Source organism: Meriones unguiculatus, chromosome 10, assembly GCF_030254825.1.
Source record: "Meriones unguiculatus strain TT.TT164.6M chromosome 10, Bangor_MerUng_6.1, whole genome shotgun sequence".
NCBI lineage: Eukaryota > Metazoa > Chordata > Mammalia > Rodentia > Muridae > Meriones > Meriones unguiculatus.
In genome coordinates this window covers 90564421-90627744 of record NC_083358.1, presented here as the reverse complement: position 1 = coordinate 90627744, position 63324 = coordinate 90564421, and the positions used below count along the sequence as shown (strand labels likewise).

The 63324-nt window shown below is 37.7% G+C and overlaps 1 pseudogene; it reads left to right on the top strand.

Annotated features, from left to right (window-relative positions):
* The first annotated feature begins 16339 nt into the window (after window positions 1–16339).
* On the top strand, window positions 16340–16463 carry LOC132646199 (small nucleolar RNA SNORA17; annotated as a pseudogene).
* The last annotated feature ends 46861 nt before the right edge of the window (window positions 16464–63324 follow it).

Below are 63324 nucleotides of genomic sequence, written 5' to 3'. Positions count from 1 at the left end.
TTTATTCTCAGTCTTTAGAATAAATTTTTATTACATTGTTTTTTCATTATCTTGATGCTATCTTTCACAGTGAAGAAAAATTTCAATTTATTGAAGTCTATCTTACCAATCATTTCCTTGTTGAATTGTGCCTTTGCTCTTAAAACGAAAAAAACTGTCGCCAATCACACAGTGATATTGATTTTCTCCTAGGCTTTGTTCTAAGGGTTTTATCATTCTGCATTTCACTTTCAGATCTATACTCCTCTGAGAGTTTAGGTTGGTGAATCAGGTAAGTCTGTGGCTAGATAATTTTCCCATGTGATATCCAGATGTTCCAACTCCGTTTATTGAAAACCCTCACTATTTCAAGGCACTGCCTTGCTCCTTTGTCAAAAATAGCTAACTGTATTTATATATTTAACTGCTTTTGTTCATTCTTTTCCAAGAACTCGTCACCACAGATCCCGATTTCTTTGATCCAGTCTGTGCTCCAGCAGCACCACAGCTTTGACAGTTTCAAAGGAGATTCTAGATAGTAATTGGAGCATAAAACCTTTCCTGAATCCAACCAAAACCTGACTCTCCATAAATACTATGAAGTCCATTTCAGAAAGCAACTGTTTTCTCTCCAAACTGCCCTAGAATACTTGAGTCTGAGATGTGTTTTCATAGACTCTGCCAACTCACTAGTTCCTAATGTCTGTGGGCTGAAAAACACCAGTTCATTCATTCCCACTGTCAGGCATTATTATTCATTCCACCTCCATGAGGAATCATTTGGAAACCCATCACTATTCCCACTTCACAAAAAGAAATGTGCAATCTTCCTCATCATCTTTCTCCCCAACACTGTCGGAGGTGATAGCTCACTACTGGGGCTTTTTGATTTCCTTATCTCGTGCTTCTGAGCAGTCTTACTGAAAGTTTCTTTGTGGCCACACTCCAGGTAAAAATATAGCTCTGCAAAATTTTTCTCTTGTAGGAACAGTTTTATATAGAATTATTTATGCTAATTTTTTACAATATATTCAATTTATATCCTGATTGTAGACCCCTCCCCCATCTCCTCCTGGCCACACCCTCCTCTCTCATTTCCCCTATCCCTTCCCCCTAGTCCACTGAAAAGGGGAGTTCTCCACCATTATCATCTTCCCATAGATTATCAAGTCTCATCAGGACTTCCTGGATCCTTTTCCTCTGTAGCCTGGCATGGCCACGTCACCAGGGAGAAGTGGTCAAAGAGCAGGCAAAAAGTTCAGGACAGAGGCAGCCCCCGCTCCCCCTACTCAGAACACACATAGAGACTGAGCTGCCTGTGGGCTACATATGAGCAAGGTACTCCACCATTCAACAAGGACATTTGCTTAACTATGTTCATAGCATAAACTATGTTTATTTGTAATAGCCAGAATCTGGAAACAACCTAGATCTCTCACAACTGAAGAATGGATACAGAAATTATGGCACATTCACACAACAGAGTACTACTCATCTATTAAAAACAAGGAAATCATGAAATTTGCAGGCAAATGGATGGAACTAGAAAAGATCATCCTGAGTGAAGTAACCCAGAAGCAGAAAGACACACATGGTATATTTATGTTAATTTTAATTATACACCATTTTATACATGTATGTGTGTGTATCTTGGAGAAAGGAACATGGAGAAAAAGGGAAGAGAGAGAGGGAGGGAGGAGAGGAAGAGAAAGTAAAAGAGTGTTGGAGAGGAAGGGAGTTAAGGAGAGAAAGACACTGAGAAAAAGGGAGAGAGAGAGTGCATAAGTATAGAAGTATAGAGCCCTCAGAAAAGAAAAGAACTCCTGTTGCTGCCTGCCATTGGTGCTGAATTAAAGAGGTTAAACTGGGATCCTCTGCAAGGACAATGTATGTTCTTAACCATGAGCCATCTCTCTAGCCCGTGGAAGAAACTGGAATTTTTTCTTCTCATGGGGACATCAACCTCTTTGTCTGCTCATAGAAACTTTCCTTAGACAACCCATAACTTCCTAACGCAAGGCATTAGGAAGCTTGGTTCTTATTGTTATTTATTTCTTTTGTTTACGCTTAACCAAAAAGCAAAGTAAAATTTTTTTTCCAGGAAAGCAACCATAGAATTGAATCAATTATGCGATAATGATATGAGAAAACTGTATTTTTGATACAGGCTCTAAGCTAAATTCCATTTCTTTTGTCTATAAGTATTGGAATTTTTATATATTGAATGACTTAAAGCAACTAAATCTTTTTCCACATGTAAGATTATTTGTTGTTACCAAATCATTAGACTGTGACCTAATTAATTGTAAAGAAGTTTGACCTGTTGCCTCATCTATCACACAATACAAGGAAGTATTTCTTAGGTAATTAGTCACTTTTCCAATTAACATAAATGTGCTTCAATCATCATATTGCATACAGGATAAGGAGAAATGACTTCAGTAATTGTACTTTGCATTTCTATAGCAACTCTCATTTAAGAAGTTCAAAGCATTAATTTAATTAAACCTCTGAATGTTCTCCATGAAGTAGGTGTTATTATTTTTATTTTACAAAGATATAAATGAAGTCCCAAAAAGATTAACTCACTTGCCTTTGGCCACAGAGTGAGTTGGTTGTGGAGGTCAGAATGAACCCTACAATCCCAGAGAGATTTTCTATAGTCTGGACCAACAGTCTCTTCTTTTCTGCTTACATTCTTAACGTCATATGAACTTGACTGTGACTTGAATCTGGATCAGTAGGGATTTTAATTCTGTATAAACTGGGAGATTTTGGAGTGTAGATTATTAAAAGACACTTTATGGGTCTCACTCTTCTATTTCTCTCTCTCTTTTTGGTATGGTAGTCATTTGTGGTAAATTCTTGTGGAATTTTCTACCATTTTTATTCAAATATGATTTAATCATCATATTCTTTCTTTTTTTTTTTTTTTTTTAAATAGAATTGGATAGCCTAATCCCAGAAAATGAGGCTGTTTGCTTTTAATTAAGGGATGAGTTGTACATCAAAGTTTCATGGGAAATTTTCTGAATCTCTACTTAATCTTTTTGTAATGAAATGGATCTGATGGCTGCTCTGTTTGCATTAGTCACAGTACATGTTGTACATGAATTTGAGGAACGTACTGAGCAAACAAAGTTAAAACATACCAACAAGTGTTCATTATCCAGGGGATGAATATTTAGAGATTTTTCAAGGGCAAAATGTCCATTACTATATTAATTTGCTATGTAGAATCACACAAATTTAAAGAAATTTATTGCCTTTGTTTTTTTTTTTCAGCCTTGTAAACAAGGGGAAATAGTACTCAGAAATATCAATCAAGTCACAAGTAGTCATGTAATATTCTATGGAAAATGAAGCCCACAAGGACAAAGAGACCAAGAAGGACAAAGGACATATTTAGGATATCCTACTTCTTACACCTGTCTTGTCAACAAATTTGGATTTCTGAGGTGATGCTGTCAACTGCATGGCTTCACGAATAAACATTAAGTTTTTCATAGATAATGGATCTACAAGATCAATGTGCTATAACGTTTGTGGTTAAGGGCTGCTTCTCTTGTTAGCTTCTCACAGTGTTCTTTTCTCTGTATAGAGAGGTACTTTGATTCCCTTCCTCATTCAATAAGGACATCAATTCCACTGGAGTAGGGATCTGTCCTTGTTATCTTTTCTCTGAAATCTGTATCTCCGAGACTATCAGAGTTGAAGTTCAGGCGGGCTTCAACATATGAATTTGGGAAAATGATTTTCAGTTTATAACAAGTAATTTCCATCTTAATCGAAAAAATAGGATAAAAAGTCCATTGCCAGGACCCTACAAATACTGGGTCTGCTGAGGAAGCACATAAATTACTATTCCAAATCAGGCAAATTTTTAACTTTATAAAAGAAAGAAAAACTGTTTCTTTTAAAAAGGGCTAGTTCTCATGATTTTTTTTATTTTTTTTGACACTGTCAATTTGAGTTACTAGTTTCAAATTACTGTACCACTTATAACTTGTCAACATGGTTGGCACTCTGACCAAAGAAACTTCCCATTAGAAACCTAGTCATCTTTGAATATATCCAAACATAGACATATTTCAACTTTCGAATGGAAGTAAAATAATGTTTCTAAGACTCCACTGATATTCTCAACCTAAAATAATCTAGAATTTAGTCCTAGCTCTGACAGTCAATAAAACCTTGGAACCATTAGAAACACATTAAACCATTTTTCCTTCCATCTTCAACTTTAATCGCATCCCTATTCAAGGATGCCTACAATTAAAAGATTTTGGAAATTCAGTGTTTGTGTTGAAGAATAGTAGTAAATTATTGTAATTATCTTTAACTCCTTAGCAAATAGTCACATAGTTCAAATATTGTGAATGACTTGGAACACTTACAAGAGGGAGAGTGTGGCTAGAAAGAGACTTAGTAATAAAAGGAAGTGTTTTAAAAGGAATCTCTCATGTATATATGGAAGCATCACCAGTCAATAAAAAGCTAATAGCCTGTAGCTGAGGCAGGAAACAGAAGGTGGGACATCTGGCAGGCAGAAAGGATTCTGGGATAAAGCCAAGCAAGGAGATTCTCCTGACAAGACATGAAAGAGGACAGATGTGTGATACCTGAGCAGAGGTAACCAGCAATATGGCAGAATGTTGATTTAAATAATGGATTATGTTAAGTTATGAGCTAGTCAGCCCCGCTATATTGCCTGGGCATTTGTAAAAGTATTTTGAGTCTCATGAGTCATAATTCTGGGAACTTGGGGTTGGGAGGAAAAACTCAACAGTAAGTTGGAACCTTATTTAGGATAGATTAATATGGAAATGAAGAATATATTAGAAAATTTATTTACAGGTTCTTTTTGTAGTTTAATCAAACTAAAGTTAATAGGTATCAGGCATTTAAATAATGATTTCAAAGGGTTGTTTTCATCATTCACTGGGTGTTTTATTCTAGAAACCCATTTGTAATGAATTTTCTATTTCTTTTTGTCCATCCTCATTCTACCTACTTCACACATACCCTCAGTATAGAACATTTCATATTGTATTATATGCTTAATTTATAAACTGTCTTTCTTAGATATTGCAAGCTTTTTCAAAATTATGAAAAAGAACTGTAATTCCAGTGCTGGAGAACCTGAATCGGGAGGAATACAGTTTGAGAAGAGCTTGGCTCTATGGAATCATTCCTTGAAAAATGATTAATTCTGGGCTTTAGTCACAGAAAACTCTATAGACAGAAAAAAAAATAAACCTGTAGTTCAAAAGTTTTGTGGCTGGGTTGGTGTTCTAATTCTTTCATTTGAGGCCTTGTCTGGTTACGGAAGATGGCCAGTTCAGGCTCTATGTCCTCTATTACTAGGAGTCTCTGCTAGGGTTACTCTTGTAGATTCCATAGTCTTTTCATTGCACTGGATTTCCACCTGCTCTTGAATTGTCCTCCAATTCTAGTCATTTCTCCCAGTATTTTCTCCCTCCTCCTTACCTTCTTCACTTGATCTCTCCTTTTGCCTGTTCCACCCATCTCCAGTCCACCAGCAAAATCTATTCTTTTTCCCCTTCCCAGGGAGATTCTTGCATCCTTCCTTATGCCCTCCTTGTAACTTAGCCTCTCTGAGTCTGTGGATTGCAGTATCATATCAGGGAGACTAGAGAGTCTTCACACAACAACCGATGGGAGCAGATGCAGAAACCACAACCAAGCATTAAGGACTCCATGAGTCCTAAGGATAAGGAAGAGGAAGGATTGGAGGGACCAGAAGGGTCAGGGACACCACAAGAACAAAGTCCACAGAATCAACTGGCCAGGACTCATTGAAGCTCACAGATATCAAGGAGCCTGTACGAGTCTGAACAAGGTTTTCTGCATGTATGTTATGGCTGAATAGCTTGGTGTTCGTGTGGGATTTGTAAAAGTGGGAGTGGGACTGTGTCTAACTCTTTTGCCTGTTTTTGAGACTGTTTTCCTTCTACTGGGTTGCCTCATCCAGCTTTGATATGATGGTATGTGCTTGGTCTTATTGTAGTTTGTTATGCCTAGTTTGGTTGATGCCCCAGGAGGCCTGCTCTTTTCTGAGGAAGGTAGAGAAGGAGTGAATCTGGAGGGAAGAGGAGGTGGGAGAGAGACCTTGGAAAGTGAGGGTGGAAAAAAATGCAGTCCTGGTACAATAAATGAGATAATAAAAAACATGATTAATTCATTTAAATGTGGTTTATTTCCAGCTAATATATTACAGAGCACAAAAAAATGACTAAGTATTATTATTTGAGTATGGATTTCATTAAAGTATTTGATTTGGATGCCTGAAATATCTTTGTTCATGAAAAAAAAAAAGAAAAGAAAGTTAGAATGTATGCAAATTGTCATAAATTTAATATTTTCATCCTTTAGGTTTTCTTATAATTCAAGATAGTCAATGTGATGGTAATTTATCTTCTTGATATAACAAAACATCTAATTGAAGTTGCTGAATTTTGACTCATGGTTTTGGGGGATTCTGGTTTTTTTGGTCAGTGTTCTGGTTAGCTTTACTTGTTACCTTGATATAACCTAGAATTCTCTGGGAAGAGAATCTCAGTTTTGAAATTGCCTATATCAGATCACTTGTGAACATGTCCATTGAGTACTGTATTGATTACTGTTTGATGTAGGAGGGCTGATTATAGATGGCACCATTCCCTAGACAAATGATCTTAAAATATACATATTAAATATTTTTAGATATGTAATGCTGTATAAGATTGCAAGAAGGCCTGATTTCAAATTCTTGTACTAAGTTCTTGTCTTGCCTTCCCTCAGTAATGGACTGTGTGATATAAATTAATCATTCTCTCCCCTAAGCAGCTTTTGGTCAGGATTTTTAATCACAGCAGAAATAAAACTAGAGCAGCAGAGAACACCAGTCAGTAGGGTCAGTCTATATTGATAGGAGTTTGAGCTGGCAATCACATGATGGTGGGCAATCAAGAAGCAGAAAGCTCAGCTAGAAGTGAAAGGAAGTAGAATTCAACACAAGGCCATAACGGTCTATGTATGCCTGCCTGCTAGTTTCCATATCCAAAAGCTTATGTTCTCTGTCAAGAAAGAGGCAGACAATGTGGACAAAGTGTTCAAACATAGGACTCCATAATGGACATTCCAAGCTCAAACATTAACATTCACTCTCTCAACTAATCTCTCTTGGTAAGTTATGGTGCTTTTTATTTCTAAATTACTTTATGAGGACAAAACCTATCATATTTTAATAGTTAATATTCTGAAAGTGTGAGAAAGTGTTTGTCAATGATCTATGAGAGTTTAAATTTCTGAATTTGTCAAGCAGCAATTATTTTCCATCTTTCTTGCCCCCCCCAAAAAGTCAGAGACCAAAAGTAAACAGCTAGCAGCAGACCATTCAAAAAACATGAGATCAAATGCTCTGTGACATCCATACTCATATACATAAACACAAACAATCCCACACACACTCAAAATTGCACAAACTCACATATCCTTTCACACACACAGACACATACTCAATTTTCTAATAACATGAAATATCCATGAGGATATCTTATTTTCTTTGTACACTACATTAATCTATGTTCTCGACAAAGTGGCTCAAAGTAGGTCAGCACACACACATTCTTCTAAAGTATTACTCAAACAAAAAAACATTTTGGTGGGAGGTAATCTTCACTCATGTCCTACAACCAGAATGTAGGTTTCAGATGGATCCCGTTGAAAGCTAATTTTTTGGTTCACCGTATTGCTTGTAGTCTGGTATATTTAGCATCACATACAAATTTACCAGAAAAGGAAACACGTGTGTTTACTGAATCAGAAACGACGGCCAGTATTCAAAGTCTTCCTGACTGGATACGGCTAAAATCTGGGATTTGCACTGAGATACAGGAGACGGAAAAGCCTAGTGTTCATGCTTTGAATCCCATCTTTGTTTCAGATCGTTTGATGGTGGTCTTGATGCAATCAGTGACTCTTTTATTGATGCTATTAACAGTGTTTTATGGATAACATTAAACCTCAAACTCTTTTCTATTCAAACTTACTTTCTTAGGTGATATCTGTCTTGCACTTTATGTAGATGAAGAAATCTGAAGTCAAATCAAGGATTCTCATTTCTCTCTTTTTACTAAATCTGCCCTGTAAATCATTCTCGTGCTCATTTTTTTTTCTGGACTCATTTTTTTTCTGTGTCCTTTCATGCTCTATGGCTTTTCCAGGACATTCTGCTACTTCCATTTTACCTCCTTCTCTCTTACCTTTCCTTATTAATTGCCATCATTGCTCACACCTGCTCTAGCCTAGTGTATGTTCTGGAATTAATTTTAATGCCAAGTTGTTTATAGACAGAATTTGAAACTGCATGGGAGATTTATAGTTCAGAGAGCATCATGTAGAGGTCCTAATTTATTTTCACAGTTCTGTAAAATTTAGATCTCATGTCTGTAAAACCACCCACAAGCAACACCAATTGTATTTCACAGGCTGGTCTGCACAAATAATTTAAATCAGACCCTAGACCCTTTTTCTCTGAGAAAAAAATTGAAAATTTTGTTTAAAGGAAAAGAAATTAAGTTAGACTATCAAGAACTTAAACAAAATCATAATGCCCTTCCACATCAAGAACCACTGACCATGGGCAGGCAAACTGTATCAAGTTCCTCTATCTCTCTGAATAAGATGGATTCATTGTTGCTATATGATTTAAGTAAAGACTATGCTCCATTTGGAAAATCACTGATCCCAAGAAGCTGTCATAGTGACCACTTTGTATGGTTTCTACTCTGGTCCAGATAATACTGGGACAGCTAAAGAGCTACTCTATAGACACCACTCTACCCCTGGTGAATATTACACATTATGACATCAAATACATTGTCAATTTCAGTCATACTGACCATCATTCTATGCAGAAAAACGTCAGAGAAAGGCATACGATTTAAAGATCCAAGGAGCGCTAGTTTCATGGACTGCTATAGCAGTTAAAAGCTAGAAGGCGTAACAACACCTATTTAAATGATGAGGTGTTAACTGAAAATTGGCCTCCTCCTACCTAATACAAATATCCATATGATCAGGACAGATCTCCACAGAGTACCAGCAACCAGCATGGCATAGTGAAAAACATGGAAACCATGGATGATAAGGCATGAATGAAAATGTTTTTAACTGAAAAGCCAATTATTTAAAAAATATTTACTGTGTATCAGGCATTTACTGGGGGCTCAGATTCTCCAGTCACATTAACCTAAATGCACAGAGCTGAAACACTGATGTTCACCCAGCTTCAGTCAGCATAGAAGAATCTAACTCTGTGCCTTGTGCCTTCAAAATAAATGTTTATTTTATTATTCAATTGATTCTGTCAAAAGAGAATTTAAAGAAGTCTTGAAAACTGCCTATATTTATTCTACCGCTCAAAAGGATCCCCAAGTCAATCATCACCAGAGTCATTCAAGAGCTAACAATCTGTTTTTCTATATTCAAAGGTTCTTCTGGAAGCGGTATAAACACAGAATATGTAATGAGTAAATATTCTGAGATGGACTCTATGACTCTATCATAATTTCTTTAAACACAGAGAAACAGAATTGAGCAGAATATTAAGATTAAATCACTTGAGTTTTTGACCTTGGCTATTCTGACGGTTTTAAGGGTTATTTTGATTTGCATCTTTCTGATGGCTAAGGATATTGAGCATCTCTTTAAGTGTTTCTCTCCCATTCTATATTCATCTACAGAGAATTCTCTGTTTAGCTCTGTAACCCATTTTTAATTGACTTGCTTGATTTATTGCTTTTTAACTTCTTTAGTTCTTTATACATTCTGGATATCATCCCTCTGTCAGATATAGGGTTGGCGAAGATCCTTTCCCAATCTGTAGCCTGTCATTTTGTTCCGACAACAGTGTCTTTTGCTTTACAGAAGCTTTTCAGTTTCATGAGGTACCATTTTATTGATTGTTGCTCTTAGAGCCTGTGCTGTTGGTGTTCTGTTCAGGAAGTTATCTCCTGTGCCAATGAGTTCTAGGTTCTTCCCCAATTTTTCTCCTAACCAATTCAGTGTATCTGGTTTTACGTTGAGGTCTTTGATCCACTTGGACTTTAGTTTTGTTACAGAGTGATAAATATGGATCTATTTGCATTTTTCTGCACATAGACGTCCAGTTGGACCAGCATCATTTGTTGTAGATGCTGTACTTTTTTCATTGAATGGTTTTGTCAAAAATCAAGTATTCATAGGTGTGTGGGTTTATTTCTGGGTCTTTTATTCAGTTCCATTGATTCTCCTTTCTGCTTCTATGCCAATACCATGCAGTTTTTATTACTATTGCTCTGTAATACAGCTTTAGATCAGGGATGGAGATACCTCCAGATGATCTCCTGTTGTACAGGATCATTTTGGAAATCCTGGGTTTTTTGTTTCTCTATATGAAGTTGAGAATTTTTCTTTCAAGTTATGTAAATAATTGAGTTGGTATTTTGATGGGAATTGCATTGAATCTGTAGATTGCTTTTGGCAGGATGGCCATTTTCACTATGTTAATCCTACTGATCCATGAGCATGAGAGATCTTTCCATATTCTGATATCTTCTACAATTTCTTTCTTCAGAGAATTAGTTTTGTTTCTTTTTTTTAAACAGGTCTTCCACTTTCTTGGTATTTTATGTTAATAACATAAAGGTACTTTATGTTATTAGTGGCTATTATGAAGGGTGTTGTTTCCCTGATTTCTTTCTCGGCCCTTTTGTCTTTGGTATATAGGAGGGCTTCTGATTTTTTTGAGTTGATTTTGTATCCACCCACTTTGCTGAAGGTGTTTATCAGTTAAAGGAGTTCTCTGGTTGAATTTTTATCATAGCTAATGTATGTTATCATATCATCCATGAATAGTGAAACTTTGACCTCTCTTAATGGCTAAGATCAAAAAATCAAGTGATAACACATGCTGGAGAGGTTATGGAGAAAGGGGAACCCTCCTCTATTGCTGGTGGGAATGTAAACTTGTACAACCACTTTGGAAATCAACCTCGCACTTTCTCAGACAATTAGGAATAGCACTTCGTCAAGATCCAGCTATACCACTCCTAGGTATATATCCAAAAGATGCTCAAGTACACAACAAGGGCATGTGAGCACCATGTTTGTAGCAGCCTTATTCGTAATAACCTGGAAACAACCCAGATGTCCATGAACAGAGAAATGGATACAGAGATTGTGGTACTTTTACACAATGGAATACTACTCAGCAATTAAAAATAAAGAAATCATGAATTTTGCAGGCAAATGGTGGGATCTAGAAAAGATCATCCTGAATGAGGTATCCCGGAAGCAGAAAAGACACACACAGTATATACTCACTTATAAGGGGGTACTAGACCTATAAGATAGGATAAACATACTAAAATCTGTACACCTAAAGAAGATAAACAAGAAAGAGAACCCTGGGTAAGATTATCAGTTTCATGAAAGACCCCTGTGCTCAGATTTTTTGGTTCTGTTGCTCTCCTTGTGGAGTTCCTGTCCTCTCCAGATCTTACTGTTTCCCACTTCTTTCATAAGATTCCCTGCACTCTGCCCAAAGGTTGCCCATAAGTCTGAGTATCTGCATTGATAGTCTGCAGAGCAGAACATTTCAGAAGCCCTATGAGTCAGGCTCCTGACTTGTTCCCTCTTTTCTCCTTCTTACTATGCATGGAGATAACCTAAGACCCCTGCACAGATGTAGCCCATGGCAGTTTGTATCCAAGTGGGTTCCATTGTAATAGAAACAGAGACGGTCTCTGACATGAACTGATTGGCCTGCTCTTTAATTACTTCCCCAAAAGGGGGAAGCGGCATTACCAGGCCACAGAAGAAGACATTGCAGCCACTCCTGATGAGACCTAATTGACTAGGATCAGAAGAAAGGAAAAGAAGACCTCCCCTATCAGTGGACTTGGGGAGGGGAATGCATGCAGAGGGTGGAGGAAGGAAGGGATTGGGACAGGAGTAGGGAGGGAATCATAGGGGGGATACAAAGTGAATAAAGTGTAATTAATAAAGAATAAAAAAAAAGAAAAAAAAGATGATCAACCCTCAGTTAGAAAGACAAATGGGATGGACATTGGATGTAGGAGAAAACGAGTAGCAGGACAGGAGCCTAACACTGAGGGCCTCTGAAAGTCTCTACCTAGCAGTGTACCTAAGCAGATACTGAGACTCATAATCAAACCTTCAGCAGAGCACAGGGAATCATATGAAAGAAGGGGTGGTAATGGTGAATATGACCTGGAGAGGACAGGAGCTCCACAAGGACCAAATATATATGGGCACAGGGGTCTTTTGTGAGACTATATCTCCAACCAAGGACCATGTATGGATATAACCTAGAACCTGCACTCGGATGTAGAACATGGTAGCTCAATATCCAAGTGTGTACCCTAGTAAGGGGAATAGGGACTATTTCTGACATGAACTCAATGGCTAGCTCTTTGACACCCCCCCCCACCCTTAAGGAAGGAGCAGCCCTGGTAGGCCATAGAGGATGACTTTGCAGCCAGGCCTGAAGAAACCTGATAAGCTAGGGCCAGGTGAAATTGGAGGAGGTCCTCCCCTATCAGTGGACTTGAAAAGGGGTAAGCAGAAGTTGAGGGAGGGAGGGTTGGATTGGGAGGGAATGAGGGAGTGGGATACAGCTAGGATACAAGTTAATAAACTTAAGTAATATTAAAAAATAAAAATTAAAAATAAGCACAACAATAATAATAAACACTAAAGTAGAGCTTAAGAATAATATACCAGTCGCTTTTTAAATATTTTTTAATTTATTCACTTGCTATCGCAATTGTAGCTCTTTCCCTCATCTCCTCCCAGTCCCACCCTCCCTCCTTCTTCTACCCTTATGTCTCTCCCCTTGTCCACTGAAAGAGGGAATCCTCCTCCCCTATTACCTGGCCCTAGCCTATCAAGTCTCAATCAGGACTGCCTGGATCTTTTTCCTCTGTGGGCTGGCAAGGCCATCCTACCAGGGGGAAGTGATCAAAGAAGAAGCAAAGAGTTCATGTCAGAGACAGCCCCAGCTCCTCTTACCAGGGACCCCGCATGGAGACTGAGCTTCGTATGGGCTGCAACTTGCAGGGACTTTAGGTGCTCTCCATGCATGGTCCTTGGTTGATGTATCCGTCTCTGCAGATACCAGTCTCTTTTACTGAAGTTTGTTATCTAATTCTCACAAAACAGCCTTCAAGATAGATTCTCCTACATTATATGCAAGGAAACAGAGGCACAAAGACGTAGGGGAAATTTCCCCAAAGTAAAGCAGCTAAATAGTGGCACTGCTAAGGCATCAAGTGCTATTGTTTGAGTTTGGAATGATCCCCAAGAGGTTACTTCACCATACACCCCTACCCAGGGTATTCTACCTTTTCTCAGGCCTGAACGAAACAGCCCAACTGAACATGAACTGTGGAATAATGATACATAAAACCCACCTTTGTTTTTCTTAACTTGGTTGTTTCAAATATTTTGTTGTAGTAATGGGTAGCTGACTAACATTTCAAAAAAAAAAATGATGCTAGCTCCAGGAAATCTATCACTTATATATCATACCATTCATCATTAAAGACTACAAACAGATAAATATATTTTATCTTTTAAAGACATGTCTGTGGAAGACATGCATCAAAGAATTAATGTATCAGTTCAGTTCAGTGAGCTATTAAAATGAAATAGTATCCACCTGACTCACGGAGTTCCATCTGAAAGCAAGTTGCACACATATTTGGGCAAAGTCACAATGCCTACTGTAAAGTAGCAGCACTTGGAAACACTGGGGCCCTCTGGTTTTGTTCCAACTGTTCTAATGACCACGTAGATGACCTTGTTGTGGCCAAATGTGTCCTGACTGCAGGTGACATTTCAGCAGCTTTCTCAAGGAGGAATTGTTGCTTTCACTCTGTTCCTATAAATTGTGCAAAATGGCCCATTACCTCTGGTGCCTATTTCAAAGGCAAATTGAGAAAAGAAAAACCACTCCTGTGCATGGTAAACTGTCATTGAGCAGACAAACTGACTCATCAGCTACACAGAATTAGAGTGAACAGTGTATCAAACCCTCCTGGACTGCCAGCAATTGCTACTTTATCTACCTTCCTTGTTTTCCTTCTTCACCAAATGCAAATGGATACTTTGCTGCTGAACCTTAACCATAAAGCATTTTTTTTATTTTGCTGAGAAATGCCTGCACACTTCATTTTTTTAGCGCCACACTTCATTTTTTTTGTTGTTGTTGTTCATAGAACCTTCACTTTGTGTCAAAAGAAGTCACACACACACAAAGAGAGAGAGAGAGAAAGAGAGAGAATTGTTTTAAGGAAACACTGAGGTTCACTAAATCAGACTTTGTGCCTTTTAAGATGATTTAACATCAGTCATTTCATTCTGGCTACAAGATACATTTGAAATCAAGTGTATCTTGTATAAAAAGAAAAATCTGCTGAGAATACAGAAGAGATATCAGATTTATTCATGCACAAGAATCCCATTTTAGCAGTGTTTATGATATGGCTCATTGACCAATCCTTCAAAACACAGCTATGAACAGAAACAACAACGAAGCTCGCCACACATCACATAATTAGTCCATAAAACAGATGTTCATTGCTTCACACGCTGAACAATTTTAAATACCCTATTCTTTTATTTAATTCCAGCATACTCAATAGATGTAGTTTTATCACAGTGAAATAAAATGTTGTGTAAAATGTTAGCAAATTTTCTTGGAACACTGTATCACAGAGGCCCCAACAAGCTCTGAAAGATTGTGTGTGCATGCAATGAAGCAAACAAGTTTGCCGGAGTTCTCCAAGAGTATGTTCAAATGTACCTATCCCTCAAGTCATAATCAGAGGAAGGAAATTAATGCATATTCACAATGATGACTTGAGGGTTTTGAATATTTAATATAGACCAGTCATTATATTTTACTTCATACAATTGTCATGTGGAATGCAAGAATTATTTATCAGAATTAACAACCAAAGGAACTCCCTAACAATACATGATGCATATAATAGTAGAATCGTGTCTCCTGCCTCAGATGGTCATTGTCCTGTTACACCAGAGATTCCCCGATGACTCGTGACAAAGCTTTACTTCCCTGCTAGGAAATGACCACATTGGATTCGTTACTTTTTATAATGAGAACTCAGTTTGACCTGAAACTGAGTTTTTTTTTTTTTTTTTTTGTTCTTCCTTGCCATTTGAAATGAAAATATTCTCTTTGAGAAAAATTGATGGTGATTAAAGATAGAATTAGCTTTGTGTATTTTTAGATGTTTTTTCAGTATATTTTGCTGAACTGCCTCAATTTTAAATATATAAAATATTACTCAGATTTCCTTAACCCAGAAAGATAATATGTTGGCTTACTAATGGAATAAAAGGTTCATTGTCATAGACTTAGACTGGGCTACATCAGGGATCTGACGGATTTTCACAGGATGTATTCTTTCCCCAGCGTTTAGCTCTGTTTTGTGTTTTAAAATGCTCTAATATCAGATTTGAAAAGGTGACCTTGAAGATTCAGGCTCATACTCTATTTCTAATCTTAATTAGAATATTTTTTTTCTTCCTGGTACTTCCAAAAACTTTAACTGGACCATTTTAGTTCACATAATTAACCCAGAGTTAATCTTTATACCCAGAAAATGCGATGATCTTATCCCCACCTCCTTAAGCCCAAATGCATATAAAGGGCATAGAGTAAAAACGAGAAAAATCAGGGTTCTGTTATTATATAGTGTATAATTTTGACTTGAAGAAAAACTACTGACAGTCATTAATACTATATCGGCAGTAAGATATAATCTTCTCAATTTTCTAGTGCTATAAATCTATCACATTAAATCCCGAAAGTTTGAAACCACCATATTTAGATTGACGGCCCACTACTCAGCAGACTAGAGGGGATCTCAATAGCAACCTCTGAGTCTTTGGACGTCTTAGTGGTTGATATGCAACAAACCAAACGTGTTGCTTTTCTTCCCTAGCTATTCAGGGGCCTCAAAGTCAAACTTGTTTTTAACGATAGCATTACATGTCAGTAAAACTTATTACTGTATTTTAAAATATATAGATGAATCAAGTACTAAAAAAAAAATCTATTGCCTACAAGGTGTATTCTTGCTTCCTTTTATCAAAATGAAGAGACTTAGGGAGCATGGCACACCCAAGTGACCATCAGCAGTGCTTTAGACACCAGCCTGTGCCCTAATCAGAGGCCTGGTACCACTTGAATCTACACATTTTCTCTATCTGGCGAGTAATCAAAGTGTGTCAGGGTCAACATGCACTTTAAAAATATAGAAAGAGCTGCCCGTAGAAGAGTGGCTGCTGTGCCACATGTGGGTCTGTAGGTCATGCAAAGCAGAGAGGCTGTGTCTCTGCTCAGTGTTCTGACCCGTGCACATCTGAATGATTAACATTCCCTGAAAAAAAGTGAGCCTGAGAAGACCACCAGTCCAGCCCCACACAGGCCCAAGTGTCTCCCTGGGCAGAGAACAAGCCTAACAGAAAAGAACCCTGCCTGGAGACTAGAAGAACCGATGGCCCAGGCAGCAGAGAACCCAAGACAGCAGACCTCACATGGGTCCACTCACGGGCAGGTGAAGATCGAGCCTGAGATAACCCCTAGACTAGTGCCATGGGGCCTGGACAGGGAGCTGGCCTGGGATAACCACCAGACTGATGCTGCTGTGCAGGCGTTGGGTGGCAGACTATGCCGGAGATGACACCTGCTCAGCGCCATAATGCATGAACTGGGCATTGCACTCCTGCATCTACTTCTAAGATGACACCAGACATGCAGAGACCCCGGGAACCACTAAGAGGAACAAGTAAGTGGTGGAGACATGGAAGAGAATCAGAAGGATGTGGGCACAATGAAGAGAGGCAGAACTGTAGAATGAGGGTAGTGAAGAACAGCCTGAGGTGAGAAGCTAGTGGTGCCAGCTGGGACCATGGTGGGGTCCTGGCCTGTGCTGCCACTGCAGGCCATGTCTGGGCATGTGCTCCTGCATCCAAGAGCTCTGTTTTCACCAAAGCCCAGGTGGATATCCCTGCTCTGGGCTGCTGCCCGGGACATGCTGATGTCTGAGAGCTTTGCAGAACTGGCCCCACCACTCACCCAGACATTGTGAGTGGGCCCAGAGGGCTTGGTAGCAGGAGAGATGATCATGCCCCTAGCCATCTTCAGTACATTGTGAGAACTGTGGGAGAGCTGGTCCTGACCTTGTCTCTCATGGGGTCACTCTTCACAATATGCAGCAGGTGGAAGACCTGGCCCTTGGGCTATGAGGGGAGGAGAGATGGCCCTGCCTCTCACCTGCCCTGGGAGGTAGCACTCAGGGAGAGTGGGCCCTGGACCTTGCTTGGGCAGCACAGTAGAGAAGACCCTGGTGGCAGGGGTTGCCAGTTGGCCGGCCCCCAAGCTCACAAGAGCAAGAGAACTGGTGGACTGACTAGTTCAGATACCCCTCAGGTCCAGATCCAGAGATTTGAATTGGCCACCTCAACATCTACTCCATAAATGGACTGGAATTCATGATGGGGCAGTCCCATGGAGCCCATAGGACTACAATATCTCCATGACACAGGTCAGAAACTGGATATACGAGCGGAGTCCCAGTTAGGTTCCAATATTGAGAGAGCCAGAGGCCTCATACTAGACCAAAAAGTCATCCTAATGAACATTTGCAAGCAAAGAATCATGGACGAGACAGAATACTGTGGGACATACTGTGACACAGGGCAGTTTCGACAATGAAATTTTTATTTTTTTTCTGGGGGGGTTGTTTACAAGGGTGGAGAGCAGATACAAAGGGAGAGAGAGATGAGTGAGAGCAGGATGCGTGGTGGAAAATTCACAAAGAACCAATAAAAAGTTTTAAAAAGAAATAGAGAGAAAGTAGCCTTTAAAATTGTTATATTTGTAAACAAATCTTATCTAAAACAACTGATGTAATAATCTTAGGAAAGGAGCCTGAGACAGTAATTACATAATCCCACCACTTATAACTTCTTTGTCTTGCAGAAACTTCTTTATGTTCTTGCATATCTGCAGACAGCTCATTTTAAATGTTGCAGAAAACCACCAGTCAGAGAAAAACAGAAGCAAAATTGTGTCATCTGAACATGACACATCATGTGTTGTGACATCCGAACGTGTCATGTGTTACTCATGACATCATAGCAGCTGTGGCTGTGCACACAGGACCAACAGAGTCAACATTCTAGCATAGAGTCGAAAAGGTGTTCGTGAGTCTCCACCCTAACCAAGTGGCTGTGAACAATTGGTGGTTCCCGGGAGAGGCAGAGTCAGGTTTCTTCAAAGCTGTGGCTTCTGGAAGGTCAGTCATGGTCTACTGGATGGCCTCATACCCAGAAGTGTATTGAGAGCTCAAATTAGAACTGACAGGTTATTAAATAGATACAATATGTATATTATGTTATTTAGATAACATATTTAATATAACTAAATTTATGCTATATATTATACATGTTATATTATGCATAACATATTATATACTTAATATATAATATATATAATATTCATACATATATGATAACACAAAGCTGGATGGTATGGACATGGGCTAGAGCTAGGAGAAGTTAAGAGGAGAAATTGGTATTAAATGTGCATAAATATGTTGTATGAAGTTCACAAAGAGCAACTTTAAAAAGAAGACAGTTTTAGATCACCAACAAACATTTGAAATGTGAAAATTTATATAGGTCCAGAATCGGCTTAAAGGTTTTTATTCCCCAGCTAGAAAGCCAGATCCTAAAAAATGAAAAAGGAATTTTATTTTTAAATAACCTTACCACCTAAGCAGTGCCTTGTCCAGATGAAAATAATCAAATTTTTATGTTTGTATTATTTCTTTAATTATGTGTGTGCATGGGTGAGCGCATGTGAGTACAGTACACATTGATGTTCAAGAGCTGTTTCCCAGACTCCACTACACTGCATTCTGAAACAAAGTTTCTCATTCGCCAACTAGGTTAAGCTGGTTAGCCAGTGAGCCTTGGGGATCTACTTGCCATGTCCTCCTCTTTGGTACTGGGATTCCAGGCTCATGGCAACACATCGTTAGTGTGGATTATTAGGGATCAAATGTAGTCCTTCACGCTTGTGTAACAAACACTTCATTGACTTACTATCTCCCTGTCTCTATAACCCTTTTGAAAACACATCAAGTAACACCAAATATCTAGGGTACATGCATTATGCAGAACAATGGAAGTACTAAAAGTGTGTGGGGAAATACACGTGAAGGCTTTGGGATTTCATCTATAGAATGAAGACCGCTTGAGGATTTTGTACAAAATGTAATGTAAAATATTTACTAAATCTAAGAGCAGTTACAAGTGTAACTGGGTTATTGCAATCCCTCTGTAATTCCGTTTCTGTCATTGACACCCTCGTCCTGATAGGAGCCACTTTATTGTAGCCTTTCTATGAATTTCTACTTAATGCTGTGCAGATGTATTTTTATTTATGCTTACATTCAAAGTCCACAACCTTGAGTTCACCCTCAGTGTCTTCAAAGTGTTTTCTTGGCAAAAATCGCATTGTAGGAAAGTTGCCCCTACTTTTAAGTCTCTCATTCTGAAAAAGTCTGGTTCCAAAGTCAGCCACCTGCTTTCATCCCCAAAGCTCACTCCAAGTTAAAAATTGCTCAACTCCAGTCTACCTCCTAACATGAAAAGTTTCAGCTTGAAAGGACTTCCAGCCTGTGCCTGTCATCGAGAACCACAAAGCTCAAGTGAGCAGAGATCGCTGTGAGCTCAAATGAAAAGGATGGGTCTAAGCATGTTCACAGTGTGATCTTTGCGAAAATGAAAGGATATTGCAGAGGTGCCCCAGCTCAGGGAATTGGATAAATGACCAGGCAGTTCTATGCAGACCACAAAACAGATTAATCAGGCTTTTGGAACAATTTTATTCTAGTTTGTATTCTTTAGGGAGAGCTTCCTTAGTTGCAACTAAATGGGGATCCCTGAGGCCGGCCAAATATCCCATCTGAATTAACATAAATTTGCATACATTGGCATAGAAATGATATGCTGCTGGAAGATATTCTTCCACAATCTCAGGTAGCAGTACTTGGTTGCTTGGTTTGTTTTGCTCCATTTTCTGTGACTATGTCTGCAAGTACAACTGAGACTACCAGAAGCCATGGCCTGGGAGAGCAACATCTTCTGTCTGTCACTGATATGTATGTATATGTTCTGCTCCAAGATACCTTCTCCTTTGATATAGTCTTTTTCTTTTTTCCAGGAAATTCCAGGGTCTTTTATCTCACACGTGTAAGTACAAACAGTATTATTATCTGTATTGTTAACATTAGTATTTATTCTCTCTGAGGCCCAGAAATGGACTGAATACAAAATTATGGCTTAAAAATCGCTTAAGAAACCGAAGAACATTTTTTTAAACCTAGAATCACTAAAACAATCCTCTACAATAAAAGATCTTCTGGAAGTGTCTCCATCCCTGATCCCATTTAGTCTTTAACATGAAAAAAAAAATTGTTTCCTGATCTAAAAAAGCAGAAACTTTCATTTTATAGTCAATTTGTTACAGCAACAATGTTCTCCATGAAAGTAAATTGAGAGACCACCAGAATAAAAAAAAAAAAAAGTAAGGCATGTTGGAAGAAACCTGCATAGATATTTGTTCTCTTTTTAAATAATATTTATTCAAACCAAAAAACCACACTTATGGCAAATTGCTCTGATGGTCAAAAGCATTGTAAAATGCTATTGTCACACTCAAACTAGCTTTTCATACATGTGTGGGCACAATATAAATTGAAAGCCCAACTGTCATATTATCCTAAATCATTTTTTGGCACAATCTATTTGAAATAGGTCACAATTTGCTTTATGAGTCATTCTTATAAGCTTTATCAAGTGAAAAGTGATTGTTAGCCTCCAACTCCCCCGGTTCCTGTTTGAACGCCTTCATAATTAATAGGTAAAGGTAGTAGTTACATGAATTCTACAGTGGACCCTATTTTAATTATATCAAAAGGAGTGATGTTAAATCATGCAATGAATAAAAAGGGAATAAAAGAACGTTAGCCAGATGATCTAGACAAAATAATTATGGAATAAGTTCTGTCTGCCTTGCCTTTAAGTATGTCTATTCTACTTAATATAAAATAAGAGCAATATTAAGACTATAGCTTTAAGCAGGACATAGCAAGGGGGAAAAAAAGCAAAATCTTCCGTGAGCTCTGTGGAAAATGCCCTCATTCAGTCAGTTTAAACCTCAAAATGCCTGAAGCAGAAATGTTTACTACTCTGAACTTTTTTGCGAAAACTGTTCTTTTTGCTGTCCCTTTAATTCTAGTTCCTGCTGTTCACCAAGTGGAGACCTCTGTTCCTTTGGACTCATTAAATTATATCATTTTCCCATCTATTTTTCTCCTCAAACAATGATGTGCTTAGAATAAGTATGGAGCCACAGAGATCAGAATTTCATTTCGAGCATTCTGACTTTGAGAAAGTTTCTGGAATTTGCCAAGCAAGCTTGCTGCTGAGAAAGAGTGTCTGACATTGACACTGGGCAATTTATAAAGCAGAGGCCTCTGCATTTTATCATCCAAAGTCCAGGAAACTATGTTTGTAAAGATCTTTTCTTTTTTCTTATCTCTTTTTTTTAAGTCAATTTGTTTTTAAGTGGTTCTTTTTCTTCACATAATGTATTCTGATTATGAATTCTCTCAAATCCTCCAAGATCCTCCCTATTTACCCACTCACCCAAATCCACACCCTTTCTTTCTTTCCTTCCTTCTTTCCTTCTTTCTTTCTTTCTTTCTTTCTTTCTTTCTTCCTTTCTTTGTTTCTCTTATTAGACTACAAGCAGGCATCTAAAAAGTAGTAATAGTAGTAGCAGCAGCAGCAATAATATAAAATAAAAACAAACAAAGCAAGGAAAGTTCTTGATGCATTATACCATGGTAGAAGGCCTCCGAAAGGCAGATGTAGAGGGAGTTAGGAGGGGGAAAGAGATGAGAGTAAAACTTCATCTTTTCTTTGGGATCTCATTTTCACAGTAAGTAAATCACTCACAGTAAGTGTATCAACCCATTCGCTGTCTTTCATCATTGTAATGTGGATTAAGCTACCAACAAACAGAGCTGGTAGATTTTCTTCATAGTAGAGGATTGCCTGTCATCCACAAGGCCCTGGTTTTGGTCTCTGCCCATCCCTACTCTTTTTCTCACACAAAAAATTTTTTCCAATGGAAAAATTATAAGCATACGATTCTATGTTAGTCCACCAAATTCATATAAGAAGCAATCTAAGATATATTCTTCACATTGAATAGTTTCATATATTAACTGATTCAAGTACAGACTCAAAACCCAAAAGTTCTGAGTCTCATCTAAACCAGGTATGGATAAGGCACAAATTTACCTTTTGGCAAATTTCTCTTCAACGATGGGGCTGTGAAATTTACCAGCTATGTGTTCCAAAAGTACTATGTGATAAAAAGAATAAGATATTTTATTTCATAGAGCATAAACAGAAAAGAGAAAATGGAGATGGGGAAAGTGTTCCAAAGTAAGTTCAAAACTCAATGAGATCAACATTAAGGCTATGTCCCTCAAAATAACATTCTACTTTCTAGGAACTCTAGGATGAGAGTAAAGAGAGGAAGCCACATTCAACATTTTATCTGGAGGCTAACTCTGCAAAAACTTACTCCTACAATCATGGCATTAGTTGGAACAAGAGGGCAGGGTTCTCATGATGTAGTCACCCCTAAAAACTTTCTCCTCTCAAAAATATGGCATTTTAGATTAACTCTGTAATAAGCCTTGGACACACTGAAACCACAACTAAAGCTTCTGTACCTGTCAGATTAGAATGATAATCGTTGCAACTTTATTCTGTCCCTGTGAAAAGTCTACTGATGAAATGCATATCCCCGGTATATAGGGTACTCATACAAATGCCATTAGTCAGAGTACCTCCTGCGGAAGATCAATGAGGCTTTCCTTCTCCTCTCTTATATCCACTGGTTTTCCAAACCTAAGATATAATATCAATCATTCCTCCAAGAGAGTTTAACCACTGGAGCTTCTCAAGTGTTTAGCTCGTTGGTACCTGTCCACACAATACTGCCTTTCCTGTAATTTCCTTTACAGAAAAACTATTAGAAAACTATGGGACCCTTCCTTAAAAGGAGATAAGATTTCCAGATACTGGTCTTGAAATCGTACTAACAAGATCCTGAAGATTTAAAATGTTGTGAGGCGAGCAGTCCATGAAAGCCTAGTGGATCTCTGTTACTTCATCATTCTTGACAGTAACCTAAGTGGTGGTTAATTATTTTCTACTTTCCTGAACACATCAAGTGTAAATCCACAGAATATATTAGCCAAAGTCAATAATCAGAGAGGAATGGAACACTTAAAAGCATTAAATGGAGACAGGAAGGCCACTCTAGCTATACCCATTTAATCATATCTGTTCTTTTAAAGGTCAGCATTACAGTTCAATTAGTAGTTTTATTTGTTAGATGCATTTTTTACTTACAAAATTATTCACCCCAGCTTTTAAAAAGTGATCAATCTTCAATTTGTGTTTGTGCGTTTGGTTTATGATAGAAGAGTTCCTATCAGATCTTTCGGTCCTATTTCAAGCTTTTCACTGAAATTATCACTTTCTCCAACAACACATACTATGGATAGAATCTTTATATAATTAGATAAATGAGACAGGCGAGGATTATAGTTATAGAGGAGTGTAACCTGTAACTTGTGTGTTCCAATAAATAAATAAATAAATCTCAAGGATTTAATTTAAAATGAGATTAAAATAATATTGTTCAACAGCTTTCTTTCTACAGAAAAATAATTGTTAACAGTCTAGCCTGTCCTAAGATTTCACACATTATTATGACAGGAAGAGCCTGTCATAGCCTGCCTTGCAATAGCAGGAAAGATAAAACTTGAGTATTATATAAGGTACGTCTTTAAAAATGGTAATGGGGAAATATGTCTTAAGGAAGGCAAGCCAAATACAGTAAATAAACAAAGTAGGCTAAGGGGTGACTGATATCATTTATGCTCATGTTTACCTTCCACACAGCAAACACACAAAGTAAGAAGAGGAATGTGAGGCTAGGTGGGAAAGTCGTTTCCTCAAATTCCAGACACACCAGAACGAAGCTCTAAAATTCTGGTTTACATGAACAAATACATAAAACCAAGACTAAAACTAATGCTAGAGGCAGAGTTTTCTTCTTCAGTGTACATAAATGGTGGGATTATTCAAGAAATGCCTTACCATAGCCAATGGTTTCTTGACAATATACGTATTCAGGGTGTATGTGCGTGTGAAGAAAATGTGTGTGGGGGTTAACAACCAAGGATATAGAGTGCACATGCAACAGAGAAAAAGATGAGAGTGTTCAAAGATGAATATAATTCTTTAAAAACCCTCAATACACTGCATTTTGTGAATTCTCCTACATAAAGGAACCCATACTCAGATGCATTTTCAAGCTGTCCATGTGTGGGTGTACTCCTTGGAATTAATATTTACTCAGAAATATTTCCAGAGCAAATTACTTCATTTCAAACTGATCATTTCTAAGTAACTGGGTTTCCACTGGTCCAGTCGTCGGATAGGTTGCAGTGATTTCCGCCGGTTAATTGGCAAGATTAGCAAGTCCATGCTGAAAGAATCGGTGCTAATGAAACAAACTACCTGCCTAATGACACAATTTATACCTAATTAGGAGACTATACAGCTCCATCTAAGGACTGCAGTATGGAAACAGAGACTAGAACACCTTCAGAGGCCTCTTCTCTGGAACCCAGGTCTGCTCCAGGCTACACGGAGGTGTCATGAGTGCTTTGACCTTCCTGGGCTGTCAGGTAGAAAACAAATTACACAATCATTCAGGATATTGGCTAATTAATCATCACCTAATATTAACATAAATGTGTCATGATCTTTTCCCCTTTTAACTATACACATCACTTTTTAAATTGTATTTTCACTATTGACTTAGCATTCCTTACAACACCCCTGACCACCAACAGGCTTTCTGAAAGAAGGGACTTTATTTAACTTGACTTTGTGTGTACTCCAAAAATGTAGGCATTCATTAAAAGTTAATTGAAAGAGCAACTGGAAGAATAATTGAAACATGCTTGCACCTGAAAAGTGAAAAAAAGGAGAAATAAAAATCACATAGAAACTAGGATAGATGGGTCAGGGTTAAGTGGCTATACCAATTAAAGAGACATTTCTAAATTGAATTCCCTGGGAGACTCTAGGGGAGACTGATGGTCTTTAAACCAGCCAGTTCCAAGATTGAGTGCCACCTGGTGGTCGGACAAAGAATAATGTTGAAAAATGCTCTTACTTGTTCACACATGAATAGCTCATTTTCCACTTACGTAAGTGTTCTTAGGCCAAAGGAGGCCTTCTTCTGGCCAGATATTTAGAACAAACCTTTAGGATCTCTAACACGTTGAACATTGCCTGTGTTTCCATTCATCTAAGTTGAAGGAATTGTGTTCTTATATTCATGTGGTCTTATGAAAGCTAGGTAGAATTCGAGAGCTCTAGGCAATCTGCTAGGAAACTGGAAATATTCCCTCACGACTTTACTAGTCATCATATCTCCACTCTATGCCAGGCACTGTTTTGTAGTCACACAACTATGAGAGAAACAAACAGAACAAAGAACAAGCTAAAACATTTCTCCATTAACAGATAGAAAATATTTGTGGTAAGAGATGCAGCCAGGGACTTATTTATCACCTTTTAGCATCTCACTTTCAGATAGAATTTTTTTTTTAATTTTACTCACCTATAAGGATAAATCCTGTTGTTTTTATCTGAACTACATGAATTATTTTGCTAATGTTTAAGAAGCACTGTGGTATAAACTATTAAACAAAACCATATAATATGCCAGGAAACCATATGTGTGTGTGTGTGTGTGTGTGTGTGTGTGTGTGTGTGTGTGTGTTGAGGAAGACAAGAGTGTTCCAGGTAGAACAATTGAACATGGACAGATTTATGTAGTATGGAAACATGATCATTAGCTGAACTGTCATAAAGTCAGTTTTTCTTGAAGACATAAAGGTAAAAGGTAAAATCAAAACATGAGATAAAGTAAAGCAGATCATATAGACACTGGAGCTCTAGGTGAGCTGGACACTTAGAGTCCAGAAATAACTAGAACTCATAAACTCTTAAAGGCATAACATGGCTGTATTTATAAGATGATAAGGATCAATCAAGCTGTTAGAAAATTCACTGAAGGTATTGAAGATTAGATTCATCATGGTCATTTGGGTATCCTGTGTTCTATTTCTCTCGAGTACCGTGATGGAAAGAGAACGGCAGAAGAAAACTCAACCCGGAAACATGTGCATCCAGAAGAAATTGGTAGTTTTGTGAAATGAGGAGAGTGAAGCAGGGAAGATGAAAATCTGAAGAAGAGTCACACTGGGACCGGAGAGAGGAAAGGGGTACATGAAAGGGTGATTCACCTGGCTGAAGGAACACAGAGAAAGAAAAGCCTCCAGAACTCACACGGGGTTTAAAGGAACACAACAGTACTTCATACGATTCCTCCTGGATCTTTCCCCTTTTAGTGTCTAATATATGATATTCATATGGAGTAGGAGAAGTGATCTCATCTACTAATTCCCTTATTGTATTTGAAAGTTTGGAAAAGGAAAGTGAATCGTTATGAAGAATATATTCTAGCATATTTTTATTTTTTCTGCAGAAAAGTATGTTTTAATTCGACTTGATTTATTTTAGCATCTTAAGGCCTTTTCCACTCCTTGAATGAGCACTCCCAAGATCTAAAGGTAAGTGAAACACACATACACACACAGATGCACATACCTTTTAATCAACTAAACTAGTTTAAATACTAAAACTTAGCAAAGCTAAGGAGTAACTTTGCTGCTCAGCATTAGGAATGTTAATGTTCTTTTTCCATAAATGATGGTTATAACCATTCCTATTTCATGGGTTTGGAGTTAGAATTAAGTGAAATAATATGCATGAATTCCAGTACTGAAAATATAAATAAATTAACCACTATCTATTGAGAAGAAAACAGTCATGAGTTCAGAACAGTCATTCATCCATATTTTACTCTAAAATATTCACCTTCTTCTCTTTTTCATCACAACAAACTAATTTATCTTGCCTAATAACATATTACAAATTCACAGAAATTTATATATTTCAAGGTATTTTCAAGTATATTGATTCATTTGAGAATTACCATATCAGTAAAAGATGATCATAGCAGGTGTTATCACTGAATTTGTAGATAAGCAAACCGAGTTTCAATAAAATTTCTCCAATTATTATTCATGGCTTCAGCAAAGAGAAGGCAGTGGTACAAATCAGGTCTTCCAATCCTTAGACCAAGAGCAAAAATAGAATCCTACACAGAATCTAAGAGAAGCAATTGCCTTGTGTGTGAAGAAAATAATTTGCTCATGCAAATGAGCTTCGTCTTTTCTGTATTTTAATACTGTGCTCTGCTTTTCAAAAGCAGAGTCTGCAGTGGAATTTCTGAACTGTATTATGCTAATTTTTAAAAAAGCACCTGGGATTCTGTTTCTGAGTTTATAATCTCATGGAAATCTAAACCTTGTCTGGGAGCTGATGACTAGCGCTTATCTGAGAATGAAATGGCATCAACACTGAATTGTAGATCATAAGAATTACATTCATTTGGCATATATTTAATGAGCACCTATTCTGCAAGAAGCGTATTTATTGATAATTATATTTAATATCAAATATCTAAAGGTAAATTAGTTACAGGCATTACCTCAAAAAGTTACTATTCAAAAGAGTAAAGGCACATATAGACAAATTATTACAATGGGATTCCTACCATCACTTCACTCTTTATATATGTGAACTCTTTTAAAAGCCTGTCTCTCTTTTGGGCCAGAGACCTTCATTAGTGATCATGTTGTCTTAGAAGAGTTGTGAGTTAGGATGAGTAGGAGGCAGACAGATTCCAAGAATATTGTTCCAAGCAAAGGAAATGAAGTGTGAAAGGTTGTGAGGTGTGAAGTCCTGTGTTCTATAGAAAGAAGTGTTCACAGCCAGGAAGGAAATAAGATAAGCCTACTTAGTAGGCAGGAAAAAAAGAAAAATTCAGTGCTTTTGTACATTCAGTCAATATGAAATAGGCAGATTTTGACAAACATAAACAGAAATGTCATGTGTGCCACTTTCAAATGACAATGGCATTGGATACACAGGTTTTCAGAGTCCAAATTAAGTATTTTAAAATCTTTCTTGTGTAAATGGTAGTCAGTGTGGTTTCCTAAGGAGAACAATTTTACTACAGACTCCTTCAAAATAATTTTTCCTTTTCATTGCTAATAATGTTGCTAGTACTTGAAATATCTTATATTGTACAGGAAACAGCAATTGTGGAGTGCTAGAATGAAAAAATTCATATTCTTTCCATGTGCTGGAATTAGAAGGGAAAATGACATGTTTCATTTCTCCTGTGATGGTTTAAGGGAGAGTCTGACATTTTAAAGAGCCAGGCATCATCTGTGAATGAAAACGCAATACCGAAAAAGGCTCTGTATACATTTTTCATCCTAAATTTGAAGGAAAGAAAGGAAGGACAGGAAGGTCTTCGAACAGAATTTCTAATTCTTAAGGGCTTCTACAATTCTGCCAAGTGTCACCTCCCTTTGAAATAATGCCGTCAAAAGTGTGTCTTACAACAAATTAACATCATTCTTGCAGTTTCACTCAGAGGCATTCAGCTTGAATAGCTTTTTTGTAATTGTTCACAGAGACAATTTTCCTGATTATTTTATGATGGTTTTAAAATTATGCCAGAAGGATAGAAATAAAATGGAATTTACAATGCTTGTTCTCATACCTTAAAACAAAGACATTAAACTGCCGCTGTAAGAATAACCCAACATGAAGGAAAACTACCAGATTTTATAACTGGTCTAAACTTGTCAGGCTGGAAACTACGCCTGTTTTTCTAAGCTAATGCAGGAATTGCAATTCAATAAAACCTTCCATATCCATACGAACACAACCCCAAAGTACATTTAATCTTGTTCTCTACAACATTAAATCAAAACAATAATCTTAAATGAATCGACAGAAATGCTGGGACATGCACTTTATGTTTGAACTTTTCTAAGCTATAGTCTCACAGGACAAAGAAACCAACCTGAAGTGCTGCCTTGATAGCATTTGAAGATAAACGAAGTAACATAGTATCTTGTTATTTTATCAAGGTTTCTTACAGCGAAGAAGGTTTCTTACAGCCAGACAGAATTCAGTGGTTAACATTAGCAAATAGGTCCTTTTGTAAGTTACGCATTGCTCATTACCTTAGCATAGGTGTCACTTCCTTGAAATAGAAAAAAAAGAGAAAGTGACGGTGGATTATAAGAACAAGCCTAAGAGCCAACTATATTCTACCATCTCCATGTATCCATATTGAAACTTGATCTCCAGTGTAACGCTGTTGAGAGACTATGGGGCCTTTGTGAGCTGATTAGAGTGGGATTAACGCTGCTCTTTTGGTGTGGGATTAATTCTCACAGAAGGGAGTTCCCTCTTTCAGGATACAAGGTTAGTCCCAGGACAGTACTGTGCTATCACGCAATGCCAATCGTTTTGCATTGTCTGGGTGTATCCATAAGATTACAGCTACCTAAACTTGATCTCCAGCCTCCACAATCCTGAGCTAAATGCTGTATTCTTACACTTGTGTTACAGAAACAGAAAGGACACGAAGACACACACTCTGAGTATCAACCTTGATAACAATCTGTCTGAAATTACTATATTTCATTATAAATTAGATTAGATTGGGTTTCAGAGTACTTCTGACATAGGGAAAGTTACTCTTCATAGAAAAACTGACAGTAGCAGCTGAAGCTCCTATGGCACATATTTGATATAAAAAAGTTAGAAATACTGGTAATTGCTCTCAATTATTAGTATTAACATAAAAATTAAACACGTGGAAATCATCCTTTCAAAGCCCCAATTGCAGTAATAGCAGTTCTAGTAACTGTAATAATTTCTAATTCTAAAATTCAGCATGGATTCAGCACTATTCAAAACACTTGTTCCATATGTATAATAGGAAATAGGAAATTATCATATTTATTTCTATTATCTACAAAACAGTATACAAAACATTCAAGTCACTTCCCCTATATTATGTTTAATTGCTGAGTTACTCACTAGAATAAAGAATTCTTAGTATAAATACAAAATATATGACACACTTTAATCAAACACTTAACAGAATAGAAGGCTTTAAAACTATCAAAATAAAACATTTAAAACAACAGCAACAACACACACACATGTATATAGGTGTGTATTTAAGTATTAAAGATAAGCTAAGCGAAACTCCAGAGGAAGACTAAAGACTAAAATGGAAGGATGAACAGTGAACCTGCACAGCTATTTCTAATCTAAGATGATTTACTGATCTCAGTAAAATATTTTTTTTAATTTCCATGCTAGTTACAGAACAAGTAGAAAGATCTTGTTCCCAACATAGGACAGGTTATAGAAGATACCATTTACAAGCTAGGGTCAGTTGGAAGGTGAGGAAGACCTCCCTATCAGTGGACTTAAAGAGGGACATGGGAGGGAGGGTGGGATTGGGAGAGAATGAGGAAGGGGGCTACAGCTGAGATACAAAGTGACTAAAATGTAATTAGTGTAAAAAATGAAAATAAAAAGGTCCTATATGTAAGGTGTATGTCCCTAGGATCCTTAATAGGTGAGAAAATCCAATATTGCTATCAAAAGAGAAAGCAAGAAAAAGTTAAATTTATATGAAAGGTAGATGCAAAATGCAGCTCCCCTGAGAATTTATTTCAGTCATATCTACAGTAAGAACTCTCTGGAAGCACCAAAAGAAAAATATTGAAGGGCAGCTTTCTGAATAATTAATATTCCTCAAACTAAGTTGTGTGTGTAACTCTCTCTCCCTCCCTCTGTCTCTCTGTCTCTGTGTGTGTGCTAAGACCAAAAACAGCCCACTGACCAAACATATCTGCATAAATAGAAAACTTCCTTGGATGTAGATCCCAAGAATACAGAAATTAATAGGTAGTTTTACAATGTACAAATTCAACTGCTTCCTTCTTTGAGTAATCTGAAGGGCACATCTATCTATCTATCTATCTATTTATCTATCTATTTATCTATCTATCTAATTTTTTATCTACCTCTAATTTCTTGATTCATAAGACTGTGAGGTTAATATATTATATGGTTTGTGAATCTTCAAACAGTACTTTTGAACATGATTATAAACATACTCGAACAAAATATTTAATGAGAGGACAGGAACTCCACAAGGAGAGCAACAGAACCAGAAAATTTGAACACAGGGGTCTTCCCAGAAACTCATACTCCAACCTAGTACCAGGCAGGGAGATAACCTAGAACCCCTGCACAGATGTAGCCCATGGCAGTTTAGTGTCCAAGTGGGTTACATAGTAATGGGAAGAGGGACTGCCTCTGACATAATCTGATTGGCCTGCTCTTTGATCACCTCCCCCTGAGGGGGGAGCAGCCTTACCAGGCCACAGAGGATGACAATGCAGCCACCCCTGATGAGATCTGATAGACTAAGACCAGAAGGAAGGAGAGGAGGACCTCCCTTATCAGTGGACTTGGGCAGGGGCATGCGTGAAGAAGGGGGAGAGAGGGTAGGACCCGGAGGGAAGAAGGGTGGAGCTTATGGGGGAATACAAAATGAATAAAGTGTAATTAATAAAAAAAATTGAAAAAAGTAAAAAATATTTTATGAGTCTACAATCTTTCAAAATTAATTAAATATACAAATCATGAGATCCAGGATGTTCAACAAATCATAAGCAAGAAAAATGATAAACTTATTTAGAATCACTCTATAAAGTTGAAATATAGAAATAAGACTATCTTTAAAATGTGATGAAAAACTTCCCAGAGACTCATACTCCAACCAAGGACTATTCATAGAAATAACGCAGAACCCCTGTAGCCCAGGGCAGTTCAGAGTCCAATTGGGTTACATAGTAATGTGAAGAGGGGCTGCCTCTGACATGAGCTGATTGGCCTGCTCTTTAGTCACCTCCCCCTGGGGGGGAGCAACCTTACCAGGCCATAGTAGAGGACAATGCAGCCACTTTTGATGTGAACTGATGGACTAAGATCAGAAAGGAGAGGAGAACCTCCTCTATCAGTGGACTTGGGGAGTGGCATGCATGCAGAGGGAGGAGGGAGGGTGGCATTGGGAGGGGAGGAGGGAGGGACTTATGGGGGGGATGCAGAGTGAATGAAGTGTAATTGATGAAAAATTTAAAAAAAAAGGGAAAAAAATAATTTAAGAACCTTAAATGACTTTCAAAAGTGGAGGAAAACATGGAGTTAGTCAATTTACATGGAGCACGTCTCGCCCCTGGGGGCAATGGTCTCCTGAACCTACTCAGACCTCGGACACCATCACTGCTAGTTCTAGAACTGATGCAGGATGTTCCAACGAGGGGGTTAAAGCTTCCCATAATATTTCCTATAAGCCCACACCTGTTTGTTTATATCCCCCATTTTTATTCATTATTAGCCAGATAGAGCCAAGTAATTGTGGTAATGATACTTGCTTTTTTGCCCAGTGCTGGAATGCTAGTAAATTTAGGTATGCCCTGGTTACTTGCATGCCTCGCTGGGTGCCTGTGCCCATTGATGTCTCTCACACTATGACTCTCCTCAGACAGAAAAGGGATCTTGGAATTACAGCCGCCATTGTTACTACCATCTCATTGGCGGCTGTTGGAGCTACCACCAGGGCATTAGCCATGAGTCATACTGTCCAGACTGCTCAGACTCTGAATAATCTTTTAGCCAATGTAGCTCATGCCTTAGATGTACAAAAAGAAATTAATGCTCAACTAAAAGGAAGCTTGATGGTGTTCAATCAGAGGATTGACCTCGTGCAGGAGCAAATTGATACCCTATGGCAAATCTCTCAACCTGGCTGTCAATGAAAGTATGCTGGATTTTGTGTCACTAGCATACAACATGAGAATTTTTCCTGTGCTGCAAATCTGTCTAAACAATTGTCTAGCTATATTTTAGGTAATTGGACTGGAGAATTCGATACTACGATGGAGCAGCTGAGAGTGGCCATTATCACGGTAAATTCTACCAGAGTGGACGCAGGACTAGCCACAGGATTATCATCATGGATTGCTGCAGCCATGAATCATCTGAAGGAATGGGTGGGCATGGGAGCGTTAGCGTTAGCAGGCCTTCTAGGTGTTGGTCTCCTTGGTTTGCCTGTGGTATGTATGCAAGATTAGAGTCTCACAACAGCGTAATGCAGCCATGACCATTCAGGCCTTTACAGCCATTGAAGCAGGACAGTCTCCCCAAGCATGGTTGGCTACCATAAAAAGCTAAAATGTTATGCTCAGGATGCGAGGCTAAGCACTGCACTCAGGGTCAGCTGCTTTCGACCCAGAGAAGAGCATGTCTGATTGCATGCGGGTTGATGCCCCAGGTCCTGCCTCTGAGAAAAAGGTATCGGACGGGTCTGATGCTCTTTGGGTGGATGACACCTAAATGAACATTGGTACAAAGTCCCAATTTATTTCTAATATCAGAGATCAGACCTCTACTCTTGCCTGATGCGTCTAAAACAAAAAGGGGGAACTGTAGAGAGCTGCGTAATGCCGCGCCTTAAAGATGGAGCTGGTTTCCACCTTTCACCTTCCTGATGGTGAGTGCTCTCTGTCACAAACAACTCCATATTTGGCTAAGGCTGAGGATCTGCCTTGCTTCCATGTATGTGGACCTATCTGCATTGCCCACGTATCATACTGGGGTTGGCTACCCAGAGGCTATTTAAGCTGTGGGCTGGCTTTCCCCAGGGTCAGATGATTGTTCAAGGTTCCTGAATAAACTGCATTGAAAAAAAAATGTGATGAAACAGGAACAAAAAAATTCTACTTGAGAAATTGTGAATTTAATTACCCCAAATCCAAATGTTTTGACACAAGCATAAATCACAATGAATATCAGCCAGGGCACTAGGTACTATGTCTCCACAAGAGTCCATCTATCATACCACAGAAGGCCCTGACTATTCCAACATAGCTGAAACACAATTAAAAAACAAACAAATGAAAACTGAAAACCAACTATATGGAGAAGATAGAGTTGTCAAGAGGTCCTTGAGGAGAAAATGAATAAATCCCTAATGAAACCCAGAAAGATACAAACAGAGTTGGAGGAAGTGAATAAATGCCTCAAAGGAAAAAAAAAAAAGAAGAATAAAACACAAACATTTGGAGGAAATGAATCAATTTCTTAATGAAAGAAATAAAAGGTTAAAGAAAACATAAACTGAGGGAATTCTGAAATGAAAAATTTAGGAAAGCGTCCAAGAACTATGAGGCAAATTTTGCCAACAGAATACGAGATGGAAGAATTTCAGCCATTGAAGATAACAATAAAAGAAATGGATACGTCATCAAAGAAAATGTTAAATCTAAAAAAAAAAAAAATCTTCACAGAAAACATTCAGGAAATCTGGGACACTATTAAAAGTCCAAACAATGAGGGAGGGATGGAGGGAGGGATTGGGAGGGAATGAGGGATCGGGACACGGCTGGGATACAGAGTTAATAAAATGTAACTGATAAAAAAAAAATAAAAATAATAATAAAAAAAAATAAAAAAAAAGTCCAAACCTAAGATTAATAGAAATAGAGAAAAGATAAGAAACCCAGTTCAAACAAAGGTCTCTCTCTCTCTCTCTGTCTCTTTGTGTGTGTGTATGTGTGTGCTGCCTGTATGTGTGTTTGGAGCAGATAGCTGGGGATCTCTTAACAGCTGTTGATTGTAGCTCTTCATCTATTGATAAGACTTCTTAAATTTTCCATAAACAACATTGGCATGTCAACTGGTGTTGTCATTACACAAGCCTTGTATAGGCAGTCATATTATTGAGACTTCATGAGTACAATTTCCCCGTCAAGGCTAGAAAACACTATCACACAACAGGTGTCTTTATCCTCTGACTCTTACATTTTTCCACCCCCGCTTCTGTGACTTTCCTTTGGTGTACATGTTGCATTATAGATACATCAGGGATGGTTAGACATCTCACTGTCACCATCATTCTTAAAAATAAGGTAAAATTAGTATATTTTCAAACACTTTAACAAGAAAAATTCAAGCAATGTCATTAGGAGTGTTAGATAGCTGATATTTGGAAAGAATTTATCACCAACAAATAATTCAAAAATGAAGGACTGACATCAAATCAGTTAGTTATTTATATGTGTGTGATTATAAATTAATATTGATATTACAAACCAGTAACAGGAATTATTTGTAAAGTTCACCATATAAAACCCTTAGGGTGTTTTTTGATAATAATATTCATTTCTAAAGTAATAGACCAATATCAACCATGTCTGAACCCATTACCATAGTATATTTTCAGAACACCATGAAGATTAATACCTTTACTGGAGTCTTTTGCTACAAACCTTTCAAGAAGTTAATCCTTATTTGTTCATTGTTCATGATAGCCTGAATCAATTCAGTGTTACTCTGGACTTGGTGCTACTTGGTATTTGAACAAGTTACACGGCTATATTTCTGAGGTGAAACCCCACTCTACAGGTACCAGCACTTCAATCGTATTTCAGATATAATAACATAATTTTCCCCTTGAACTTAGTCCAAGGAAAGTTATATTCCCAAGATCCAGGTCTGATCATTTCACGTTGAGACAGAACCAAAGTCAAGTTTTCAGTAAATATGTTCAGTTTAAATTTAAAAAATTATAAAGTCAAAATTTTTATTTTCTCTTACATATAAAGATGATTTGTAAATACAGAAATGTGAGTTTTTACTAAGAGAGCCAATATTGGGCACACTGTTACACTTTTTTCATTGAGAATTGAACATAAGTCTATTGGACATTTTGAATAAACCATTTATGTCATTGGATATTTTTAATAAAGTATTTATGTTAAAAGTCTAAAAAACGCTGATAAGAATTACATTTCTAATTAAGTGTTCAGCTTGAGGAAACAACTAATTCTGAATAGTTAGTAATATATCACTTATTATGTATTTCTATGTAGCCTTTAATGAATATATATTAAATATATTCTATAAAATGCAAATTTCACCCATATTAGATCATTAGGCAAGATATTTTATATAAAACATGTTTTTAAAATTATTAATCTAAATGAGTTTGATAGCTGGAAATAGATAATAGCAATTTGAGAAAGGAAGATCTGAATAGTGGGAGGAGGGTTCATCTTCTCCAGTGATGTAGTCACAGGTAAGGTGGCCTAGTCAAAGAAAAAAGTCCCCATCCATCCTTATCTAAGCAATCCTAATTGAATGTGCTGGTCCACATACATACATAATACATGACAATAAGCAGGTGACCTGTTGGGAACACGAAGAATCTCAACAGGAGAGAAAAGGGGGGAAAAGATGGTATTATATATTATTATGTTATATAACATAATATATAAACTAATAAAGATTGGACACTATGTAAATTATAAGTCACTATATAATATGCTATAGTATATAATATTTATGTATTATAGGTCATATAACATAATATATTATATATAATATTATTATAATATATTATTAATAAAGGTATAGTGTCTTATCAATATATTTTACCCTCTCTGAGAATGTTGGTAAATATTGAGAAAAAAGATATCTTTAGTGTGTATCACCCCATTTTTCTAAGAGAATATGAAGAAAGAATTTAGAAGAATACACCTTTTACTTAACAAATTTGTGAATTTTATAACCCTGATAAAGATTATTAGGCGATTAAACAGATCAAGATTCCAACTATGATAGAGATTACAATGGACTAAACTTAGAGGTAGATTCCAACTATTTCATTGATCTCCTTGATCTTCCTTTATTTCTTATACCAATGCATGCATTTGTCTATTTACTAAATCACTTATAAGTGGATAAGATAATATAAGATAGATGATATCTTAACACCTATAAGCTAGGATAAACATACTAAAATCTGTATACCTACAGAAGCTAAATAAGAAGAGGTTCTATGGTAAGAAGATCAATCCTCACTTAGAAAGACAAATGGGATAGACATTGGAGATAGGAGAAAATAAGTAACAGGACAGGAGCCTACATTGAGGGCATCTGAAAGACTCTACCTAGCAATGTATTAAAGCAGATGCTGAGACTCATAACCAAACTTTCGGCAGAGTGCAGGGAATCATATGAAAGAAGGGGGAGATAGTAAGACCTGGAGAGGACGGGAGCACCACAAGGACCAAATATATCTGGGCACAGGGGTCTTTTGTGAAACTGACTCTCCAACCAAGGACCATGCATGGATATAACCTAGAAGCCCTGCTCAGCTGTAGCACATGACAGCTCAGCATCCAAGGGGTTTTCCCTATTAAGGGGAACAGGGACTGTTTCTGCCATGTACTCAATGGCTGGTTCTTTGACCTACCCCACGTCCCTAGGGAAGAGTAACCTTGCTAGACCCCAGTGGAGGACAATGGAGCCAGTCCTGATGAGACCTGATAAACTAAGGTCAGATGGAAGGGGAGGAGGATCTCCTTTATCAGAGGACTTAGAGATGGGCAGGGAAGAGATGAGGGAGGGAGGGTGGGGTTGGAAGGGAATGAGGGAGGGGGCTACAGCTGAGATACAAAGTAAATAACCTGTGATTAATGTAAAAAAATGAAAATTATTTAAAAAGAACATCATCAAGAACAGGGAATACAGAAACCCTGCTAATGTTTTAGTCTATTAGGAAAGTAGACACGTTTCCAAATATTGAAGCAGTCATAAATGGAAACTTCATCTTTCCACTTAGTTTGGTTGGATTTGCCTTTTGAGAAGGCATTGAGCGTAGCCAGCTGGCCTTGAACTCCCATTTTCCTTTATTCAGTTCCTAAATACTGGGATTGAACACCTATATCACCACGCCTGACTCTGGAAACTCTTCAATAGGTAACTTGTTATCATATATATATATTAAAAATAAGATAGTGAATACAAATACAAAATATTATATATTTAAATAGTGATATTACAGTAACATATGGTGGATGACAAAATAGAATTCAAGCACAGTGTCATTTTTTTTTCTTATTGTCTTTCCATTTTAGAATGCAAGCTTCATGAAGAATTTACCTGTTCCCACCACTTAGACAGAGACTAACTTACAGCAAAAAGTATTGTAGAATTGATTTTATTGGCTAGTGAGTTGGCTCAGCAGAAAAAGGTGCTTGCTGGCAAGCCTGATACAAAAGTTCAGTTCCCAGAAGGCACACGAGGAAAAGAGAAAACAGTCTTCTGCAAACTGCCCTCTGACATTAACACACACAAACACACAATTATTACACATGCACACATACACAGTAACTAACAAACTAAATAAATAGTAAATTTTTGAAGAATAGTTGTTATTTTAATAAAGTGTTGGTCTAAAATCCTTATCTTCCATATTATTAACTTTTAGAAGTAATAAGGGCCTTCTTAGGAGTTGAGGTATGAAAAGAGCTGTTTTCTTTTTTTTCTCACTAATATTTTTTAATTATTTTTATTAATTACAGTTTATTCACTTTGTACCCCCCGTACATCCCTCCCTCCTCCCCTCCTAATCCCATCCTCCCTCTTCCCCACTTGTGTCCCTCTCCCACTCCACTGAGGTCCTCTTCCCTCTGACCCTAGTCTATCAGGTCTCATTAAGACTGGCTGCATTGTCTTCTGTGGCCTGTTTCCCGCCTCAAGGGAAGGTGATCAAAGCAGGACAATCAGTTCATGTCAGAGACAGTCCCTGCCCCCATTACTATAGAGGCCACTTAGATATTGAACTGCCATAGGCTACCTCTGTGCAGGGGTTCCAAGCCATCTCCATGAGTGGTCATTGGTTGGAGTATCAGTTTCAGAATAAAAAGAAATATTTGATGTCAGCTTTCCAAAATGAAGTTGGGAAATACCTGGAGTTAGTACAAAAGGGCTCTGCTTGACCAGCATAACAGGTAAGTGAGGAACCTATGCAGCAGCAAAGTGCTCTATACCACAAACTTAAAGAAAAATAGAAAATTAGGCTTTGTGCAATAAATAATTTAAAGCCTTAATACGTCCTGCCATGTTCCCATGCCCCCTCGTGTCTTGCACAGAATGCTGTTCAGCTCATAACAGGTAAATGCATTCAACTTTCCCTGGAGAGTCTCCATTGCTTTAAAAAGATGTCACTATTTTAGCTATTTTCTTCAATAGTTGGAAATGGCTACAGAATATTGTCTCTTTTATTTCACACAGCTCTGTGAAATGAATAATTGCTTTTCATTTATTAAACTATCTCAGAAACACATGTCAAAGAAAACCATTTATGATACACCATAGCTCTGATTTTTGAGCTTGTAAACATATTTAAAATATAATTTTATAGGCCTGGAAGGAGTGAAAATAATTTATGAACTTTGCAGTTTCCTCAAACTATTAGAATGCAAAGTAGTGTTTTCCTCTGGCCAGGCAGAGTTGCAGTGCCTGGAATACTAAATGTGCATTGTCACTTGTGTCCAAGTTCTCCCGAGTGAAACTGAGTAACAGTGAATTACTACCATGGGCATGATGCAAAAGCATGTGTGATGAAGACATTCAAGGATTTAGAATGGTTTCTGTCTGCTTAGCTCAAATGGATTAAGTTGTGCAGCAGCAAGCAGCATGACTCAGCTCTCCTGGCATGCAGTGTATTTTTTATTCAGATCAGGCAGATGTATCACTTGTGGATCTAACACCTGCATTCTAGTGAACTCTGTTCATGGTGTGTCTCATAAATATTTCATTTACTCTTTCTAATGATTCTGTTAAGTAAAATAAATGAATTGATAGACAAAATGCTCAAGTGGGCTGCACACATAGTATTAGACAAAGGTTAATACACATAGTATTAGACAAAGAAATGCTAAGTGTAGATCTAGATGATGTTTTAGATGACCGAATCAGTTGTCTGCCATATAAATTCTTCATAAAATGACTCCTTGTTATTTTCATTATAAGTATTACCATTATCTCCATTTTAAGATGATATTGAGGCAGTTTCGCATAAAGGAGAACAATTAATAAACACTGAACATCTAAACACTACCTGACACCTATCACAGCTATTTTCTATTTAATAGATTCAATGCTTAATGAATCTATTCATGATGATTTGCACTTTACATCTATTACATGAGAAAATGAAGAATACAGTTTGAAATATGTTTGTGTAGTGTGTTCTACTAGTCATTCCACAATGGAGTATTTCTTTCTGCTTTTGACAGACACTGCTCTTGGTGCCAAAATTAACTAATGTCAAGAAAATAAGGAGTGACCAGTTCTCTATTGAGGGACATCTAGGTTGTTTCCAGATTCTGACTATTACAAATAAAGCCACTGTTAACATAGTTGAGCAAATGCACTTATTGAATGGTGGGACATCTTTTGGATATATGCCTAGGAGTGGTATAGCTGTATCTTGAGGTAGCATTATTCCTACTTTTCTGAGAAAGTGCAAGATTTCTTTCCAAAGTGATTGTACAAAGTTACATTCTCACTAGCAGTGGAGGAGGGTTCCCTTTTCTCTACAACCTCTCCAGCATGTATCTCTATCCACCAGGGTATTCAAGAAGATATTGAGACTCATAGCCAAACTTTGAGCAGAGTGCTGGAATCCGCTCAGAGGAAGCCCATGGGCTGCTCAGTCTCCAAGTGGGTGTCCTAGTAAGGGGTCCAGGGGATTTCTCTGACATGAACTCAGTGGCTTTCTCTTTGATCACCAACTGGTGGGTGGGAGGGGTGTGCAGCTTTGTCAGACCACAGAAGAAGATGATGCAGCCTGCCTTGATGAGACCAGATAAGCTAGGGTCAGATAGAGGGAGAGGAAGTCCTCCCCTATCAGGGGACTAGGAAAAGGGAATAGGGGAAAAGAGGGAGGGTGAGTGGGAGTTGGAGGAGATGAGGGAGGGGGCTGCAGAGGGGATACAAAGTGAATAAATTATAATAAATAAATAAATAATAAATAAATAAATAAATAAATAATGAGTGAAATTAACAATGGGGCAACAATAGCTAAAGTTGGATTTCTGTTCTTTGAATGCTGGGAACTCGGAGAGAAAAACTGTTTCTTTAGGGTCCTACTGCATAAATGTCTATTTATAATAGCTATCAACACTGTGGCAGAGTTGAACATGCTATTACAAGGACTTTCAGTAGGGACAATTGCTGTAGTAAAACATAGTAAGGGCTGCTCTGAGGATATGGATCTTGTGCTGGGAACTGACGATAGCTAAGCTGAGTTGAAATAGCATAGAACTAATATAACAGGAAAAAATAGCTTTTGGAATAAAAGGAGAGAGAGGAAGGGAGACTATAAATGGCTATGTTGTCAGTTCCAAATAGAATTTGAAAAAAAAATATGGTAGCAAATGGTCTGGAAATATCATTACATGGCATGACATCCACTACTGAATGTTAAATGTTAAGCATTTATCTCTTCATTTAATGGTGTAAGAAAATAAAACAGTGATGCGAAGTGGAAGCTCCTGGTTTCCTTGAAGACTCGGTTTTGTCATGTGATGTTTTGCTGCAAGTTGGGCACATGATGTTTTGCCGAAGGTTGGCTTGTGAGAGGGCACGTGATGTTTTGCGGTGAGCCCTCTCATGAAAGGTGAATGACTTTGGCCAAGTGAGAACATCCATGGGTAGATTCTGAGGAGAGGAGATTTACAGAGACCTAAGCACAGTGAAACTTCGCTGCGCTGATCTTCATGCTTTGACACTTGGCTTCAGAGAGAAATGTTCCAGAGAACTCCTCGGGAGTGAGTCTTGCAGCTTTCGTTGACTTTGTGTTGCTGCTTGGTGTTGACCTTTGGACTGGACTGCTGGTATCCTGACGACTGAGTTTGCTAATACCCTATAGACTCATCAACAAGTCATCAGGACGTAGATAAAAAAGGTCTACAGCCCTTTCTCTACTAATCTCCTATCTAAGGTTGGGAGATTGGAAGGAAAGTAAAGGCATTTCAGAACCCTAAATAAAGTAGGTTTGGTGAAAAATTTAAGCCAACAGTGATGTAGTTGGATACAACTGGGGAAAAGATTTGTTTTTCGAAAACAGAACTCGAGTTACCATGTTTCATAAGTGAAGAGAATGATCAAAAGAAGAGATCTACATGACACTTCACACTCCATGTCAAGCTGAACCTAAATTATAGGACCAGTGTCAGGGAGCACAGTTGAAAAGGAGGTAAATAACGAGTGAAAATAAAGAGCTATCATAGCCAACTGAAGAAGAAAATATTAATATTTGCAAACTCTCTGCTTCCTTACACGCAGACACACATGCTCAGTACAAGACTTGGTGTATAAGAAGAATGCCTAGAATGGGGCCTGAGGAGCCTTGGAATTCGCTTTTGGCTAAGACAATGAGCTTGTACAGGATGTTCTAAGTTGTATCTCAATATCTAACATCTAATATGTAGATAATAGATAATCAACTTTGTGTTGGTGATTCATACGGAATTTTAAAAATTTTCCCTACTCTTTCTAAGTAATAGAGCAGCCCTGTGAGATGGCAGGTGTGAGCTTGCTTTACTACAGCACTTTCTACTACTTACATAAATATCTTTATCTCATTTTATGCACATTGACTATTGTTGTACAGTTATTTTCTCTGAACTGAAAGACTCCCTCTTGGAAGGGGGCGGGGGGAGAGATTCTTAAAAGTGCAATCTGATATTCCTAACAAGGTTCAGAATGCTCAGAAAGTCACAGATCTCTCCCTGTGATTGTCTGAGCAGTGAACACCTTCTGAGAGAAGAGAGCTAACTGCAGGATGGACTGAGAGCTCCAGGGATTCTGTTTTCAGGAGCAGCTGCCTCTACTGTTGTGAGCTCTTAATGATCTGATACACTTCCTTGTGAGCCATCTACATTTCTAAAAGTACATTCCATAAACTCATTTTGTAATGTATATATCATCATCTCTACCTTTAAAGTGTGTGTGTGCTCACTTTTCTTATCAATTATATTTTAACAATGTAAAAAATATTGGCAAATAAAAATTATTGGCGCAGAATTAATTTAGGAAAGTTATATCAAGACATTCAAGTTCTTTTCTTCAGTGTATAGCATAAAACCCATGACCCTGCACATGAGAGTCAAGTTGTATAGGTGACTCATATAGCCTAAAACTTCAGACAAACTGAGGAAACACTTTACCGAGTGAGTTTGCCTCATACAGTTCTAGAATTCATCCTCTCTAAACTTAAAGTGCTTTAATGGTAATAATTTGCTGTGGAAATGTGTTCATAAGGAGGTATAATATTGTGAGGCATTGAAGCAGAGAGGAGAACTTAGGAGTCAACCAGTGAAGTGTTAACAATTGCTTAACTCTCATTTTCAGTAAAGGTGGGTGCAGGTTAGCCTGGCTCCGATTCAGGCTCTGTCTCTATTGAAGAGTGAATTATGTCCAGAGACGTCTTACCATGAGTGAGAACTTCACATCTTCTATGGGAAGACTGGATGTCATCTGCACTGAGCTGATGGTAGGGAGGGAACATTATTGACTGGTACCTAAAATATGACATGGCACAAGTATATTCTGTTCTAGGAACAAGGAGATGACCCACAGTTTAACGGGCTTGCCGTGGAAACCTGGAGACCAGTTACATTCCAAGAATCTATATAAAGGTGTAAAGAGAGAAGTGACTCTACAAAGTTGTCTTCTGGCTTTTACAATCACACTCTGGCATGCATACTAGGAACACAAAATTGTAATAATGATAATCTTAAAATAATTTATTCATGTATGTTTCTGTTATGTCAAGAAAATAGAAACATTGATACCTAAACTAAATCCAAAATTCAAGTCTTTTATCAATTAGTCCATTTCATTGGAGAAAAGTTTCTTCTATTTTCATGTCCATTGGTAGTGCTTACATTAGGAACTAAGGATATCAGAAATAAGCGATACCTTGTATATTAGCTCATTCTGTAGTCCCAGTACTTGGGAGGCTGAAGCAGAATTGTTTGAGGCAATCCTGAGCTGCAGAATATGACTCTGTTTTCAAGACCACAAACTCTGTGTGTGTGTGTGTGTGTGTGTGTTGCTGTGTGGTATGTGATAAAAATAGTTGTCTGAAGCTATCATCGGAGAATTCAACTTATCAGCACCTACAAATACATGGTTAAATATTTCTAAGAATCTGAAAAGTTCAGCTCTTGTCTACTGAGCGAGTCTCATCTCCTCTTGGAGGGGTAGAGATGTTGAGCTGGGAGGAAAAGGCACATTTTACTGCAATGTGCCATGCCACACACAGAGCTCCTCTGTAACTCGTGGCTAGTCAACCTAAAGTTATCAGATCTCCCACATCGACAAAACTTACAAAATTAGTTGTGGATGCCATGTGTATGTCAACCTGAGAAACAGTATAATTTATCCTATTGCACTGAACAAATTAGAGTTATCTGATGTGTGTAGGAGAAAAAAAAAAGATTCATTTAAAAAGTTTTTCACACAGCATCCCAAATGTCTTTCTTCATGTAAAGTCTAGGAACATCAGAGCTTCTTAAATATAGACCCCAACTACAGGTTGGGAGAAGTCAGTTATCCCATAGAGAAGTGGGGGGGGTGGATAGGTACATGTGTCTGTCTGTCAGTCTGTCTGCCTGCCTGCCTGCCTGGTCTGTTTATGTATGTTTTGTAAAACACAGTGTCAGTCCTCAAGGACAAAAACACACTTCAAAATTACATCTCCTTAGCAGTCTCTTTGTTTTAGTCTTGTTCCATATGTTGATTCCTCACATGAAATAAGCTTCATTGTCTTCATTTTTATGGAAGTGAGTACCAAAGGAATAAATCATCCACTATCTTGCTTGGTTGCAGATACGATTTTCAGTTTCTAAAAGCTGTGGCCGATTCCTCTAGGCTTCTGCAGGGACTGTAGCTCTGAACTACAGGGAGAAGGAAAAGGAATGAAGAACCATTATCTGCCTGCTGACCAAGGTGCCCAGCTACCCTAGGTTCTCAATGGCTGTTGGCACTCAAAACCCTGTGTTCCAGGAAACCTGCCAATCCTAACTAAACTGACAGGAAATTACCACCACACTATTCTAAGGAACTCATGTTGGACCATGTCTGATGGATATGCAGAGGACAAGGAAGCTCAGAGATCCTGAACAGAATAGATTGTTGCCAAAGAGAGGCAGGGAGACTACCAGAGACTGTAGCTGCTTTTATCCGGCATGCAGTTATCTTTGCATTCTTGTTTCTCCCTATCCCTTCACCCAGAGACCAGCTTATTGATTCAGGGGATACATGTGGAACATCATATATTTCTCTGATGATTTCACCCAATAAGGTGAATTAACTATCATCAGCACCAGAGTAATTTGAATATTAATGTTGTTCCTGAAATGTATGTTGCACACAGTCCATCCTGTCATTTAAAGTGAGCAGCCCTGCCTTTTTGATCAGTTACATCATGATAAGTTTGGCATTTCTCAGCAAATGCAGTGTGATGTTTGGGGTACTGGACAGGTGTTTGCATTCCCACCTTCATCCAATGCCTGAAATGTGGTCATTATTTCAGGCTGGAGAATATTGTCTAAATGATGTAATGTTCTCCCATATGAAGAATCTAGATATTATATATGTACAAAAGTGCATCAAGTCTAAAAGGGGTCAAAAGCAATAGCAGATAAAAAGGGGGGAATCTTGTGATATGGATTAACGAGATCCATTTATATGATAAGACAGGAAATAAGAAGAGGGACTTCTGCTGGAGATGAAGGGACTAATGTGAGGGGTGAGGAGGGCCAAAAGAGGGTAACGGGGTGAGTGTAATCAATGTAGATGATTTGTACACATGAAATGTCTATATGGAACTGGTTATTGTGTCACTAATGAAAAATATATATCTTTTAAGAAGGTGGAAACTAGAGAAATGACTCAGTGGTTAAGAGCACTTGCTGTTCATCTAGAGGACCTCGCTCAATTATCAGTACCCATTTCTGACACATCTGAGATGAGTTCTTAACCTCCGATAGCTTCAGCTCCAGGGGATCCAGCTGCCCCTTCTGGACTCTGTGGGTACGCACACACCGGTGTCAACCACACACAAACATGAATGAAAATAAAATAATCATTTTATTAAAATGAGAGAAGATACAATGCTCCAGGCAGCAAGAGCTACAGGAGCTGGGATAGAAAAGGCCTCCCTGGCATCCTGACAGAGTAGGCAGGCACTGCCCTTATTGAAAATGCAGAACATGTATTCTTAGATCTATCTCTACAAAGCTGAACCACAAGCCAGTGAATCGAGAGCATCACAGATTCACTTGTCATGTAAGGACTCTGAAAAAAAGTTCATTTGAAATGCTATGGTAATATTTAGTAGAAATAAGTATACCAACCGGAAAAAAAAATTCTTTTTCAAAGACAAATCCACTGATCTGAGGAGAATATAGTTGTATTCATTACTCATGTCAAAGGTCTTTATTTCTATAGGGATGATTTCATCAACCTCAAATAACCTCTGTTGAGCAGGTGTCATCCTATAAAATAGTTGTCCTGAACCTTGGCAATGCTTATCGCCTCTTTGTAGAACCTAAAGAGCAGCTGTATCCCATTATAAAAAGGACACTTTCTCAAAAAACAAAGACTCAGTACAACAACAAAACCAAAAAAAACAAAATAAAACCATGTTCTTCCCACAAAACCCATCAAACTGTAACCAAATAAAATCACACACACACACACACACACACAAAAAAAAAAAAAAAAAAAAAAAAAAACTGTGGAGCCCATTAAATGTTCATCAGCTACTCGTGAAATAAAGCCTGTCCTGGAATGGCTGATATTCCCAGAGTAAGAGAGCATAATAGTAATTTTTGTAGCAGAGGGATGATTAGTAGAACTTTGATAATGTAAAAAAAAAAATCTTTCAACATTGATTTTTCAACGATTAATGCATGTACAGCGTTTGCTTCTGTTGATATGATGAACTATGGATTCCTTGCATATGACTTTTATTATTTGTTTGTTTGTTTGTTTTGAGACTGGGTTTCTCTGTGTAGCTTTGACTGTACTTGACTCACTTTTGTAGACCAGGCTATCCTGGAACTCACAGAGATCTGCATACTTCTGCTTCTCTGAGTTCGGGAATACAGGCATGAATCACGGTGCCTGGCTCATTTAATGACTTACAATTCCCTACATTTAATTCATAAGTGAGAGAGCCTCACTTGTATGTATGAAGTCATCCCACTGCCCACATTACACATTGCATAAGAAAATGATCAGCATTTTAAACCTAAAGCAAGTGAAATGGTTCAGTGGGTAAAAACCTGTTGCTATGCCTTTTAACCTGCATCCTAGAAGGAAAAAACCATCTCTTGCAAGTTGTCCTTTGATATCCACATACATACCCTGGTAACCAACCCTATCCACCTATCCACCCACAACCATAACCACACACATGTAAAAAATTATTAAGACTAAAAATATTGATAAATAAATAAATTCTAGAGATTTGAAGTTCATTTAAGCATAAAAATCCATTATAGTGTTTAATTAACCAATAACAAAATCAAATGACATCAGATTTTATTAAATCATTATTATAGAATACATTTAGAAAATATTCTTAAGACTCAGATAATGACGATCACACCTGTAAAATTCAAAGATAGTCAGAATACTTATTAGTATCAACCTGGGTCCATTGTATGAGTGCAGGTTGTCCCTGTAAAACTACTGAACTATAAAGACATAAAATTTCTAATGCATTACACCAAACTTTAGGTCACTGACCATAGAAGTTTAAATTCTCCAATTTTCATATTTTGGGTCACTCTATGTGAAACTTGCTCTGGTTTTGCTAAATTGAGTTAATATGATACCCTGTGTATTGTTGGGAAATTATAATTATAAAAGTAATACACAGTGGTCTTGTTAATTTTGGGGACTATAATTAAAACTAGTCATTTATCATTGGGCAATGGATTCCACTGAGGATGGCAATGGGTACCTTTACTGAGAAGGTGAAAGGAAAACACCACTGGCCTTAGATCATTCTGTTACGGCATAATTGCATCCCCAAAGACATGGCAGACGGTTATGAAGAAATAAGATTAAAAACCATCTTGTGGTCTACTTCTTAAGGACTATTACCAAATCTTGTTTTAATTTAATCTTATATTCTAAGTGGTATGGATTTTTTTTTCTGTAATCCTTCAGAAGATATTTGACAAAGAGCATTAAGTTCCAGCCTATGTACTTGAGAAACTTAGAAATACTATGCCCTGGTAGCATACAAGGCAGAACAAAAAGTTTTGAAAATTCTATACAGCTCCTGTACTTGTGTGTTAAACTTAGGAAGAAGGGTGGTAGACTTTGTACCTTACTAATGATTTGCTGAGGAAGCACGTTGTATAAACTACTTCATTAAAATCATGAAACTGTACTTTATAGCTATTATCCACTTATAAGTCAGTCCATACCATTCTGTTTTTCTGGGTCTGGATTACCTCACTCAGGATGGTATTTTCTAGTTCCATCCATTTGCTTGGAAATTTTTTGATGCCCTTGTTTTTAATAGCTGAGTAGTATTCCATTGTGTAAATGTACCACAATTTCCATATCTATTCCTAGGTTGAGGGACATCTAGTTTGTTTCCAGTTTCTGGCTGTTACAAATAAAGCTGCTGTGAATATAATTGAACAACTGTCCTTGTGGTAGGGTGGAGAATCTTTTGGGTATATTCCCAGGAGTGGGTATAGCTGGGTCTTGAGGTAGAACAACTCTCAATTTTCTAAGAAACCACAGAATTGATTTCCAAAGTGGTTGCAGAAATTTGCACTTCTGCCAGCAACATGCTAGCATGTGCTATCCCTTAAATATTTAATCTTAGCCATTCTGTAACACTCACAACAGAAAATTCCGATGGGTAATAAATAAAGATTTCTTGTGAAATCTTTTCTCACCACAAAGTGCTGGGTTCTTCAAAATGTGTTTTCCTCTGGCACAGTCTTCAAAGGAGGTTGAAAGAGCAGTCCTTCAGTGTGATTAAACCCACCATCTCCCATAGTGTAATACAAGTGAATTAGAGACAAGTGCTCAAATTATAGTTCAAGGCTTGAACCTAAATCAGATCTTTTACATTAAGTATTTCTTGAAATTAGGAAGGCTGGTTAATTCATTGAGTTTAATGAATATAATGAGTTCAATGAATTCAAGTCAATAACTCCTAATAGTTATTATTTATGTTTGTTTTTTTGTTTTATTTTTAATTTATTTATAATTATTTTTTACTTCCCAGCAGCAGATTTCCCTCCTTCCTCTTCTCCAAACTCCCCCAATCCCTCCTCTGCCCCGCCCCAATCACTCTTCCTCCATTTCTCTTCAGAACAGGGCGGGCCTTCCATGGTAGAGTCAGAGACAACCCCTTCTCCCTTATTATTTTCATGTTGAAAATAATGTCAAAGATCAAATAGTGGAAAACAGAGTCCATGTCACAGACAGTCCCTGCTGCCCTTACTAGGCAACCCACATGAAGACTGAGCAGACATGGGCTATATCTGAGCAGGGGGCCTAGGTCTACTCATTGTATGGTCCTTGGTTGGTGCATCAGTCTCTGCAGGACTCCCTGCACCCAAATTTGTTGGATTTGTTGGTTTCCTTGTGGAGCTCCTGTCCCCTCCGGGTCCTTTTTCCCACTCCCCACCCCCAACTCTTTTACTAAACTAGAATAACTGATATACTAGTTAAGTTTCTATCCCTGTGAAAAACATCATGGCCAAAGATACCTGTAGAAGGAAGGGTTTATTTCTGCTTACAGCTATAGACTACTGTGAAGCTAAGACAGTGCAAGAATGCAAGTCAAGAAGTAGGAGCAGGAATCGTACCAGAGATCATATAGGAATGCTGTTTACAGATTTACTCTCTATAGCTTGCAGCATCTAGAACCATCTGACCCAGTGGGTTGAGAACTCTCCTATAATCATTAATCAAAAACAAACAAATACACACACACACACACACACACACACATACAAAAACCCCACACCACACACAAACCTACAAGCCACTCTGAGGTAGGGAATTCCTCATTTGAGATGCCTTCTTCAAAAATATGTCTAGGTTTGTGTCATGATGACAAGAACCTTACACACTAAAGATAGAGCTCAGTGGTGAAATGCTGCCTGGCATAAGTAGAGCCTTATGCTCAATTCCTGGTTCTAAGTAACAGCAATTTATAAAAAGAAAATTTGATGGAACGATGATGGAAAATGCATTTACCTAATTCTGCTACCTTTTGTTACTGCTTTTTACAATATTACATAAATAGAATACATAATTTTATCAAGGAAATTAGAGGACTAGACTGCTGTTTTGGAAGATCCAAAAAACATAAGTTTTAGACTCAAGTTTTGGATTTACTGCTTCCTGAGTTAAAAAAAAAAAAAAAGGTTACAATTCATTCAAACCAACGTGAAGTATAGAATGGATTGTCTGTGGGTTTCAAAGCCAACCACCTGTTCACCTGTTCTTTCTTTGAGGCCTTGCCTGCATAAAACCCAATCTCATTTTAGCTTTCCCAAATAGCCAAAAAAGCAGTAAGCAGTATTCGGACAAGAACACTGCTGGGAACAGTAATTGAATGAATCAAGTCTGAATCCATATCCAGTTAAGGTACAGAAAATAGATGACATTTAAAAATAGCTGTTTCCCCTTTGTATCTGTATTAGCTGCAATCCTTTCTTTCAGAAACAAACAAAAGAATTCTGTAGGCAGGGCTCCATGTTTTCAAGCACCAGTATGGTAAAGAAGACATCTCTGTTTTGCTGGAGGACATCTCTGTTTTATGGTTGTTGTTTGTTTTACTTTATCAATTACAAGGCCTGTGTTTTGTTTGTTTGGGGTATTTTTTTGTGTTTGTTTTGTTGGTTTGCTTAAGAATTTGACCACTTGAGCAACTTTTTGATACATGCCTAGGACTGGTATAGCTGGGTCTTGAGGAAGTGCTATTCTTAATTGTCTGTGAAAGCTCCAGATTGATTTCCAAAGTGGTTATACCAGTTTACATTCCCACCAGCAATGGAGGAGGGTACCCCTTTCTTCACAACCTCTCCAGCATGTGTTGCCACTTGAGTTTTATTTTAGCCATTTTGATCGGTGTAAGGTAAAATTTCAGGGTCGTTTTGATTTGCATCTCTATGATGGCTAAGGACCTTGAACATCTCTTTAAGTGTTTCTCTGCCATTCTATATTCCTCTACAGAGAATTCTCTGTTTAACTCTGTACCCCATTTTTTAATCAGATTGCTTGATTTATTGCTTTTTAACATCTTTAGTTCCTTATATATCCTGGATATCAGCCCTCTGTCAGGGTTGGTGAAGATCCTTTCCCAGGCTGTAGGCTATCTTTCTGTTCTGACAACAGTGTCTTTTACTTTACAGAAGCTTTTCAGTTTCATGAGGTCCCATTTATTGATTGCTGCTCTTAGAGCCTGTGTTGTTGGTGTTCTGTTCAGGAAGTTGTCTCTTGTGCCAATGAGTTCTAGGCTGTTCCCCACTTTTTCTTCTAACTGATTTAGAGTATCTGGTTTTCTGTTGAGGTCTTTGATTCAATTGGACTTTAGTTTTGTGCAGGTTCATAAATATGGATCTATTTTCATTTTTCTGCATGTAGACATCCAGTTGGACCAGCTCCATTAAGGACATTGGCTCAACCATGTTTGTAGCAGCTTTATTTGTAATAGCTAAAACCTGGAAACAACTCAGATGTCCATCAATGGAGGAATTCATAGAGAAATTGTGGTATTTTTACACAATGGAATACTACCCACCAATTAAAAATGAGGAAATCATGAAATTTGCAGGCAAATGGTGGGATCTAGAAAAGATCATCCTGAGTGAGGTATCCCAGAAGGAGAAAGACACACATGGTGTATACTCACTTATTTATACCTATAAAATATGATAAACATAATGAAATCTATACACCTAAAGAAGATAAATAAGGAAGAGGATCTGGGGTAAGATGATCAATCCTCACTTAGAAAGACAAATGGGACGGACATTGGATGTAGGAGAAAACAGGCAACAGGAGAGGAGCCTACCACAGAGGGCCTCTGAAAGACTCTACCTAGCAGTGTATCAAAGCAAATACTGAGACTCATAACCAAACCTTCAGCAGAGTGCAGGGAATCATATGAAAGAAGGGGGAGTTAATATGGCCTGGAGAGGACAGGAGCTCCACAAGGAACAAATCTATCTGGGCACAGGGGTCTTTTCTGAGACTGTTTCTCCAACCAATGACCATGTATGGATATAACTTAGAACCTCCGCTCCGATGTAGCCCATGGTAGCTCAGTCTCCAAGTGTGTACCCTAGTAAGGGGAACAGGGACTATTTCTGACATGAACTCAGTGGCGGGCAAAGGGAGGAGCAGCCCTGCTAGGCCATAGAGGAGGACTTTGCAGCTGGTCCTGAAGATACCTGATAAAAACTGACTTGATAAAACAGGGTCAGATGAAAGGGGAGGAAGTCTTCCCCAATCAGTGGCCTTGGAAAGGGGCAGGGAGGAGATTAGGGAGGGTGGGATTGGGAGGGAATGTGGGAGCAGGATACAGCTGTGATACAAAGTTAATAAAATGTGGCTCAAAAAAAAAATGAAAAAATAAAAAATAAACAAAAGAATTTGAGCACTTCAATCAATTCTAACACATGGAAAGCAAATATAGCTTCAAAAATATGTTTGTTTCTGTTCCTGTTAAGACTAAGAATTAAATTTATTCTGGAAATGGAAATACATAGCTAAATTAACCTCACCAACTATGACCAAATTTATTTCCAGAGATCTTGCAATTTGCAATCTCAATCTATTTTCTGTAATAGAATATAGGCACTTGGTTCTCAATGGGAATAAGTTATTAAAAATTCATACGTTAGGTTCAAGGAGAAGTGGAGTCCTTTATATATCAGTTTCTAAAATTTCTCTGTTACCACATAGATCTATTAATTTTCAAAAACGGAGGCCGAACAAATATATTCAAATGACACACCAGCTTAGTGTCCTGGCCATAGAACTATGTTCCCAGCCTCAGTGAGGTAGCTGTTTTCTTGTGCAGCTCAGAATGACAGCTTAGTTTGTGGAACTGGGAGAAGAAAACCTGTCACTCCTCCTGGAGCAAACACGATCCAACAAGATCAATCAGGTGGTTTCAGGACAGGAGACACATCTTACTGTTTTTCTAAGTTATGCATATGAACAGGTCAGTTTGCAAGCTAAAGAGTGCAAGTTAAAAACGCCTCTACAGTTCCTAATTCTAAATTTTGTCCTAAAAAAATTTACAAATCAACTGATCAGGGTTTGTTTGTTTGTTTGTATGTATGTTTTATAGGAATTACATCTGTTAAAAAAAAAAAAGTACTCAGCTATCCTAATTTACATAGATACATTTTCCTAAAGACAACTCTGGTTCATGAAAGCAACATTATTTTTCTTGTATAAGGTACCTTTCTGGAATGAAGGAGGTTATCAATCATAGAATTACATGCATAATTACTCCCTTTATCCTTTTTACATACCTGTTATTTCATATACTTTGTGGTTGCTCTCTTATACATAGTTACCCTATACATCATCCTACACATGTCAAGATGAATTAAAATGTGAAGTAAGAGACAAATAGGATCTTAGCATTCTCTGTTTTCTCTGGTGGATTTGGTCGTTCACTGATAAAGTTTCTAATGTAAGCGGGTAGGGCAGGGTACTTGCTGGCAGGTAAAAAAAATAACAGTTTTATAAGTCAAGCTAGAAAGCCTGTCTCTCCATTCCCTGATGGCAGATCCTATCCGATTAACTGACTCAGAATTGTGCCACCATGCCTTCTGATGAAATGATGGATTGTTTGATTTATAAACTGTCAGTCAAAATAAATCCCTCCTCCATTAACTGATTTTGCCTCTCATGAGATACTTAATTATGACAATAAGATACCTGGTCAATGCTTGGTCTCCATCTCTCCTGCAAGACTTGACTTATGTTGGCCCTCGCCCTCCTCAGGACGTATCTTTATCCCTCAATTCCATCTGATAAACTTACACAGCTTAGAAGAATCTGCTCAGTGCCATTTCTAAAACGGTGCTCCAACAGTGCTGATTGGCTGCTTTATTTCTGTCATATCTTAAGAATTGTTGCCTTTCCCATATAGCTTTAGGTTACTTGTAGAGAGAACTAGCCTGTAACTAGCCCATAGTCAGTATGGTGGCTAAGTTCTTAATGCATTTCTTGTAACTTAAAAGGAATTAACAAGATTCTTGATAAATCGAACAGGGATAAATATATACAAATGACCTCTCTAGGACTGATACCTTAATTGTATGGATAGTTTAGAACTCCTGAGATAATTAAGGCTACTCATTGTAAATCCCTTCTAAGAAAAATCTGAAGGCTTCCAGCTCCATATGTATTTTGTTCTTGAACACTTTACCATAATTTTCTTCAGAAATTCTGCACAAGAATTAGAGCTTGAATCCATCAGGATTTGCGTGGATCTATTATTATATTACTCTGCAAAAGATTGCTTTGTGGTTTACACTTACATATGAAATATTTTTCTTCCTTTCTTCTGTCCCCAAAGTATTTCTAGAAAACTTATCAGAGACAAGAAAGGAGGTCTTAACTTATTAAAAAGAAAAACTCAGAGGAGAGTTTCTGAAGTATATACTTTGGAGAGATTATTATTATAAATAAAAAATTCATTTTACAAAAGAAAGTCTTCTTCCAGAAAATGGTTCATATATTGAAAACAACTTTGAATGTATCAAAACTAAAAATAAAATATTGCCATTCTAATTCAATAACTCAAATCATGACCTACATCATCTTTTTTTTTTTAATCTTCTTCTGGCCTCAATATCTATATTGCCACTTCTAGAGAAGACATAGTAACGAGCAATGGCTCTAGCAAATAATGATGATGATATTAGACACTTATCTAGGATTAATAAATCAGTATCCTCTCCTATTATAAAATATCCTGGCATAATCATCTTAAGAAAGGGTTGAACTCCTAGGCATATATCCAAAAGTACATAATAAAGACATTTGCTCAACCATGTTTGTAGCAACTTTATTTGTAATAGCCAGAAGCTAGAAACATCCCAGATGCCTCTCAACTGAAGAATGGATGCAGAAATTGTGGTACATCTACACAGTGGAGTATTACTCTGCAATGAAAAATAAGGAAATCATGAAATTTGCAGGTAAATGGTGGGACCTGGAAAGGATCATCCTGAGTGAGCTGTCCCAGAAAACACACAAGGTATATACTCACTCATATAGACATATAACATAGGATAAACCTACTAAAATCTGTACATCTAAAGAAACTAATCAAGAGAGAGGACCCTGACTAAAATGTTCAATCCCCATCCCAAAAGGCAAAGAGGATGGACATCAGAAGAAGAAGAAAACAGGAAACAACCTAGGAACCTGCCACAGAGGGCCTCTGAAAGGCTCTGCCCTACAGACTATCAAAGCAGATGCTGAGACTTATGGCCAACTGTTGGGCAGAGTGCATGGAATCTTATATAAGAAGTGGGAAATACTAAGATCTGGAGAGGACAGGAACCTCACAAGGAGAGCAACAGAACCAGAAAATTTGAACACAGGGGTCTTCCCAGAGACTCATACTCCAACCAAGTACCATGGATGGAGATACCCTAGTACCCCTGCACAGGTGTAGCCCATGGAAGTTTAGTGTCCAAATGGGTTACATAGTAATGGGAAGAGGGACTTCCTCTGACATAATCTGATTGGCCTGCTCTTTGATCACCTGCCCCTGAGTGGGGAGCAGCCTTACCAGGCCACAGAGGACGACAATGCAGCCATTCCTGATGTGATCTGATAGACTAAGATCAGAAGGAAGGAGAGGAGGACCTCCCCTATCAGTGGACTTGGGAAGGGGCATGCGTGAAGAAGGGGGAGGGAGGGTGAGACTGGGAGGGGCGGAGGGAGGGGCTTATGGGGGGATACAAAGTGAATAAAGTGTAATTAATAAAATAAAATTAAATTAAATTAAAATAAAAAAGAAAGGGTTGATTTGGCTTTACAGTTAAAGTCATCAGTCTGTTATGATGAGGAAGCCATACTGGGAAGAGTTTGAAGCAGTAGATAACATTGTATACAGAGTTGAGAAGCAGTAGGAGATGATCTGGTGTTCATCTGGCTTTCTCCCTTTTTGTGGTCCAAAATTCAAGCCCAGCAGTTGATGCTTCCTAACCAATTGACAAAATTAGAAGAATTTTTCTTGTTCCTGTCAGACTAACATAATCAAACAATCCTTCAAAGATATGCCAGCCAGGAGGATCATCTACTTTAGGTCCTCTAAAGTTAGTAATCAATATTAATGGTTATATTTAACCTATGTCAAAGCTACTTTGAGGGACATATGTAAATTCTTTTATATATTGTTTATACCTACAGACATGGTATATAAATAGCACATCATTGAAACTCACAAAACAGCCTTATTAGCTAATTATTTCTTCTTTTTATTTAATAAATACAACAGCAAATAACATAATATTTGAGGATCCTGCTTTCAGCCACACAGCTTAAGCCACAAAACTGGAACATGAATCTCAGTGCTCTGGCTTCAGGGTTCTCTGCAGAGAAGGTCTTTAACCTTCAGAATCTCTTAACTATAATTTTATGAATTACAGAGACAAATCTGTATTCAAATATCAACTCCACTACAACAGTCATGGGAATTCTCTATGAACAATGAGAACATGAAAAATGTTTTAACTAAGCTGAATCTTTATTGATAAAATGAAATGATTTAATGTTATGATGTTTTAGAAAAAGTAAAATAGACCCAAATGTATAAGATTTTCAACATGGTACTCACTTTAAAATACATGTATAATAAATATTGATCCTTTTACTCTATTCCTCAAAATGCCATAAGAAGCCAGGTACCTGTTGTCATTTCCACATGTCTTCATACAGTTATGTTACCTGTGTTTGTTTCCACAACACAAATCTCAATCATCTTCACCTGAAAACAGTTCACCCATCAAAGCCACACTCATTTGTAATTTTCATACCTCACTGTTCTCCTACCCCCATGCTAATGTAATTTTCTGTGATCTCTCAGGAATTCTCATCTAAATTACTACATTAGTTTCCATGATGTGGGGTCATCCAACTTCCTCATTTGCCAATGGCTACTGAAGTCATTGAATCTCTAAAATATTTAGAGATTTTCTTTTCTTCAGCCAACATATATAATTCAAACATGACCTTGGAGAGCCTGGTTTCATCTACTGTAACAAATCCAGCTCCTATACTTCATTTTCCATACTTAGACCAAACATCTCATAATTCTTGTAACATGGGAAAATGGAGCATGACAGTTGGCTTCTCCATGTTCTTCCCCTAAACTTGTAGCACTGAAATCTCTGATGCTAGAGAGATAAATAGACATATAATTAAATACTTAGGTAAATTTATCAACAATAGTGCTGTTAACTGCATGAGTCCCAATCATTTTTTAAAAACTGCTCTCATTGTTTAGATCACATATACTTCAGGAGAAAGGGTAGTATAATGTACATGAATCAAAATCAGTACAGGAACAAACTGAAAATTATCCCAGATTTCTAGGTTTTCAAAATAGAACTGAAGCATCAGATGAACAATCCACAATAAAAAAGATAAGACTCCTTCAAAGCATTACAAGGCAAAGCTTCGGGAATGCTACACTCTTACTTGAATTTCACTACTGTAATATTTGTGGATGTGCATTAGGAGTCAAGGGCCTAGATTATATTCCATAAACTTCATCATAATATTGAACTACCTTAAAATGATATATTTTAAATTTTTTATGCATTATCCTGTCTTAGGGTTTCTATTGCTGTGATTAAACACCATGACCAAAAACAAGTTGGAGAGAAAAGGGCTTATTTAGCTTACACTTCCACATTGTTGTTTGTTCATTGTTCACAGAAGTCAGGACAAGAATTCAAAGAGGGCAGGATCACTGAGGGGTGCTGCTTACTGGCTTTGTTCCCCTGGCTTGCTCATCCTGCCTTCCTATAGAACCCAGAGCTACGAACCAGGGATGGCACCAACCACAATGGGCTGGGTCCTCTTCCATTGATCACTAATTGAGAAAATGTCCTACAGCTGGACCTCATGGAGGCATTTCCTCAGCTGAAGCTCCAGCTTGTGTCAAGTTGATACACAAAACCAGCTAGAACATTTTCCTTGAGAACTTCATACATGCTATTTTTTTCACCCTCCAGATCTCTCTCTTCATCTCCCTCTTGTGCATGCTGAACCCCTTCTTCTTCCCATCAAAATACTCTTTTATTGCCATGATTTTGTTTAGGTCTCTCTCTCTCTCTCTCTCTCTCTCTCTCTCTCTCTCTGTGTGTGTGTGTGTGTACATGCACACACACACACATCCCACTGAGTTTAATTAGCTTGTATGAGCATTGATTGAGGTGGGTAGGTTATTCACAATGGCTGCAGGACTAAATAAAATAACTTCCCTCTCCCAACAACCGTTAACTGCTGAAAGCTCTTTCGGGAGAACTAAGGCCTCACCAGTCTCTCCTCCACTCACGATGGAATATCAACCAGTCCCAACTTCTGTGGGAGCTCACAAAAGCTACAGTGAGTTCGTAATTGAAATAGCCATGTGATGACCAGGATGTATCATAAAGCTGATATTTGACTCTTAGGGCCTCACTCTACTACTTCTCAGATACCAGAATTATACTAACCATAGGGAAAACTGGGTTTGGTCTGGAGGTATGGCTCAGGAGTTAAGAACACTTGCTGCTCTTGCAGAGGATTTAGGTCAGTTCCCAGCACTAACATACTGCTTCACAACTCAGTGACTCCAGTTCCAGGGGCTCCGTTATTCTTTTCTCACATCCATGGGAATTGGGCATGTACACGGCATATACAAATACATAAATGTGTGTGTGTGCAAATTACTCATACACATAAATAAAATAAATACATCTAAACAATGTTCAAAAGTTAAAGACTAGGCTCTTCTGACCAGATGAGACATTCAACCAGAACATTTTCTTCCCCTCAGATAAACTTTCAGACCTTCCCCGCCCCCACAGCTTTATAGACAGCAAACGTCTCAATATATAATGTAGCACAATTGGGACTATGTCACTATGCATACTGTACACAGAACAGCTGAGCTAAGAGTGTTAGAGGCAGCAATGGAAGCTCTGGAAACATTACTGTGCTGTGTCACTTTCTATATCCCACTTATTATGCAGAATTGACAATGTGCTATGACTCTCTTATGAAGTCAAGGTTATCAACAACTGAAGCCAAGATGATCCTCCAAGAGGCCTCATTGTATGAATGGTCATAATGAATGATACAAAAAGCTAAAGGTTGAAAATAAGAAAGTAGCTTTCAAAGATAGGTGCCAGAATGCAAAAGACGGTGAAAGAGGCCCGGGATCCAACTTCCATCACCTATCTACATAATGGAAAATGATGAGGTTTTTGTGAGCATAAGCAAATGGACCAAGGGTCGTGAGATTTGTGATAACATATTTAAACTCAAGAGTAAGAAGAAAAAAATAAGCCCTGAAAATAGATGTTGCTAAGAGATAAAAGAAAAAAAAATTGAAGATGCTCAAGAAAGCAAGGCTTGTATGTAACAAAAGTAATGGCTTGCTGTGAGAACAGGAGCACAAAAGGATCTGCTGCACTTAAAAAGTGTCACAAAAGATCTCAACCTTAGTGTATAATTAAAACCCACTAAGAAAACGAAGAAAGCAAAAGAATCACTGCAAATCATCAGGTGGGTATGGTGGAGGGTAATTAGGAGAATCCATTTAGAAACTAGAAAAAAAATGAAGGCACTGAGATGATAAAGATGGGTTATACATGACGAGTTAAGAGGATAATTGCTAATTCAACCAACGTGGAGTTTCCACTGGAGAAAGCAACAATAATACACAATAATAAAAAACCCCTCAAAAATGTAAAATGAAAAGCTAATCTACGTGAATTTGAACATATTAGTTTCTTTTTTAATCTCTACCTGACAGAAATAACCGATAGGAAGCAAGATGTATTTTGGACCCCAACCTCAGAGGTGCTGAGTCCATCAAAGACATAGCAGAATCTGTGGCTTGCTTACAAACACATGAGCACATTGCCCACTTTCTCCAATGTCTTTCGGCATTACTTTTAACTCTTGGCAAAAAGAACTTCAGTGTTCTACCTTTCCTTTAAGCCTTAAAGTAAAAATACTGTTCCCTTCATTATTGATTTCATTTTAGATATTTCATTATGTTTTTCTATTGTATCTACTCATGTGTGGAAGTTGAGGCTCAACAGTTGAGACCAAAAAGCAGAAAGAATGGGACAGAACAAGATGTGGGTATAATCTTAAAAAACAAAAAAACAACTCCACCCTCACTGACTTACCTCCACTACCTGTGACCCACTTTCTAAAGACACCAGTAAGGGATAAGCATTCAAAATATGAGCCTGGGGTGGGAAATTCTGGATGTGAGCCATAAAAATCCTTAGGGCTAAATATAAAATAGCTTATCAAACTAAAGATAAAAACAAGACAAATACAAATATACATAGGCAATCAAACATAGCAACTAAAGAGCAAAAGGCCAAATGGTTTCCAGAGAAAATAAAGCTATTTTTTTAACTTACTAGAATAAACAGAAAGCAAATGTGAAATAACTAAAGATTTTTTTTAAAAAATGTAGAAAAACCATATGCAAAGAAAATGTTATTGCCATATTAAGCTGATAATGTTTTACAAAAACATTGCCTCTTCCTTCATATGGCATTTCTGAAAGCATCTGAAGCATTTCTCCTCATGGAAGTTGAGGTTAAGTCACATCAGAGAAAGGACTGATCAGCTTTGAAATGATGTCACAAGGCCACTCTGAGAGTCACACCATCATCACAGAGAAGAAAAAGCCACACAGACCTGCATTCTCTCTAGACTCACCTCTGACACACAGTAGAGGAAGAAATGCTCTCTCTCAAGAGTTATCAGCATGTCGGTGGATGGATCAATGGCAACCAAACTAACACACGTGGAAGAAGAAGAAAAAGGTATATGAAAAAAAAATCAGGATAGAAACTGCTCTTCGCAGTAAGGATTCAAGAAATACTAACATCAAGTCCAAATAAGCATCGGACTTTGTGGAGATGTGTTTTCTTTCAAAACATTGAACACCTGAGATTCACCCTGTCATTACAGGTATTGGTCCTCCCTGGTCGAGGTTACAGAGACAGCTTATAGTATCTTGACATAACAAACAGTTTTTCTGTTTAACACAGTAAAAATTCTTAGTAAACATTTGATGAATCAGTGAATCAGTCAATTAATTCAGTATACACCCAAAGTACAACAGCTGTTACACAAATTGGAGAAAGGATATAAAACATAATCATAACAGTGTTAGCAAATGCTTGTTAACTGGCACTATATTTACAAAATGATAAAATGCTTTAAATGATAAGTGTCCAAGAAAACAAAAATGCATTGGGTATAAAAAGTTTTCTCTTTCTGACCAGATCCTTTATCCCTCTCCCTGCCCTGAAGGTAGTTCACAAGGAAAATTGAAGTCCAAGAAGCTGTACTTGTAGGTAAGATGAAAACTTCCAATGAGGAAGACCTTCTTAGTGGACTAAAACTTGAACTTGTAGTTAGATTTGTAATATGATTCCTTTGAAATAAAACAACAGATCTGTTACCCACTCAATGTCATCCATATGACATAAACAGCTTTAATCCTTACAGCTTAAATGAAATTTAGATCTAAAGATTCCTAAAACTTAGATCTGAGACTGAAAAGTAAATATGGACAGAGGCCAAGGACAAGGCTGTTTGCTCCCTCCACAAAGGATGCTATCATTTGTTATTCTGTCATTGTATGCAGCATGTTTTCATCTGCAGGAGTCCCGGCTGTGTTGCTGCCAACAAAACATTCTGATTTGCTTCTCATTGCTTCCTTATACTAGTTTAAAAATCAATCCAGTTATTCTGGAATAGTAGCTTGATTTTGGAAATGAGCTTGTAGAATGATCAGAATACTAAATACTTTATTCAGTGACAGATTTGAGGGTCATAGTAGAGTAGCATGAATAAAAGAAAAGACTGTGAAGAAATTCTGAATCTGGATTTGCTCTATTTTCTGTCATTTATTTTCTAATATGGAAACTATTGGGCTGGGGAAACAAAATGAAACTCTTACCTCTTAGAGAATCATGCAATCTTATAGTTAGATACGACATTTAAACAATGATCCTCCAATCCCTCTATTCTTTTGCCACAGCATTTATGGCACATTCTGAGCAGGTTACAAAAAAGTGAACGTAGAATTTCTCTCACACCAACAGTACTTCCATGAGACTTCCATTCCCTACCATGGTTCACACAAATACCATCATCCTTTGAGCCACAGCAATGGGCTCATGTGGGAAATGTGGGAATTACTACCTCAAATTTCATCCAGCCTCATTTACTCAAAAAGGAGTCTATGCTACCACTATTCTCCACAGGCTATTCGAGATTTGCATTTATGTTTTCTATGACAAATTACTCAAGACTTCATGAAACAACTACCTACTTTTAAAAATTTTTCAAAGAAAAAAAAAGGGGGGTTCAATTTGTGTGTGTGTGTATGTAAGTGTGTGTGTGTGTGTGTGTATGTAAGTGTGTGTGTGTGTGTGTGAATTGTACTGGTTATACTTTCGTTACTGATAAAATACCATAGCCAAAAGCAGCCTCAAGAGGAGTTTGTTTTAGCTCACTGGTCCACAATGATAAAGATTCCCTAAAGACAGAGAAGTCATGATTTGTCAGCAGGACTTAAAAGAGGCTGGCAACATTGTATCCACACACAAGAAGCAAAGAAAGAAAGGAAAGGCAGAAAGATGGTGTGGTGAATCTTCATAGCCTGCCTAAGTGACATATTTCCTTTAGCAAAGTACTATCTCTTATAGGTCCATAACCTCCTCAAACAGTGCCACAAAATTGGGGCCAAATGTTCAGAAACATGAATCTATGGGAACCTTACTCATTCAAATCATCATGTAAATCGATACACATTTTGACATCTGAAGCTAAAGTTGATTTAAATTCCTATGA